Below are 72,089 nucleotides of genomic sequence, written 5' to 3'. Positions count from 1 at the left end.
TGACCACCCAGGAAGGAGGGGTCCCTGACACCCCCAACCCCTCTTCGAACCAACCCCGTCATTCATCCTCGATCCCTCTCAACCTCAAATCAAGTGACACCATGGATATCGACAGGCCTGACACCTCCCTCCCAGAATTTTCGGGAGCACAAAATCACTTTGCCCCAAACACCTACATTCCCAAATCCCTGGAGATCCCCACGCTAAGTATCTACAAATTCATCTACATCTAGCTGACTAATAAATCCCTTCTGCAGTGAATTGGGCTCAGGCGGAAACTGAAATCCCACTACAATGTTTAGCTCAGCTATAAAGGGTTATTCATTGTGATATTTTATTGGTTTTAATATCTCTGTGTCGTAATGGAAGGAGACCCTTACTTCTTCAACTTCATTAGCCTCTACATGCGTTAATGTATAGAAATTTCTACCCTGACAAATATGAATTCTCATGGGAACCAATTTAAATATGCTTGTACTCTCTCCCACAAGAGTACTAGGACCCTGAAACCCTAGTTAAAATTGGCAACAAGCTAGGCAAATACGTTCATCTCTCGGAGCAAACCAAGCAAGGAACGCACACCTCCTACGCTAAGATCTATCTCTATATGAGAATATCAGACACTCTTCCATAAGTCGTTGGCCTAGAATCTGAGGACATTGATTGGATCCAAATGCTTGACTATGAACATGTCCCCTTCATGTGTCGCAACTGCAATGAACATTTTCATTTCCAACTCACTTCCCCCAAGTGATCTGAGAAGGGCGAAGCAACCAAGAATGACGCTGTATTGACAAAATCCCCTCCAAAAGGTAGTATACCAAGAATCCAATGGATCCAAGGCACCCAAAAACCATGCCACTCGCAACAGCTTTGAAGCGCCTACATCTCTTCAGAAAATTCTAAAAGAGCAAACCTCAACCTCTACTCCAAGAACCAAAGAAACCCATGTCCTAGCCATGGATAGGCTGGGAAAGTCAATCCTTAGCAAGTTCCAACATCATCCACCACAGTAGTTCCTGGTGCCCCAGCCATGCAAGGCACGGAGACCCCCTCAGCACACACTGAGGATGTCGATATTACAGAAGACAAAGATATCCTAGGCTTAGAGGGACTATATATACTAGCCATGGAGGATGCATGCAAGAGGAACAACCTCAAGGATATCCCCCAAAGGGGCAGCTATAGGAATGACAAGAGGGCTGAGTATGAATATCTCGTGTATAGTGATCCTTTGATCAATTAAGGGATAGTTAGGAGCCAAATATGATGAATCGCTAGGCCAGAGATTTGGTTAAGAGAATCATTGATAAGAGGGCAAATGTTGAAGCCCCAAAGAGCATTCCATCTTGGTGGAGCAAGAGGGTGGGTAGAGGGCACATCATTGAGCCTATGTTCAATCATTCTAGAGGCAGATAGAAGATTGATAGTGGCAGTATTGATGGCTGGAGATGTAAGCTTTCTGAATTTTCGCAAGTTGTGGTGATCAGCAGAAGAAGAGGAAAAGTACTTCTGAGATGTGACGAAGCTATGCGGATTTAAACAGTTGTAGAAGCACTACATTAGCGAGTAGGTCAAGTGTATCTTGTTCAAGGAAATATTGGTGATCATAGTTATTGACACCAAGCCCTAGTCATTTGAGTATCATAGATGTATGTAAGGGTCGTGGCCCCTAGTATGGGGTCCCTAAGTTTTTTGTATTAAGATTTGTAATATAGCAAGTTCTGGGTTAAAAATTGTCTTTTGTACCAGCTCATTCGCTGTTGTATGTTCTTTGTAGTGAAAATTTCTAATCTTGTGGCATTTTAATGTTTTTGTGATCATGATCTTAGACTCAAACCTGATTCTTAGTGTCGTAGAAAAATCAACACTATGGTCCCTAGATGGCGTTGTAAAAGATTGGAATTATGGCATACAAATTGGAGTTGCATCCATCTTCATGTATGCAACTACTCTTCCATATTTTTATCTTAAATAAGGTAATCAATTACAATATCCCAATTCATATTACTTTGGTATATATTAATGAAGAAGAGAAAATCATATTAGAAGCAAAAGCTATCTTTGAATAAAGGATGAAGAAACTACGAATTCGAATAATTATTGAATTCCTCATCAAGTGGAAGAACCTATTAGTAGATGAGGTGGCATGGTAATATGAGTTCTTCATGCATAAGCATCCACAATTAATCAAGTTTTAGAGGCAACACTCTTCTGAAGAGGAGAGAAGCTTAAGCCATAGATATTGAATTATTATATTTGTATTATTATATTAATACTGTCCTTATTGGTTTCTATACCATTCTATTTTAATTGTACCCATTGCCACGTATATATACCAAGGATACCTAGTTTTAGAGAGCATGTCAACTTGTACATTGGTTATATGGTGAAAGGAGGTTTCCCTTTTAAATAGGGTTCACAATCATTCTTCCCTTTCATTCTCAACTGATTGAGTTACTTATTCTTCTCTTTTTTTGCTACTTGGGTGTTTCGATGCATAACATTGATTCATCAAACTTGTAAATATTTCTAGATCATTGGTCATCCCAAAAGGTACCACCACAAATTCATACTATCCAAACCAAGTTCTAAATGTTTCCTTTGCAATATCTTCTTCCTTATTTTTCAATTTAGACATCAAAGACCATTATATATCAATTTTAGAAAATACCATGAATTCTTTCATTCAATCAAAATATCATCAATTTGAGGTAAGGTGTATTCATTTTTAATTGTGTTTGTATTTACCTGCTTGTATTCAATGAAATGCCTCTAAGTCACATATTTATTTCATATAAAAATCACCAGTTCTCCCCAAGTTTATATACTACATTAAATCAACCATTCAATATATTTTGAAGTTGCATGCGTAAATCCTACGATTCTAGAATAATAATACAATATAGAGGCTTGGAAATAGCTTATATTCGTGGTTTAAGTTCAGCGATAAATTATATCTCACATTTTAATGGTAGTCTAGCTAACTCTTCTAGAAATGCATCAAGAAACTCTAACAATATATGATGATGTTATATATCTTTTGAATCTTTATTATAGTTCATAGCCACTACTGCATGCATAAAACAACCTTGTCTAAGACTCTTTTTCAGTTGTAAGGCTAAAAAGAATCTTAGATTTTCTTCTCTCTTGGTTCCTACCAAGATTCTCCTTTTCCATAAATCATCTACAAATTAAAGTAACTTACCTTTCATTTCTAGAATTATTTCATGAGCTCCCAGCCAATCCATAACAATTATAAGATATGATCCCAAGGTACTAATGTAACAACCCAAGTGAAAATTCCATGTAAATAAAGTTAATAAAGGCATAATAATAACCGATTATGGCACAATTATTATAGGTTGAATGTTGGGCAAAAACGTCCTAATGAGGCTGTTCATTTGGTTTTTTATGCTAAGGAAATTGGAAAAGGATTTGGAAAGGAAAAATGGAATTTTTTGCAACTTCTTTATGAAAATAATGGAAATTAGGATAAAATGAAGGTGAAAGGTCATAGGTTTCACGTGAGGATGGAAAATTAATAAAAATAATGGAAAAATGAAGAATATAGAGTCCACATTAATAAAAGGCTTATGAGGATCAGTTGGTACCTTTTTGTCAGTTCAGTGTTGGAGCTATCTCTCTATTCTCTCTCTCTCTCTCACTCTCGGACACTTACAGTTTTATTGGAGCACTTCAACGTTGGATCAAGAAAGGAAAAGAGGAAGAAAATATCAAGCAATGAAAAGTACGATCAGGCAGCTAGAAGAGGTTTACTTGCAAGGATTAATTTGCACGTGTGATTTCCATGCTAGATTTCACATGCACGGTTATCTATGTGTGTTCTAGGTTATATTTTTTTCATTGCCATGGATTTTTCCAAGTGTGGCAGTGCTCTTCAGCCTTTCCTTTCCATTTCGGGTTAGCATTGAGGTGATGGGTTCTCATGTTTTGGTGGAGCTAGGTTGTTGGATGGGCTCGAAGCTGAGTGAGGCGGATCTATGAAAGGAAAAACACATGGTAGAGTGATCCCTGATCTGGACTATGGATTGTGGTAAATCCACTGACTTAGTAACCCCTGAACCGGACTGTGGGTTACCGTAAATCCAGGTATTGTGTGCCTCGTTGGGCCTAGGAATCCTCGACTAGCTAACGACGGGATATGTGGTAAAGCCTGGAGGGTGTTGTGCTGATCATGGCCTAGTGACCCTTGAATCAGACTATGGGTTACCGTAAAGCCTAGGGACTAGGAGGTAGTAAAATTCCTCATGATATAGGTGGATAAATCTAGTGGCATCCATGCTCATTCGTTTCCTCTTTTGGTTATGAGTCCCGCATTCATGCTTGGAATGTGGCACGAGAGTGGTTGGCTGAAGAGAGAATCGGATCATCGAATCTATGGTCAGGTGGAATGGGGTAGTCACATATTGGATTGGTTGTTGCATTCATCAATAAGAGTTCCTTTCCTTGGTATTTTAGGTGTAAATGTATTGGTTCATTTGTGGCATATATGGCTATTGTATGCTCATTATTTATATTGTTTATATGCTAGTTATGAATATGTTTTATGACAGTGACAATGTAAGGTTGTCGTCACGTTTTGAATTGTAAATGAATGGATAATGAATATATGACCTAATAGATATGTGATAAAGCACCAATGCTTCCAGATATTGAATTATTATATTTGTATTATTATATTAATAGTGTCCTTATTGGTTGCTAGACCCTTTTATTGTAATTGTACCCATTGTCACCTATATATACCAAGGATACCTAGATTTAGAGGCCATATCAACTTGTACACAGGTTATATTGCGAAATGAGGTTTCCATTTTAAAGAGGGTTCACAACCATTATTCACTTTCATTCTCAACTCATCGAGTTACTTATTTTTCTCTTTTTTTACTACTAGGGTGTTTCGATGCATAACATTGATTCATCAAACTTGTAAGTATTTCTACACCATTGGTCAGCCCAAAAGGTACCACCACAAATTCATAGTATCCAACCAAGTTTTAAATGTTTCCTTTGCAATATCTTCTTCCTTATTTTTCAATTTAGATATCACAGACCATTCTATATCAATTTTAGGAAATACCGTGACTTATTTCATTCAATCAAAATATCATGAATTGTACGTAAGGCGTATTGTTTTTTAATTGTGCTTGTATTTACCTACTTGTAGTCAATGTAGTGCCTCCAAGACACATATTTCTTTCATAAAAAATCACCAGCTCTCCCCAAGTTCATATACTAGGTTAAGTCAACCCTTCAATATATTTTGAAGTCCCATGTATAAACCCTGCAATTCTATAATAATCATACAATATAAAGGCTTGGAAATAGGCTATATTCATGCTTTAATTTCAATAGTAAATTATATCTCACATTTTAATGGTAGTCTAGGAAACTCTTCTAGAAATGCATCAAGAAATTCTAACAATATTTGATGATGTTATATATATATATATATATATATATATATATATATATATATGAATATTTTTCTAGTTCATAGCAACTACCACATACATAAAACACCCTTGTCTAAGACCCATTTTCAGTTGTAAGGCTGAAAAGAATCTTAGAGTTGCTTATCTCTTGGTTCCTACCAAGATTATCCTTTTCCCTAAGTCATCTACAAATTAAAGTAACTTACCTTTCATATCTAGAATTATTTCATGAGCTCCCAACCAATCCGTACCACGAAATATAACATAGGATCCCAAGGTGGTAATATATGATAGTATCTAAGTACTGCATGCTCTCAAATTAAGTTCGTAATATTTTAACAAGGGTTCTAACTCTTTTTAATAATTAAATTCATCACAACCAAATTATAATGAATTTTCTTGCATGCCATTAAACTACATCTAAATAATGAATTTGGAGAAATAAAATTTTTATTGTCTTTTGGATCAATTAATAAAGAAAAGTTAATTCCATTTATTTTACCTACAATCTACAAGATTGTATATTGATGTTCTACTTTATAATTATTCACCATAACATGAATCCTATGTGTCTTATGCTAGGTTAATATTGACCCACAAAGTAGTTAAGATAGCCTTGTTTTGGTCATTGATGGATTTATCACTGGTGTTTTATGAGCCCATGCCAAGGGTGACCCATGGTATTTAATGTAATGAATCCTATTTAAAGGCTTGAATAACTCCATAAAATGCCTCAAGTGGCCTAGTGTTTCGTCAACTCAATGGATAAGGTCGATAAATAAATAAATATATCTGTGTGTGTGTGTGTGTGTGTGTGTGTGTGTGTGTGTTTACTTCTAATTCTCCCACTAAAGGGTTTCTAGGGTAAATATCGACTCTTTTCTACATGTGTACCATGAGCTTATTTAATTTCTCGAGTTACACTCCATTTTTAACATGTGGTATCATAGCACAATTAGAGAAATAATATAAACACAAATGATTATACATTTGCAAAACATGTACATAAGAGTCAATATTTACCTTGGACACACTTTACCAGGAAAGACAACACTCGAGATATATATCTTTTTTACCATAATCCAAGCCAGCCAAGCTCTAAGCCACTCGAGGTATTTTACAGTGGATTACTTCAAGCCTTAAAATAAGCTTAATTGCATCAAATATCGTGGGAAAATACCATGGGTTTCCCAATACCATGATCCTATAAACCACGAAAAATAATCATGTTAATGATCAAATTAAATATATTGCATATGCTAAGAATGAGTTGTGGACCTATGGAATACTAATGTAAGTCTATTGAGTGATCAATTATATAATAGTGTTGAAGGATGCCAGAAGGTATCCTTAGTTGGATCATTGATGAGATACAGCGAAAATACCAAAAACTCTTGTGTATGAGTTTGATATGGTTTGCATATCAATGATGCGTAGCAGTTGGAGGAAGTAGAGAACATTATGGGGGTAACATGAGACGAAATAGGGACACTTTGTGTGAGGCGATTTCAATGTGTAGGGAATTTAGCCAAGTGGATGAATGCAAATTTGTGTCAGCGTGGTTTATCTCATCATGAATATGTAGAAGATTAGTTATGCCCCTTGAGGTCAACAATTATTATAGTTTCCTCAAAGTTATTAATTTGATAGGATCTAAGGTCTTAAACCACCCATAGGTGCAAGCATGAAAATATCATCAGTACAGGAGGTGGAATGCTTTAGTAGAATCCATGAACGAAGTTATGTTAAACCTTGAGAATAACTCTCCAATTTAATAGGAGCTCCCAAGAACCTTTGATTTCATAGTAACATTAGTGGCTTTAATGGATTCGACCCAACCATTAAATAAAGAACAAGAAATGAGAGTTATGGGAAAGGATAATTTACAATGACACACTAGGGGAGAACTCACTATCAAAGAAATTACACCCGCAAGTCTCCTAAATCAAATGCTCATATATTTTAGCACCAAGATGGAAAAAATTCATTAGGAATGATCGGTTACAAATTAATGGAGTTGGGGCTATTACAGTTAGACAAAGGAATGTTTAGATATCACGCACTGGCACTTACTTGAGCATGGCATCAAAGATTCAAACCATACAATTCAAGGTTGTCATTGTGATTATAACAAACATCCTTTGCTCCTACTAAAGAAATCATCCCTTAGTGTTAAACCTAATGAACCGATTTCTTACATGAAGTGACTGTTCATGGGTATATGGACCATGGTAAATGAAACCTAGTAAAACATCACAAGGATTGACATGGAACATAGTAGAAGCACATGGATGTAGATTCGAATATAAAGAAATACTCAAATAAGAAGTGTTTTCTTCACCTTGTTGTATTTGGAGCAGAGAGGGATGTTGGTAAATGATATGGTAGATATTTCTTGCGACTCGTGGGTTCTCCCATGAAGAGGGAGTAGACTATGAGGAGACGTTTTCTCGTGTAAACAAATATTCCTTTATTGAAGAATTTCTTTCAATAGCTTTTGAGACAAGGTCGAACATCCACCAACTGGATGTGAAGATCACCTTCCTCAATGTAATCATTGAGGAAGAAGTCTATATCAAGCAACCATATGGGTTTGAAGTCCATGATAGAGAGACTTATGTGTGTAGCTTTAATAAACCACTATATGGACTCAAACACTTACCCAAGGCATGGTATTCCAAGAGCGATAGCAATATGCAAAACATAGGCTTCACCAAGAGTGAGGTGGATCCCAACCTACACTTCTTGTTGATTGGGTCTAAGCCCCACATTTTAGTGTTGTATGTGGATGATATAATTCGAATAGGTGTAGAGAGATTGATTGCATGTTGTATTTCTGATATAGCATTAGAATTTGAGATGAGGGATATCAGATCGATGCATCACTTTCTAGGAATTTGCAGCAAACAGGCGAGTTCCTACTTCGGCAACGGAAGTACAAACTAAAGAATTGTCTCCAGTGTTAAATTTGCACCCATATTTTCTCCTATTGCCTTAACACTGGTAGCTTAAAAATAGAGTTCATCTCTTGTGTCTTCAACCAAAAATCCCTCATTTCATAGATTTTTGGTGCTTCGTGTGTTCTCTGCATAGTAAGCATATGAGCCTATCATTTTGTGTCTATTTTGCACACTTTGATCGATCTCCCTCTCCACGAAACTACCAAAAGACTCTCTCCCTTTGCACCTCTGACATTTTTGGTTCATAAACTCCTTTCTTTCTTTGCCACATTCCACAAGAAAATGGGACAATATGGGAGATCATCCTCCACTCAGGCTGCCCAGTCTGACTTCAATGTTGTCAGCACAAGTCATTTTATGGTTAGGTGGGTAGTCATGACAATTAATAGATGTTGGTATGGGACTACCCATGGCATGCCATAGGAGAACCAACCAGCGCGCAAGAGGCCCTCAACAGGCACGCAACAGTGTATGGCATGCCTTCCCTCTAAGAGCTTTATATATGTATGCTCCTCCCTTCAGCGAGTCATCACTTTATTTCGACATACATTTCGTATACATCCATAGTTCACAAAGTCATGCTAAAATACACGGGTTGTCAAGAAAAAGTGTTGTTACACTCATAACTGAGACTTCTTCATTGCCTCGAAGTTCATATTTTTATAGTTATTCTGAAATATTCTAGTTTCCTTGTGCTCCATAAGCCTAATAAATAAGAAATCATTTTGATAACCTCAATAATAGAAACCTTATTATCCTCTCTATGTATATGTTTTACTTCCAAAAAACCCAAATCAACAAATACTTTAACTTCTACAACATGATATCTTAAAATTTTCCAAGTTGTGTTAACATTCTTTCTATGATTCACAAAATGATGAAAATACTTAGTTTTTTCATCTTCTTTAGGAATCCACAAGGCTCTACTACAAGTACATCATTATTTTCATTATTATTCAAAAACTTGATCATCGAAACCAACTACAACTAAACAAAGCTTCCAAATTATCAGTTAATTCTTGCTCATACCCAATTTTATTTTGATGTGTCTAAATCAAAAAACATTATTTTTCCCTTTCTAGATTGTTGGTGGAATGAATAAATACTAACTGACATGTCCATTTAGATTTTATGATTATTTTCATCTTTTGGCTTTCACGCGAGGGAAGTTTAGGGAAGTTTAACGGGTCATTTTCTTGCAAATTTTAATTGCAAGTTTCTTGTAGGCCAATTATATTTTATGATATCTATATAGTCATTTAGTAGTTAGATTGAATTTAAATGGTTTCCCACTATCTGTTCCAATCTTCTAGAGCAGTGGTTGGTGAACAAATTAACCATGCCATGGAAGTCCACACCCACACCAACCCACAACCCTTCATAAAAAAAACAATAACTTCATTCCTCAAAATTATATTCAACTTTTTTTTGGCTATTTTGAGTTCACTCAATCTTAAACCTCTCGAGGCAAAGAATGCCTTCATTGACCAAAATCTTTCGTTCTCTTAAAAAAATGATAATAAATCATGATTTTTAATTTGGGTCTCAAGTAGATTTTAAATACTTCTACTACAAAATTTAGATTACCTACCATTCTAACATTATTTGCATAACACATTTAATAATAAATTTATGTTACTAGGTAAAACTTATTTAATTAAAATAACATGATGTATAAAATTTTACCATTTTATTGTGCAATATTAAACACTTAAACTATGCTAACTAAAAAATTTAATAAGTATGTAACTAAGCTAACTAAAAGAGTTTAATAAATATTTAATTATTGGTCTTAAAAAAATATTCAAAGTCATTTGTAAATATCACTATTTTTATAAAAACGTGAAATAGTCATCCCAGTTAAAGTAGCTCAAATAGTCATGCCAGTTAAAGTAGTTGAAAATTTAAATCATTGAAATTGTTGAATTCATTTCTTTCTATATGTAATAGCGTAATATTTATAATTGAACAGTTGGACAATCATGATATATTTACTTATACAACAAGATAATAGCTATTTGATGTTTATTTCTCTTCTATAGAGATTTAGAGATATTATAGAAAAAAAAATATTAAAACAATAATAAAATTTCTATTAATTAATTTTATAAAAGGACAAGTAAAAAAGGAGTTTCAAAAACCATTTCGATAGGTGTGAATTATATTTTCCCAAAACCATTATTGGCAACAAATACGTGTGAATTCTGTGCAGCTGAAACTATTAATAGCAACAAAACCCACAACCGATCCAACAATGATTTCATTTTTTTAATTCCATTTATTCTCATTTCCAAAGAGAGAAAGGAATTAATAATGTGATAGTAAAAATCTAATATGGCACAGAGAAGCATAATAAAGCTAATTAAAAATCTACCTTATTAATTTGTTGGACAGAAATTTAAGATTATTTTTAATGGTTGAGATTAAAATAAATATAACTAATTAAAAAGCTACCTTATTAACTTGATGGGCAGAAATTTACTTATTTAATAATAGCAAAATAGTTAAAACTAGAGTTTTTTCAATGCTAGAAGCATAATATATCATGTGGGGTTTTCATGTAGTCTTAGTATCTCATAGGTTGTTTATTTTAGGATGTTTATTTTGCAATATGTGGTTGGTTTCAATTTTATTGCGTCTTTCCCCATTGTATTATCAACCAAATATATATTTACACTTCGTACGAAATTTGGTATTGAAATATAGATTAAATATACAAGTAATAGTTACCCGGATGCGGGTGGCAGCTTGAGGATCGATTGAGCATGTTGCAGCGGGCAGCTGGCATCATTCGGTGGCTAGATAGGATGGTTCTGCAAGCATTAAAGTCTTTAAATGCTGAGGAGACGGCAAGGATTGTGGGAGATGGGTTCAAGCATGGCGACTTTAAACGCCCTGTACCCTGACTCGATGGGAAATGCTCTGTCTGGTTCCAGACAGTTCCAAGCGCATGCCTATTTAATGGAGCATTGGCTCCAAGTTGGGAATGCGTGGTGTATTGTTATGAATTCTGGCTTGGGGCAGAGTTGCAGAGGCTTCACCTCTGTTCAGAGTGCGCTCCCTTTACTCTCGGCTGTGCAGGAGAAAGCGCGGTACCTTAATTCTGGCTTGGCTTCTCTTAAGGATTTTCAGTGTGGAAGAGGAACAACTTTGCCTCCCCTTTCAGGGATTACGGGTTCTGGGTTGCATCTTGGCACTTCGTCTTTCAGAGTTAAGTGCTTAAGATCTCCCCTGCTCATGGCCCCGCGTCAAAGAGGAGTCCCGAGAAGAGGGGGTGTGTGGGGGATTCGAAGAAGGCAGGAAGCTCAAGCCAGAGCAATTCCTCCGCTGACCATTGTCGCGCCTCCTTCTTCTCCCTCAGAGGAGTAAGATCCTTCTGAAAGCCAGGTTCATACCTCCCGCTTCACCTTCAGGTGCAGGCGAAATCAATCGCTTGTTTCCTTCCTGATAACTGTGATTGCTACGGAGGAAGAGGAGGACACTGTTAGCCAGGAGGAGGACGATGGGGAGCAAGTTCAAATTCGTAATGTCCAGGCGAATGCGGAGGTTGGTAATGATGTAGATCCGGCTCCAGAAGACATTAATCTTGTGGAGACAGTTGTTGGATTGGCCACGCATCCGCAGCCGGTTCATCCACCGAAAATCCGCCTGGAAGATATAGGAGATGCTACCATGTTTGACTGGCTTCCTCTCCCGCCAGAAGTTGATAACAATGCACAAAGTGAGCCTCCGAAGGCTTAATTCCTGCTTCTTCTCTTGTTTAATGGTCATGTTTTGGAGATTTTGGTGGGGTTTCTTCTCTATCCGCGGCGCCCAGGTTTTGTTATTGGGTAGGGGACCTTTCAAAGTTCGTGGTGTCTCCAGAACTTGGGAAATCATGGTCTCTTTACTCTCCTTCGTTACAATGCTACCAGCAGAAAGCCACAGGACACATGCTATGATTCAATGGTTCGCCAACTCAGCTTACTGCTGTTTTTTTGACGGGGTCTCTTTTGTAGGTCAGGTGGCCAACTGTAACTGCTTCGCCTATGCTCTCTTCACTGGAATCTCTCTTTGTAATTCAGGTGGCCACACACACCTGCTTTGTTTTTCTAACAGAGGGTGGCCTTATGCATCCGCAGAGGCTAAGTCCTCTTTGTAAATATTTTTTCTTCTTTTTAATACAATAGCTTAGTCTTTACACAGGAAAAAAAAAATATACAAGTAATAGTTTAAATTTTATTTTAGTGTTCAACCAAATATATATGTACACTTGGCACAGAAATTTGGTATTCAGGGAAATAGTTTAAATTTTATTAGTGTTCAGAGAAATTGATAATTATCCCAGATTTATTCTCACTTACATATACATACTGTCAATAAAACTTTGGAAGCATAATATATCATGTGGAGTTTACATGTAGTTTTAGTATCATACCAGGTTGAGATGTTTATTTTGGGGACGTTTCTTTTGGGATGTTTATTTTGGGGACGTTTCTTTTGGGATATGACATTCGTTTCAATTTTATTGCTTCTTTGACCATTGTATATTAACCAAATATATATTTACACTTCATAAAGAAATTTGGTATTGAAATATAGATTAAATATATAGGTAATGATTTAATTATTTTTTTTTAGTGTTTAGAGAAATTGATAATTGGGCATTTATTCTCACTTGCATATGATTTCAGAGTTTATTAAAAACATAGTAGATCATAAAATTAGGATATTTGCTAGAAACATAATATATAATGTTGGATTTATGTGTAGCTTTTGGATCAAACAATGATATCATGTGTTTAATTGTATGAAGAAATTCTAATTTCAAGTCCATTGTTTCCTTGACCAATATCTTTTTAACCAAACATATATTTAACTGGCCAATAAATTCAGTGACGAATTATAAATTAATTATATAAGTAGCAGCTCAATGACAATTGTCTTTATTTTATTCACACAATATAGATTTTGTATTTTATTTTATTATATTTTAAATATTTTTTCTTAAAACAAGTTAATAAATTATATTATTTACTAAAATGCTAAAACTATACCATATCAAAAACTTACTTATGAATTATAAATTAAATATATAAGTAGCAGCTCAATGACAATTGTCTTTATTTTATTCATACAATATAGATTTTGTATTTTATTTTATTATATTTTCTCTTAAAACAAGTTAATAAATTATATTATTTACCAAAATGCTAAGACTATACCATATCAAAGACTTAACATATTATATAGAATTTACATGTAACTTTTGCATTCAACACTCATATGATTATCAAAGAAAAGAATAAACTTGTTTGTAGAATGTAAAGGAGACTTAAATTCTATTTTCTAGATATTTTTTTCTATTTAATGAAAAGTTGTGAGTAAATTGTTATGTAAATTGCATTTTATAATTCAAAATTATGGTTATTTATATTATTGAAAAAGTATTTTAATCCTATAATTCTACCTTCAACTCCAAAATAATTTCGAATTCTAGCTTATTTACAAAATAGTTTTGAATCTTTTCCAACTATTTTATTTACTCACTAAAGTACTTTAAAATTCTAATATTTATCAAAAAATTGAGTTGTAGAATTAAAATGATAAATCTATAAATAATATCACAACTTTCTAAAAAATAATTCCACTTAATTACACCAATTAAGTAAAAAATAAAACCCACCAATTATATAAAAAAATAACATTCAAAGCATGTCGGGAATATAGGGAGAGGAAATCACAAGTCGTATCCAAAAATCAAGAGGTTAACACTAATCCTAACACAACACAAAACATTTACTTCAACAACTAAAACAGACATAAGCATGTTCCCAATGAAGCATGTGCAACTATTTGCCAACGTGTGACTATAGAACATTTGGACCATTTGTCAACATGGGAGCATAAACCATTGAGCGATAATTTATAACAAAATTTTTTTAACGATAATTTATAATTTAGTAGAAGGGAGATAGGAGAGATTGAGCGTAAATATTTAAATATTAATTTAATGTGATAATTTATAAGTTAGTACGAAGGACATAGGAGAGATTGAGCGTAAACATTTAAATTTTAGTTTAATATGAGAGATTGGTGTAGTGTTTTTAAAATGAAAAATTGGATCAAAAAATAACGATAATAATTAAACATAATGTTGGCTCAATTAAAAACATTTTGCAGCCATTAATATAAAATTACAAACATTTTTTCGTCAAAAAAAAAAAATCATAATATGCATATCACATTAAAAGAAATTTAAGTAATGGTGTGAAGGTCACGGGTTACTCTATGGGCAAAAATCCAGTCATGTTAAGGGTTGGTGCTGCATAGACCCCATGCTACTTAAACCACTTACAAACTAAAAATAAAAGAGATTTAAGTTATAATGATTCATATTCGCAATCAGAAAATACAATTAATAAATATGTAAAAATTTAATTAATTTAATTTTCCCTAGAAAATAAAATTTAAATTCATATTCATAACTATTATATTTAGAATATTCTCATTCAAATTTAATTAAAAAGTATATAAAAAATCAATATTTTGCAACAAAATGTTTTCCTATTTGTCTATATATTTATAATCAAGACTCCATATCACATTAAAAATTTTAAATTTTAAAAAATTATAAAAATATCAAAGAAAAATTCCCCATATAGATAACCAAATATATTATCGAAAGCACCCACATCAATCAAATTTCATTAGGTGCGAATTTTCTCTCAAGTTTTGCAATCACAAAGAGATTTGCAATTGAGAAGTTTGATCCCTCTTTGATGCGGAGTATATCTATAACTTAAGATGAATTTATCTTGACATAAGATAAAAATTAAAGTATCAAATTTTCATCATTTATAATTTAATCTAAAAATTTTAATGATATTATGAAAAGTAAGATAATGAACATTTATTGCATATTTTTGTGGTCAAATTTTGAAGAATGGTTATTCGGAAATAAATCCAGGGTATCCATTTTATTTTTATTGTGGATGTTTTTATTCAATGGAATATCCCCTCATCGGGACATGGATGTCTAAAGAAGAATGTCATAGATCTAAGGGTTATATAGAAGTAACTGTGAGAGAGAAGGGTTATATAGAAGTAAGGGTGAGAGAGAAGAGGAAATCAATGGATGATTGGATAATGGAAGCAGAGAATATAGAAAATCTTAAAAGAAAACCCTAAAGAAAAAATTTAGAAGAAAGATCCAAAAAAAAGGATAATATAATTCAAAGAAGAACTTTGAAATAATAAAAGTTTTATTTTGATTGAAGGTTTAGGATCCACTATAATAGTGATTGTATGACCTAGTATAAATGATTAATATGTGGATAATATCAATTCAAAAATAATATATAAGGTAGCTTGAACCCATAAAATAAATTTATGGATAAATTAATTAATTAATAGTAATTTTTTTCGAATATAGAGAAAGGATTCATAAGGAAAATAGAGATATAATGGAGATGAATAAGATATTGTAGTAATCAAAGGAGATAGGTAAAGAAAGATACAAACGTGATATAATGCTAATTAAAAAACAAAGCCTTCCTTAAGGAAATACTAAGATAAAGAAATAAAAATAAACTAGATAAAGGACCAATGACAAGGGAAGAAAGGGAAGGTGGGACCAATGACCAAAGAGAAACAAGGGAAAGGAAAGGCAAGGAAAGGGAGGAAAAAGGGAGGAAAAATAAGTGAATACCAGATAGTATGGTTAGTGTAATAAAGAGAGCCAATTTGTGTAGACTTCAAGTCGAGTATCCCTATTGAGATTGTTTTGATGCTTTATAATTTCCAAGCCCTCTCTAAATATTATCTTAAATTAATAATTTTCTTTTTTGATGCTTTGAATGTCTTCTAAACAAATATGACATGTGGAATGTTTGGGCTATGCAAGTGTTGAAGTGCGTATAAGTTCATTTCAAAAACAATGAAATTTCATATTATATTTAATATAAATATAATTTACAAAATAATTTGTCTTTTTCCATGTATTTTTAATATTAACATGAAAAAAAATCCTTTGATAGAATTAATTTTTTTATGTAATTTAAACATTGATATGAATTCTTGTGATTATCTTGGCTTTGAAAATCACTCTAAGTGAATGCACATCTATGGTTTATGCTTGAATCCTCCACAGTTTTAACTTATTCACCCTTGGCCATCTAATACAGCCCTGAAAAAATCCCATTTTGATTCGTGATCAAGGACCACCCGGGGAGGAGGGGTCCCTGACACCTCTAACCCCTCTTCTAACCAACCCTGTCATTCATCCTCGATTCCTCTCAAGCCAAAATTAAGTGACACCATGGATATCAACAAGATTCTTCTTTAGTCTTGGAACATACATCACATCTATGATCCTGGGATGGGAGCCAAATTCCCTCTGAAAGGTAACCGTAATGATCGTGGTAGAATCTATACCTCTTATCATCTCCAAAATCTATGCTCTGCTTGAGTTATTTCTCCTCAAAATCACTAAAGAGATCTTTATTCCTCGTCATATGGAATGATGCACCACTGTCAAGATACCACACGCCTCCCATGGCAGTGTTGGCCATTCATGCAATGAGAGAGAAATCAAGTTCGAATTGTGAAGCTAGAGCTTCATCAGTTGCCGCTATTGTCGATTCCTTCTTGCTTGATTTCCTCTGTGGCCAGTTCTTGGAATAGTGCCCATGCTCGTGACAGTGAAAACACTTGATTTTCATTAAGTCCATCTTCTTTCTGCCCTCCTCGCCTTGGGACTTCTTTACCTTGGCCCACTTTGCCTTACTCGCTAAGGCAAAATCCTCTTTCACTTCCTTTGAAGAGGTACCATCTTTGGTGTTCCACCTGATCTCATCCTGCATCAAATCTGACCATAGTCGTTCCCAATCTGGCAGCTTCTCCCAACCATTGACAGAGTCCTAATAACTATGCCAACTCTTTGGGAGTCCAAGAAGAGGAAGGCTCAACATATCTTCCTCAGCAACAATGATTCCAACACTTCCAAGTTCATCACGACATTGAGAGAACTTGGTCAAGTAATTTGGAATTGAGTTGCACACCTCCATCTAGATTTTTCGAAGTTTATCTTTCAGTGTCAACTTCCTTTGGTCACTGTTATTCTGGAAAATGTCCTTCAATGCTTTCCACATAGCATGTAGAGTTTCCTTCCCATGGAGAGTCGAGAAAAAGTGGTCTCGAACTCCCTTAAGGATTATCCGCCTCGCCCTTGCCACGTGCTTCTTCTATTCGAATAGATTCCGAGCATCGATGTTGTTGCTTAGGAATATTCGGATCAATGAATTCCTTCAATCCATTACCCTCCAACACGGCCTCCATCCTATCCTCTTTTTGCATTCATCAATAAGAGTTCTTTTCCTTGGTATTTTAGGTGTAAATGTACTGGTTCTTTTGTGGCATATATGGCTATTGCATGCTCAGTATTTCTTTTGTTTATATGTTGGTTATGAATATGTTTTATGACAGTGACAATGTATGGTTGTCATCGCGTTTCGATTTGTAAATGAATGCGTAATGAATATATGACCTAATAGATATGTGATAAAGCACCAATGCTTCCAGATATTGAATTATTATATTAATATTGTCCTTATTGGTTGCTAGCCCCTTTTATTGTAATTGTACCCATTGCCACCTATATATACCAAGGACACCTAGATTTAGAGGCCATATCAGCTTGTACATGGGTTATATTGCAAAAGGAGGTTTCCCTTTTAAAGAGGGTTCACAATCATTATTCTCTTTCACTCTCAACTCATCGAGTTACTTATTTTTCTCTTTTTTTGCTACTAGGGTGTTTTGATGCATACAATGATTCATCAAACTTGTAAATATTTCTACACCATTGGTCAGCCCAAAAGGTACCACCACAAATTCATAGTATCCAACCAAGTTTTAAATGTTTCCTTTGCAATAACTTCTTCCTTGTTTTTCAATCTAGATATCAAAGACCATTATATATAAATTTTATAAAATACCGTGACTTATTTCATTCAATCAAAATATCATGAATTTGACGTAAGGTGTATTGATTTTTAATTGTGCTTGTATTTACCTACTTGTAGTCAATGTAATGCCTCCAAGACACATATTTCTTTCATAAAAAAATCATCAGTTCTCCCCAAGTTTATATACTAGGTAAAGTCAACCCTTCAATATATTTTGAAGTCGCATGTGTAAATCCTACAATTCTATTATAATCATACAATATAGAGGCTTGGAAATAGGCCATATTCGTGCTTTAAGTTAAATAGTAAATGGTATCTCACATTTTAATGGTAGTCTAGGAAACTCTTCTAGAAATGCATCAAGAAATTCTAATAATATTTGATGATGTTATATATCTTTTGAATATTTTTCTAGTTCATAACAACTACCACATACATAAAACACCCTTGTCTAAGACCCACTTTCAGTTGTAAGGCTTAAAATAATCTTAGAGTTTCTTATCTCTTGGTTCCTACCAAGATTCTCCTTTTCCATAAATCATCTACAAATTAAAGTAACTTACCTTTCATAACTAGAATTATTTCATGAGCTCCCAACCAATCCGTACCACGAAATATAACATAGGATCCCAAGGTGGTAATATATGATAGTATCTAAGTACCGCATGCTCTCAAATTAAGTTCGTAATATTTTAACAAGTGTTCTACTTCTTTTTAATAATTAAATTCATCTCAACCAATTTATAATGAATTTTCTTGCATGCCATTAAACCACATCTAAATAATGTATTTGGAGAAATAAGAGTTTTATTGTATTTTGGATCAATTAATAAAGATAATTTAATTCCATTTATTTTACCAATAATCTACAAGATTGTATATTGATGTTCTACTTGATAATTATTCAACATAACATGAATCCTATGTGTATTATGTTAGGTTAATATTGACTCACAATGTAGTTAAGATAGCCTTGTTTTGGTCATTGATGGATTTATCATTGGTGTTTTATGAGCCCATGCCATGGGTAACCCATGGTATTTAATATAATGAATCCTATTTAAAGGCTTGAAGAACTCCATAAAATGCCTCAAGTGGCCTAGTGTTTCGTCAACTCAATGGATAAGGTCGATAAATAAATAAATCTATATATATATATATATATATATATATATATATATATATATATATATATATATATATATATATATATATATATATATATATATATATATATATATATATATATATATATATATATATATATATATATATATATAGATATATATATATTTGTGTGTGTGTATGTGTATGTTTAGTTCTAATTTTCCCACCAAAGGGTTTCTAGGGTAAATATCAACTCTTTTCTACATGTGTACCATGAGTTTATTTCATTTCTGTAGTTACACTCCATTTTTAACATGAGGTATCATAGCTCAATTAGAGAAATAATATAAACACAAATGATTATACACATGGAAACCATGTACATAAGAGTCAATATTTACCTTGGACACACTTTACTAGGAAAGCCAACACTCGAGATATATATCTTTGTTACCATAATCCAAGCTAGCCTAGCTCCAAGCCACTCCGGGTATTTTACAATGGATTCCTTCAATCCTTAAAATAAGCTTAATCACATCAAATATCATGGGAAAATACCATGTGTTTCCCAATACCATGATCCTATAAACCACCAAAAATAATCATGTTAATGATCAAATCAAATATGTTGCATATGCTAAGAATAAGTTGTGGACCTATGGAATACTAATGTAATTCTATTGAGTGATCGATTATATAATAGTGCTGAGGGATGCTAGAAGGTATCCTTAGTTGGATCATTGATGAGATCAAGTGAAAATACCAAAAACTCTTGTTTATGAGTTTGATATGGTTTGCATATCAATGATGCATAGCAATTGGAGGAACTAGAGAACATTTTAGAAATAGGGACACTTGATGTGATGGGATTTCAATGTGTAGGGAATTTAGCCAAGTGGGTGAATGCAAATTTGCGTCAGCGTGGTTTAGCTCATCATGACTATGTAGAAGATTAGTTATGCCCCTTGAAGTCAACAATTATTGTATTTTCCTCAAAGTTATTAATTTGATAAGATCTAAGGTCTTAAACCACCCATAGGTGCAGGCCTGAAAATATCATCACTAGAAGAGGTGGAATGCTTTAGTAGCATCCATGAATGAAGTTATGTTAAACCTTGCGAATAACTCTCTAATTTAATAGGATCTCCCAAGAACCTTTGATTTCATAGTAGCATTAGTGGCTTTAATGGATTCCACCCAACCATTAAAGAAAGAACAAGAAATGAGAGTTATGGGAAAGGATAATTTACATTAGCACACTAGGGGAGAACTCAATATCAAAGAAATTACACCCGCAAGTCTCCTAAATCAAATGACCATATATTTTGGCACAAAAATGGAAAAAATTCATTAGGAATGATCGGTTACAAATTAATGGAGTTGGCGCTATTACAGTTAGACAAAGGAACGTTTAGATATCACACACTGCCACTTACTTGAGCATGGCATCAAAGATTCAAACCATACAATTCAAGGTTTTCATTGTGATTATAACAAACATCCTTTCCTCCTACTAAACAAATCATCCCTTAGTGTTAAACTTAATGAACCAATTTCTTACATGAAGTGATGGTTCATGGGTATGTCAACCATGGTAAACGAAACCTAGAAAAACATCACAAGGATTGACATGGAACATAGTAGAAGCACATGGATGTATATTCGAATATAAAGAAATAATCAAATAAGGAGTGTTTTCTTCAGTGTGTTGTATTTGGAGCAGAGAGGGATGTTGGTAAATAATATGGTAGATATTTCTTGTGGCTCACAGGTTCTCCCATAAAGAGGGAGTAGACTATGAGGAGACTTTTTCTCCTGTAGCCAAATATTCCTTTATTGAAGAAGTTCTTTCAATAGCTTTTGAGACAAGATGGAACATCCACCAACTGGATGTGAAGATCACCTTCCTCAATGTCATCATTGAGGAAGAAGTCTATATCGAGCAAGCATATGGGTTTGAAGTCCATGACAGAGAGACTTATGTATGTAGCTTTAATAAATCGCTATATGGACTCAAACAGGTACCCAAGGCATGGTATTCCAGGAGCGATAGCAATATGCAAAACATAGGCTTCACCAAGAGTAAGGTGGATCCCAACCTATAATTCTTGTTGATTATGTCTAAGCCCCACATTTTAGCATTGTATGTGGGTGATCTAATTCGAATAGGTGTAGAGAGATTGATTGCATGTTGTATTTCAAATATAGAAATAGAATTTGAGATGAGGGATATCAGGTCGATGCATCACTTTCTGGGAATTTGTAGCAAACAGGAGAGATCCTCCTTAGGCAGGGGAAGTACAAACTAAAGAATCGTCTCCGTTGTTAAATTTGCACCCATCTTCGCTCCTATTTCCTTCACACTGGTAGCTTAAAAATAAAGTTCATATCTTGTTTCTTCAACCAAAAATCCCTCGTTTCATATATTTTTGGTGCTTCGTGTGTTCTCTGCATAGTAAGCATATGAGCCTATTGTTTTATGTCTATTTTGCAACTTTGATCATTCTCCCTCTCCACGAAAATACCAAAAGACTCTCTCCCTTTGCACCTCTAACATTTTTGGTTCACAAACTCCTTTTTATCTTTGCCACATTCCAGGAGAAAATGGGATAGTGTGGGAGATCATCCTCCACTCAGGCTGCCCAGTCTGACTTCAATGTTGTCAGCACAAGGCATTTTATGGTTAGGTGGGTAGTAATGACAATTAATAGATGTTGGTATGGGACTACCCATGGCATGCCATAGGAGAACCAATCAGCACGCAAGAGGCCGTCAACAGGCATGCAACAGTGTATGACATGCCTTCCCTCTAAGAGCTTTGGATATGTATGCTCCTCCCTTCAGCCGGTAATCACTTTATTTCTGCATAGATTTTGTATACATCCATAGTTCACATAGTCATGCTAAAATACACGGGTTGTCATGAAAAAGCGTTGTTACGCTCATAACTGAGACTTCTTCATCACCTCGAAGCTCATATTTTTATAGTTATTCTAAAATATTCTAGTTTCCTTGTGCTCCATAAACCTAATAGATAAGAAATCATTTTGATAACCTCAATAATGGAAACCTTATTATCCTCTCTATGTATATGTTTTAGTTCCAAGAAACCCAAATCAAGAAATACTCGTTTTCATCTTCTTTAGGAATCCACAAGGCTCTACTTTAAGTATATGATTATTTTTGTTATTATTCAAAAACTTGATCATCAACAACTTGACTAAACAAAGCTTCCAAATTATCTATTAATTCTTGCTCATACCCAATTTTATTTTGATGTGTCTAAATCAAAAAGCATTACTTTTTCCTTTCTAAATTGTTGGTGGAATGAATAAATACTAACTTACAAGTCCAATTAGCTTTTATGATTATTTTCATTTTTTTGGCTTTCCCGCGATTAACGGGTCACTTTCTTGCAAATTTTAAATGCAAGAAGTTTCTAGTAGGCCAATTATATTTTATGATATCTATATAGTCATTTAGTAGTTAGATTGAATTTAAATGGTTTCTCACTATGTGTTCCAATCTTCTAGAGCACTGGCTGGTGAACAAATTAACCATGCCACGGAAGTCCACACCCACACCAACCCGCAACCCTTAATAAGAAAAAACAATAACTTCATTCCTAAAATTTATATTCAAATTTTTTGGCTATTTTGAGTTCACTCAATCTTAAACGTCTCTATCCAAAGAATGTCTTCATTGCCTTTGCATTCAATAGACCAAAATCTTTTGTTCTCTTAAAAAACTGATATTAAATCATGATAGTTAATTTGGGTCTCCGGTAGATTTTAAATACTTCTACTACAAAGTTTAGATTACCTACCATTCTAACATTATTTGCATAACACATTTAGTAATAAAGGTATGTTGCTAGGTAAAGCTTATTTAATTAAAATAACATGATGTATAAAATTTTACCATTTTATTGTGCAACCTTAAACACTTAAACTATGCCAACTAAAAAATTTAATAAATATATAACTAAGCTAGCTAAAAGAGTTTAATAAATATTTAATATTGGTCTTAAACAAATATTCAAAATGACGTGTAAATATTGCTATTATTATAAAAACGTGATTTCAATGAGAATCATGCTCAAATAGTCATGCCAGTTAAAGTAGCTCAAATAGTCATGGGAGTTAAAGTAGTTGAAAATTTAAATCATTGAAATTGTTGAATTCAATAAGCAAGCATAGTCTTCAAATAGTCATGCCAGTTAAAATAGCTCAAATAGTCATGGGAGTTAAAGTAGTTGAAAATTTAAATCATTGTTTGATGGTTATTTCTCTTTTACAGATATTATTGAAAAAAAACAATAATAAAATTTGTATTATAAGTAAAAAAAAAAAATCAATAATAAAGTTTCTATTATAAGAAAAAAAAAACAATAATAAAGTTTCTATAAGTAAAAAAAAGAGTTTCAAAAAAGTTGCATGAACGACTTTCCGTTTTTAAAAAAATTGTATTAACGTTTGAATCAAAATTAAAATTAAAAGAAAATTAGAACCTCAAAAGCTTTGGATCCTCCATTACATTGCCGTTTGAACGCTTTTCATACCAATATAAATAATGGCCGCACCTTTCACCATTTTTCTCGATGTAGTAAATGTTTGAGCCATTGCTTTCTTGAAGATTTGTTTGAGGCAACATCAGGGGATCGGCCAATACTTGCTCGCCTGTTATTTTTGTTTTCTCTAGTTTATTGTTCTGTGATTCTAGGTTTATTGTTTTCGTTTTCTCTGGATTTGTTGCTGGGCGATTTGATTCGGTTATCGTGTATATATTTTTATTTGATTTGGCCGGTTTTTGTCTTTTTTAATTTGTTTGCAGTCTTCTCTATTGGCATGTTAAATCTGTTTATGGAACTTTAAAATGTGGTTTGGTTAGGTTTACTGTGCGATCTTTTCAGATTTAGAGATGGTACGAAAGAAGTGGTACAGTTTGCGAAAGCGATAACTATGTTTGTGCTCTGCATTGACCAGACAATTAAAAAAGCTCAGTTGCGGAATTTCAGGTATTTTCGATTGCAGTTGAGATTACTTTCGGTTGTTTCAAATCCTGTGTTAAAGTTAGACGCTCTTGAAATTTCTTATATTATCCGTTCTTATTTTCCTAGATGGTGTGAATATTTGGTTAAACTAATTTTAATTTTAATATATTTCTTGAATTATTTGACATTATTCCTCCAGAAATCGATGCTTTCTAATTTGCTTTCTAATTTTCTATCAAGATTCGTTTAAATTAATTGAAATTTTGGTAGGCTTATGATATTATTGGCCATGGTACCTGTAAAATGTCAGAAGAGAATTTAGTTTTCATGGCCTCTGTGTAGCAGATTTATGGTGATATATTTGATGAAATTATTCTGCAGAATATGTTAAGACGTTTGTCGCATATTTTTGTGCAAGGGTTCAATTCTGGATAGAGGATTTTTGTCTCTGCTTTCTGTGGCTTTCTCCTCTGCTTCCTGCACGATGGATGCCTCGACTGATGCTGTTGGCTCCACATAAACTAAATAAAACCTCCGGCCGCTTATTCTGGTAAACAAGCCGAGTCGATAGATCCCATTAAACTAAATTAATTTTAATAATTTAAATGACATCAAATAATTTTTGACAGAGTACTCGTTATTAGGCATTTTGAGTAGATTTATGTGAATGCATTGATGAAATTATTCTAGAGTCCTCGTTATTAGGCATTTGCACTAGATTTATGTGAATGTATTGATGAAATTATTCTATACAATACTTGTTTCAATGATCTGTGTCTAGGGATTCAATTCTGTATAAAGAATTGTTGCGTCTACCTTGTACGGCTAAGCTTGCCCTGGGGCCAATGCCTCTGCTACTTACTCTGGTGTCTGGGGCCAATTCTCAACTGTAGCTCTGGCTGCCTATGCCTACCCAGCTCTATCTGCGTTCATGTATTCCACCGACCATAACTGACTGCTAGCAACGATTATGATAGCGGACGACATATTGAACTGCTTTTAATATTGAACTTATAGGTCAAGGAGAATGAGATTAATACCGCAATTAGAGGGATTGTGTTCGTAATTTAGAAAATATATATGTGAGAAAGAATTAATATTTGGTGGTATAATGTACAAAAATAATCACCAAATGTTTGCGAATATCTTCCCAGAAAATTCGATTGCTCTGTTTCAACTACTTACAAATATCAGACCTTGTAGACTGAGCTTTCTCCATCGCGAAGCATCCATTTAAGTTGAAGAATTTAAAGTTTATGAGACTTGAAAGTGTCCAATTCCTGGCAGTTTCATTCTTGCTAATGTTTATGGCAAGGCAATATTTTGTGAAATGTCAATAGTTTGAAACCAAGGGTAAACACATTCAACCATCCCTATCTCTGATATGGATGTTTCTTCAATGTGAGATCTCTTAAAACACCCGCCCATTCTTTCGAAAACTAAAGCTAGCTATTGGACAACCGTCCATTGTCAAAGTTGTGTGATGTTTTCGCTGAAATTAGGGATCAAACACAACACTCTATAGCTAAGAATTGCAATGTCTTAGTTTTCATTAAATAAATTTCTCACCAGCAATATCGCAGTGATGCACTACAGGTGTTGTGGGAGGGAGATTCGGAGACGGTGCACAGGAGGTACGGTTTGCGAATTAAAATTTCAGGTATTTTCGATTACCATAACACGCTACCATGGTTTTGGGGGAAAAAATTAATTAAACTGCTATCATGGTTTTGGGCGAAAAAATTAGTTAAACTGCTATCATCGTTTTTGGGGAAAAAATCAATTAAACTGGCGATTACTGATAATTGAGACGGGATGAGAATGCATTGGTTTTTGGGCATGGTTCTTTGATAAAATTGGGAGTTATTAAATTTTTTTAATGCATTGGTTTTCAATTTTTCGAAGTTGTGCGAGTATTCAACTAAATAAATTTTAAATTTTAATGTATTAATGAAATTATTTGAGTACTGGTTCTTTTTATGTTTCAAAGTTAATTTAATGGTTGGAGTGCTATTTTTAAGTTTTGCGAATTTTTTTATAAATCGATTAATTTAATTTAGATTTTAAAATACTTGTAGAAATCGTATCACATGGCATGGTTTGAAAGCGTGATCAATTTTAATGTCCATTGTAAAAAATTTATGTTGATATGTACTACAGAATACATTTTTTAAAACTTTGTATTGTATTTATCCGCAAGGATTCAATTCCAAATAAGGCATTGTTGCCTCTGCTTTCTGGCTTTTCGCATTTATGCACAAGGATTTAATTCCAAATAAGCATTGTTGCCTCTGCTTTCTCGCATTTTCCCCGTGCTTATTCTACAGCTGATGTAGCCTTATGTACTTCCTGTTGCAGCCATATCTGCTTCACTTTCCATGACTCTTTTCATGAAATCAAATGACATGGTCAAAATCTTTCACTATTATTGAAGTTTATATGGTAGCGAAAATGACATGGTCAAATGATTTTACTCTTGAAGTTAAATATGATAGCGAAAATATGATGATGTTATATTTTTTTCATTGCCATGGATTTTTCCAAGTGTGGCAGTGCTCTTCAGCCTTTCCTTTCCATTTCGGGTTAGCATTGAGGTGATGGGTTCTCATGTTTTGGTGGAGCTAGGTTGTTGGATGGGCTCGAAGCTGAGTGAGGCGGATCTCTAAAAGGAAAAACACATGGTAGAGTGATCCCTGATCTAGACTATGGATTGCGGTAAATCCACTGGCTTAGTAACCCCTGAACCAGACTGTGGGTTACCGTAAATCCAGGTATTGTGTGCCTCGTTGGGCCTAGGAATCCTCGACTAGTAAATGGCGGGATATACAATAAATTCTAGAGGTGGGGTCCCTAGAACAGGCCTAGGAATCATTTTCTGTGAATGGCGGGATATGTGGTAAAGCCTGGAGGGTGTTGTGCTGATCATGGCCTAGTGACCCTTGAATCAGACTATGGGTTACCGTAAAGCCTAGGGACTAGGAGGTAGTAAAATTCCTCATGATATAGGTGGATAAATCTGGTGGCATCCATGCTCATTCGTTTCTTCTTTTGGTTATGAGTCCTGCATTCATGCTTGGAATGTGGCACGAGAGTGGTTGGTTGAAGAGAGAATCAGATCATCGAATCTATGGTCAGGTGGAATGGGGTAGTCACATATTGGATTGGTTGTTGCATTCATCAATAAGAGTTCCTTTCCTTGGTATTTTAGGTGTAAATGTATTGGATCATTTGTGGCATATATGGCTATTGTATGCTCATTATTTATATTGTTTATATTCTAGTTATGAATATGTTTTATAATAGTGACAATGTAAGGTTGTCGTCACATTTTAAATTGTAAATGAATGGATAATGAATATATGACCTAATAGATATGTGATAAAGCACCAATGCTTCCAGATATTGAATTATTATATTTGTATTATTATATTAATATTGTCCTTATTGGTTGCTAGACCCTTTTATTGTAATTGTACCCATTGTCACCTATATATACCAAGGATACCTAGATGTAGAGGCCATATCAACTTGTACACAGGTTATATTGCGAAACGAGGTTTCCATTTTAAAGAGGGTTCACAACCATTATTCACTTTCATTCTCAACTCATCGAGTTACTTATTTTTCTCTTTTTTTACTACTAGGGTGTTTCGATGCATAACATTGATTCATCAAACTTGTAAATATTTCTACACCATTGGTCAGCCCAAAAGGTACCACCACAAATTCATAGTATCCAGCCAAGTTTTAAATGTTTCCTTTGCAATATCTTCTTCCTTATTTTTCAATTTAGATATCACAGACCATTCTATATCAATTTTAGAAAATATCGTGACTTATTTCATTCAATCAAAATACCATGAATTGTACGTAAGGCGTATTGATTTTTAATTGTGCTTGTATTTACCTACTTGTAGTCAATGTAGTGCCTCCAAGACACATATTTCTTCCATAAAAAATCACCAGCTCTCCCCAAGTTCATATACTAGGCTAAGTCAACCCTTCAATATATTTTGAAGTCGCATGTATAAACCCTACAATTCTATTATAATCATACAATATAAAGGCTTGGAAATAGGCTATATTCATGCTTTAATTTCAATAGTAAATTATATCTCACATTTTAATGGTAGTCTAGGAAACTCTTCTAGAAATGCATCAAGAAATTATAACAATATTTGATGATGTATATATATATATATATATATATATATATATATATATATATATATATATATATATATATATATATATATATATATATATATTGAATATTTTTCTAGTTCATAGCAACTACCACATACATAAAACACCCTTGTCTAAGACCCATTTTCAGTTGTAAGGCTGAAAAGAATATTAGAGTTGCTTATCTCTTGGTTCCTACCAAGATTCTCCTTTTCCCTAAGTCATCTACAAATTAAAGTAACTTACCTTTCATATCTAGAATTATTTCATGAGCTCCCAACCAATCCGTACCACGAAATATAACATAGGATCCCAAGGTGGTAATATATGATAGTATCTAAGTACTGCATGCTCTCAAATTAAGTTCGTAATATTTTAACAAGGGTTCTACCTCTTTTTAATAATTAAATTCATCTCAACCAAATTATAATGAATTTTCTTGCATGCCATTAAACCACATCTAAATAATGAATTTGGAGAAATAAAAATTTTATTGTCTTTTGGATCAATTAATAAAGAAAATTTAATTCCATTTATTTTACCTACAATCTACAAGATTGTATATTGATGTTCTACTTTATAATTATTCACCATAACATGAATCCTATGTGTCTTATGCTAGGTTAATATTGACCCACAAAGTAGTTAAGATAGCCTTGTTTTGGTCATTGATGGATTTATCATTGGTGTTTTATGAGCCCATGCCAAGGGTGACCCATGGTATTTAATGTAATGAATCCTATTTAAAGGCTTGAAGAACTCCATAAAATGCCTCAAGTGGCCTAGTGTTTCGTCAACTCAATGGACAAGGTCAATAAATAAATAAATATATATCTGTGTGTGTGTGTGTGTGTGTGTGTGTGTGTGTGTGTGTGTGTGTTTAGTTCTAATTCTCCCACTAAAGGGTTTCTAGGGTAAATATCGACTCTTTTCTACATGTGTACCATGAGCTTATTTCATTTCTCGAGTTACACTCCATTTTTAACATGTGGTATCATAGCACAATTAGAGAAATAATATAAACACAAATGATTATACATTTGCAAAACATGTACATAAGAGTCAATATTTACCTTGGACGCACTTTACCAGGAAAGACAACACTCGAGATATATATCTTTTTTACCATAATCCAATCCAGCCAAGCTCTAAGCCACTCGAGGTATTTTACAGTGGATTACTTCAAGCCTTAAAATAAGCTTAATTGCATCAAATATCGTGGGAAAATACCATGGGTTTCCCAATACCATGATCCTATAAACCACCAAAAATAATCATGTTAATGATCAAATCAAATATATTGCATATGCTAAGAATAAGTTGTGGACCTATGGAATACTAATGTAAGTCTATTGAGTGATCAATTATATAATAGTGTTGAAGGATGCCAGAAGGTATCCTTAGTTGGATCATTGATGAGATAAAGCGAAAATACCAAAAACTCTTGTGTATGAGTTTGATATGGTTTGCATATCAATGATGCATAGCAGTTGGAGGAAGTAGAGAACATTATGGGGGTAACATGAGACGAAATAGGGACACTTTGTGTGAGGTGATTTCAATGTGTAGGGAATTTAGCCAAGTGGATGAATGCAAATTTGCGTCAGCGTGGTTTATCTCATCATGAATATGTAGAAGATTAGTTATGCCCCTTGAGGTCAACAATTATTATAGTTTCCTCAGAGTTATTAATTTGATAGGATCTAAGGTCTTAAACCACCCATAGGTGCAAGCATGAAAATATCATCACTACAGGAGGTGGAATGCTTTAGTAGCATCCATGAACGAAGTTATGTTAAACCTTGAGAATAACTCTCCAATTTAATAGGAGCTCCCAAGAACCTTTGATTTCATAGTAGCATTAGTGGCTTTAATGGATTCCACCCAACCATTAAAGAAAGAACAAGAAATGAGAGTTATGGGAAAGGATAATTGACATTGACACACTAGGGGAGAACTCACTATCAAATAAATTACACCCGCAAGTCTCCTAAATCAAATGCTCATATATTTTGGCACCAAGATGGAAAAAATTCATTAGGAATGATTGGTTACAAATTAATGGAGTTGGGGCTATTACAGTTAGACAAAGGAATGTTTAGATATCGCGCACTGGCACTTACTTGAGCATGGCAACAAAGATTCAAACCATACAATTCAAGGTTGTCATTGTGATTATAACAAACATCCTTTCCTCCTACTAAAGAAATCATCCCTTAGTGTTAAACCTAATGAACTGATTTCTTACATGAAGTGACGGTTCATGGGTATATGAACCATGGTAAATGAAACCTAGTAAAACATCACAAGGATCGACATGGAACATAGTAGAAGCACATGGATGTAGATTCGAATATAAAGAAATACTCAAATAAGAAGTGTTTTCTTCACCTTGTTGTATTTGGAGCAGAGAGGGATGTTGGTAAATGATATGGTAGATATTTCTTGCGACTCGTGGGTTCTCCCATGAAGAGGGAGTATACTGTGAGGAGAATTTTTCTCGTGTAGCCAAATATTCCTTTATTGAAGAATTTCTTTCAATAGCTTTTGAGACAAGGTCGAACATCCACCAACTGGATGTGAAGATCACCTTCCTCAATGTCATCATTGAGGAAGAAGTCTATATCAAGCAACCATATGGGTTTGAAGTCCATGATAGAGAGACTTATGTGTGTAGCTTTAATAAATCACTATATGGACTCAAACAGTTACCCAAGGCATGGTATTCCAAGAGCGATAGCAATATGCAAAACATAGGCTTTACCAAGAGTGAGGTGGATCCCAACCTACACTTCTTGTTGATTGGGTCTAAGCCCCACATTTTAGTGTTGTATGTGGATGATATAATTCGAATAGGTGTAGAGAGATTGATTGCATGTTGTATTTCTGATATAGCATTAGAATTTGAGATGAGGGATATCAGATCGATGCATCACCTTCTAGGAATTTGCAGCAAATAGGCGAGTTCCTACTTCGGCAATGGAAGTACAAACTAAAGAATTGTCTCCAGTGTTAAATTTGCACCCATATTTGCTCCTATTGCCTTAACACTGGTAGCTTAAAAATAGAGTTCATCTCTTGTGTCTTCAACCAAAAATCCCTCATTTCGTAGATTTTTTGTGCTTCGTGTGTTCTCTGCATAGTAAGCATATGAGCCTATCATTTTGTGTCTATTTTGCACACTTTGATCGATCTCCCTCTCCACGAAACTACCAAAAGACTCTCTCCCTTTGCACCTCTGACATTTTTTGTTCATAAACTCCTTTCTTTCTTTGCCACATTCCACAAGAAAATGGGACAATATGGGAGATCATCCTCCACTCAGGCTGCCCAGTGTGACTTCAATGTTGTGAGCACAAGGCATTTTATGGTTAGGTGGGTAGTCATGACAATTATTAGATGTTGGTATGGGACTACCCATGGCATGCCAAAGGAGAACCATCCAGCGCGCAAGAGGCCCTCAACAGGCATGCAACAGTGTATGGCATGCCTTCCCTCTAAGAGCTTTATATATGTATGCTCCTCCCTTCAGCGAGTCATCACTTTATTTCGACATACATTTCGTATACATCCATAGTTCACAAAGTCATGCTAAAATACATGGGTTGTCAAGAAAAAGTGTTGTTGCACTCATAACTGAGACTTCTTCATTGCCTCGAAGTTCATATTTTTATAGTTATTCTGAAAGATTCTAGTTTCCTTGTGCTCCATAAGCCTAATAAATAAGAAATCATTTTGATAACCTCAATATTAGAAACCTTATTATCCTCTCTATGTATATGTTTTACTTCCAAAAAAACCCAAATCAACAAATACTTTAACTTCTACAACATGATATCTTAACATTTTCCAAGTTGTGTTAACATTCTTTCTATGATTCACAAAATGATGAAAATACTTAGTGTTTTCATCTTCTTTAGGAATCCACAAGGCTCTACTACAAGTACATCATTATTTTCATTATTATTCAAAAACTTGATCATCGAAACGAACTACAACTAAACAAAGCTTCCAAATTATCCGTTAATTCTTGCTCATACCCAATTTTATTTTGATGTGTCTAAATCAAAAAACATTATTTTTCCCTTTCTAGATTGTTGGTGGAATGAATAAATACTAACTGACAATTCCATTTAGCTTTTATGATTATTTTCATTTTTTGGCTTTCACGGGAGGGAAGTTTAGGGAAGTTTAACGCGTCACTTTCTTGCAAATTTTAATTGCAAGTTTCTTTTAGGCCAATTATATTTTATGATATCTAGATTGTTGGTGGAATGAATAAATACTAACTGACAAGTCCATTTAGCTTTTATGATTATTTTCATTTTTTGGCTTTCACGCGAGGGAAGTTTAACGGGTCACTTTCTTGCAAATTTTAATTGCAAGTTTCTTGTAGGCCAATTATATTTTATGATATCTATATAGTCATTTAGTAGTTAGATTGAATTTAAATGGTTTCTCACTATCTGTTCCAATCTTCTAGAGCAGTGGTTGGTGAACAAATTAACCATGCCATGGAAGTCCACACCCACACCAACCCACAACCCTTCATAAAAAAAACAATAACTTCATTCCTCAAAATTATATTCAACTTTTTTCTGGCTATTTTGAGTTCACTCAATCTTAAACCTCTCGAGGCAAAGAATGCCTTCATTGACCAAAATCTTTTGTTCTCTTAAAAAAATGATAATAAATCATGATTTTTAATTTGGGTCTCCAGTAGATTTTAAATACTTCTACTACAAAGTTTAGATTACCTACCACTCTAACATTATTTGCATAACACATTTAATAATAAATTTATGCTACTGGGTAAAACTTATTTAATTAAAATAACATGATGTATAAAATTTTACCATTTTATTGTGCAATATTAAACACTTAAACTATGCTAACTAAAAAATTTAATAAGTATGTAACTAAGCTAACTAAAAGAGTTTAATAAATATTTAATTATTGGTCTAAAAAAAATATTCAAAGTCATTTGTAAATATCACTATTTTTATAAAAACGTGAAATAGTCATCTCAGTTAAAGTAGCTCAAATAGTCATGCCAGTTAAAGTAGTTGAAAATTTAAATCATTGAAATTGTTAAATTCATTTCTTTCTATATGTAATAGCGTAATCTTTATAATTGAACAATTGGACAATCATGATATATTTACTTGTACAACAAGATAATAGCTATTTGATGGTTATTTCTCTTCTATAGAGATTTAGAGATATTATAGAAAAAAAAATATTAAAACAATAATAAAATTTCTATTAATTAATTTTATAAAAAGACGAGTAAAAAAGGAGTTTCAAAGAGTTGCATGAACGACTTTCCATTTTTAAAAAAGTTGCATGAACCAAAATTAAAAGAAAATTAAAACCTCCATTATCCATTAATGGAGCAAAATTAAAAGAAAAGCTTTACATTGCTATTTGAATGCTTTTCATACCAATATAAATAATGGCCGCGGCCGCACCTTTTACCATTGTTCTCGATGTAGTAAATGTTTGAGCCATTGCTTTCTTGAAGATTTGTGGTCTTGTGTTTGTTTCAGCCAGCATCACGGGATCGGCAAATTCTTGTTCGCCTGTTATTTTTGTTTTCTCTAGTTTATTGCTCTGTGATTTTGGCTTTATTGTTTTCGTTTTTTCTGGGTAAAGATATTGTGTATATATTTTTATTTGATTTGGCTGGCTTTTGTCTTTTTTAATTTGTTTGCATGTTCTCTATTGGCATGTTAAATCTGTTTATGGAACTTTAAAATGAGGTTTGGTTTGTTTTACTGTGCGATCTTTTCAAATTCTTCAGTGAATTAGGGCTAAACACCATAAGTAAGAATATTATAATTCTTATTTACACTGGTTAATGAGCGGAATGATTTAGAGATGGTACGAAAGAAGTGGTACAGTTTGCGAAAGCGATAGCAATGTTTGTGCCCTGCATTGACTAGCCAATTAATTTTTATAGACTTATAAAATTATTTGCCATGGTGCCTGTAAAATGTTCAAAGAGAATTCTTTTTTCATAGTCTTTGTAGCATATTTTTGTGTAAGGATTCAATTCCAGATAAGGAATTCTTGTCTCTACCTTCTGTGGCTTTCTCCTCTGCTTTTGAAACTACCGGTGCCTCTACTTATGTTATTGGCTCCTGACAAACTAAGCTCCAACCGCCTGTGCTCCTAAAAAACTAAATCCGTAGTTTAATTTAAGTTTTCATATACTTACGAAATTATTTGGCATGGTATTTGTGAAAATGTCTAACAGAGTACTCATTTTTCAGGCATTTGCATTAGGTTTATGTCAATGTGTTTATAAAATTATTCTAAACAATACTTTTTACAATGATCTTTGTCGAGGGATTCAATTCCGTATAAAGAATTGTTGCTTTTAATATTGGATTTATAGGTTAAGGAGAATGAGATATGATGAATCCTTAGTAGAAAAATGAATAAGACATGATGAAATTAAAATGGGTTTATCTACTCTATTTTGTGAATTTTGAATATATATAAGAATTAATGTTTACTTTATTGTGTGAATTTGATATATATATATATATATATATATATATATATATATATATATATATATATATATATATATAAATTTTTAGTGGTATAAAATACAAAAATAATCGTCCAAAATTTGGGAATATCATCCCAGAAAATTTGATTTCTCCACTTCAAGTACTTCCAAAGATATATCAGACTGAGGGTTTTATATCGTGAAGGAGATTCTTTGATGAGTTCTTCTTTTGTTTGCAGCTTCACTCTATTTTTTACATTCTGTACTCAAACAATGGGTTGGCCCGCGGGGTTGTGTAGAAGGTTGTGTAGAATTTCGATAGGTGTGAATTATATTTTCCCAAAAGTATTATTGGCAACAAATACATGTGAATTCTGTGCAGCCGAAACTATTAATAGCAACAAAACCCGCAACCGATCCAACAATGATTTCATTTTTTTAATTCCATTTATTCTCATTTCCAAAGAGACAAAGGAATTAATAATGTGATAATAAAAATCTAATATGGCACAGAGAAGCATAATAAAGCTAATTAAAAATCTACCTTATTAATTTGTTGGACAGAAATTTAAGCATTTATTAAGATTATTTTTAATGGTTGAGATTAAAATAAATATAACTAATTAAAAAGCTATCTTATTAACTTGATGGGCAGAAATTTACTTATTTAATAATAGCAAAATAGTTAAAACTAGAGTTTTTTCAATGATAGAAGCATAATATATCATGTGGGGTTTACATGTAGTCTTAGTATCTCATAGGTTGTTTATTTTAGGATGTTTCTTTTGCAATATGTGGTTGGTTTCAATTTTATTGCGTCTTTCCCCATTGTATTATCAACCAAATATATATTTACACTTCGTACGAAATTTGGTATTGAAATATAGATTAAATATACAAGTAATAGTTTAAATTTTATTTTAGTGTTCAACCAAATATATATTTACACTTGGCACAGAAATTTGGTATTCAGGGAAATAGTTTAAATTTTATTAGTGTTCAGAGAAATTGACAATTATGCCAGATTTATTCTCACTTACATACACATACTGTCAATAAAACTTTGGAAGCATAATATATCATGTGGAGTTTACATGTAGTTTTAGTATCATACCAGGTTGAGATGTTTATTTTGGGGACGTTTCTTTTGGGATATGACATTTGTTTCAATTTTATTGCTTCTTTGACCATTGTATATTAACCAAATATATATTTACACTTCATAAAGAAATTTGGTATTGAAATATAGATTAAATATATAAGTAATGATTTAATTAGTTTTTTTAGTGTTTAGAGAAATTGATAATTGGGCATTTATTCTCACTTGCATATGATTTCAGAGTTTATTAAAAACAAAGTAGATCATAAAATTAGGATATTTGCTAGAAACATAATATATAATGCTGGATTTATGTGTAGCTTTTGGATCAAACAATGATATCATGTGTTTAATTGTATGAAGAAATTCTAATTTCAAGTCCATTGTTTCCTTGACCAATATATTTTTAACCAAACATATATTTAACTGGCCAATAAATTCAGTGACGAATTATAAATTGATTATATAAGTAGCAGCTCAATGACAATTGTCTTTATTTTATTCACACAATATAGATTTTGTATTTTATTTTATTATATTTTAAATATTTTCTCTATAAATTATACTATTTACTAAAATGCTAAAACTATAACATATCAAAAACTTACTTGCGAATTATAAATTAAATATATAAGTAGCAGCTCAATGACAATTGTCTTTATTTTATTCATACAATATAGATTTTGTATTTTATTTTATTATATTTTCTCTTAAAACAAGTTAATAAATTATATTATTTACCAAAATGCTAAGACTATACCATATCAAAGACTTAACATATTATATAGAATTTACATGTAACTTTTGCATTCAACACTCATATGATTATCAAAGAAAAGAATAAACTTGTTTGTAGAATGTAAAGGAAACTTAAATTCTATTTTGTAGATATTTTTTTCTATTTAATGAAAAGTTGTTAGTAAATTGTTATGTAAATTGCATTTTATAATTGAAAATTATGGTTATTTATATTATTGAAAAAGTATTTTAATCCTATAATTCTACCTTCAACTCCAAAATAATTTCAAATTCTAGCTTATTTACAAAATAGTTTTGAATCTTTTCCAACTATTTTATTTACTCACTAAAGTACTTTAAAATTCTAATATTTATCAAAAAATTGACTTGTAGAATTAAAATGATAAATCTATAAATAATATCACAACTTTCTAAAAAATAATTCCACTTAATTACACCAATTAAGTAAAAAATAAAACCCACCAATTATATAAAAAAAATAACATTCACAGCATGTCGGGAATATAGGGAGAGGAAATCACAAGTCGTATCCAAAAATCAAGAGATTAACACTAATCCTAACACAACACAAAACATTTACTTCAACAACTAAAACAGAAGCATGTGCAACTATTTGCCAACATGTGACTATAGAACATTTGAACCATTTGTCAACATGGGAGCATAAACCATTGAACGATAATTTATAACAGAATTTTTTTAACGATAATTTATAATTTAGTAGAAGGGAGATAGGAGAGATTGAGCGTAAATATTTAAATATTAATTTAATGTGATAATTTATAAGTTAGTACGAAGGACATAGGAGAGATTGAGCGTAAACATTTAAATTTTAGTTTAATATGAGAGATTGGTGTAGTGTTTTTAAAATGAAAAATTGGATCAAAAAATAACGATAATAATTAAACATAATGTTGGCTCAATTAAAAACATTTTGCAGCCATTAATATAAAATTACAAACATTTTTTCCTCAAACAAAAAAAATCATAATATGCATATCACATTAAAAGAAATTTAAGTAATATGTTAATATCAACTATGAAGGGAACCTAAGATTCGAGCCGCGTGAGCGCCCCCGAGCCCTGGCCGTCTGATCCCTGAGCCCGCGCCCTCGCCTCCAGGCCTGGCCTGGCAGGGCCTCCTCTGCTCTCCTGCCCTCTCCGCGCTGACCCCGCCTTCGGGGCTCCTGCTTCTGGCTGTCCTGCCCCTCTGCTGAGCGCAGCGGACCTGCAATGGCAGGTTCCGCTCCCCCCCCTCCGATCTTTGAAACCCCTGAGGAATCATTCGCAGCCCTCCTATCTAATCACCCAGAAGCCAGATCCCGACCCTCCCAATCAAAGTTTATCAAGAAGTTAGATGAAATTCCTGAAGTAAATCTGCCCCCATCTCTGCCTAGAAAATCGGCAATAGCTCTATTTGAAAGAGGCTTGGTAGGACAGTTCACAGGCCTCTGGCCTTCTCCAAGAACGGTCCAAAAATGGGTGGAGCGTAACTGGAATTCAATGATCCAAGGGTAGATAGCCATCCGGTTTTGCGGGCGTGGTTACTACACCTTCCTATTCGAAACAAAGGAAGACAAGCAACTCATCTTTCGCAACGGGCCCTATTTTATGGACACCAGAGGGCTATACCTGAATCGTTGGACCCCGGACTTTGATCCGGAAATGGATATCCCCAGCGCGGTCCCTGTTTGGGTGCCCCTCACCCATCTGCCCCTGCACTGCTGGGGGGATGAATCGGTCAAGGCGATCGGCAACGCAGTTGGAAAATACATAGACAGATCGGAACCGAGGGAAAACATGCATGCATGCGCTAGGATCTGCGTTGAAGTCGATCTTGGAAAAGGACCGCCGGAAGCCGTAAAGCTAAGATTGGATCAATGGTTGCACATCCAACAGCTGGACTACGAACAACTTCCCTTCAAATGCAAGGTATGTCACGAATACGGTCATTTTGCTAATAGATGCAGTAAGTTGAAAGAAAATGAGGCCACACAAAATGAGGAAAACTCTGAAGGACCTTTGGAACAAGTCAAAAGGAAAAAGCCCTCTCCAAATCCGGGTATCAACACCTCAGCCCCTCCAGCATCAAATCAACCCCCCCCCCTCCCCCTCCTCCCCCAACCTTCCCCTCCTCTTCCAACCCCTTTGAAACCCTAACAGAAGAAGTCCCGGCCTCCCCTCCACACTCCCCTCGCCCTGCCTCTCCCCGCTCTAATCCTCCTCCTCCCCCCCCCCCCCCACCATCGAAAGAATCCTTACAAGAAATAAAGCCAAGGAAACACATCAGCCATCGTACCCTCCTAGGAAAGTTGGTCGAAAGACAAACAAAGAGTTAAGAGATGAATCAGCAGCAAAAGAAATGGCAACCGGCACCCAACAACCATTGGATTCCTTCTTAGGCAAGTCTAAAGGAAGTGGAGAGAAGGCCAAGGAGAAATCAGGACCCCACCCCAACACTGGTAAATAATGAATTTGGTCTCTTGGAATTGTAGGGGGCTCGGCACACCTGTAAAGCTGAAAGCAATCAAGGATCTCTTAAACCAGGAAAAGCCTGATATCCTCCTAATCCAGGAGACCAAAACCACCGAGCAAGACTTCCTCCTCCAAACCCAAAGATTCAGAAACTACCTCGGCATTTCAATAGGCTCATCAGGAGCTTCAGGTGGAATAGGAACCTTATGGAATAAAAACAAATGGGAAATCACCAGCTCCCAGCTCTGCAATTGGTGGATACGAACAGAATTAAAAAACAAAAGCACCAGAGATTCTTACCACATCTACAACATTTACGCTCCTAACCACTACAGAGACAAAGCAAGCTGCTGGAATACTCTAGAAACGAATCTCAACTCCATGAACAGCAGTGGGGTAATCCTTGGAGGAGATCTGAATCTAATAAGGCAGATAGATGAAAAATATGGGGGAAACTTCCACGCTGACCAATCCAAAGACAAGTTAGAATCCATCATTCAACATTTCAATCTGATTGACCCCCCTCTAACAAATGGCAAATACACATGGACAAACAGAAGAGCAGGGATACACAACATAAAAGAGAGGCTTGACAGGTTCTTAGTTCAGGAAGGAGTAGCAGAAAATTACAAAGCTATCAGGAGCCACATAACACATGGCACGGCATCGGACCACAAGGCCGTGGTTCTCTCCATGGACAATGGTGCAAATTGGGGCCCTCTCCCTTTTAAATACAACAGAGCCTGGGATTCTCATGAGGATTTCCGTAACCTTGTAAAGGACCAGTGGTCGATTGAAGTCATTGGCTCACCCCATTTCGTTTGGGAGTCAAAGCTAAAACATCTTAGGACAGCCATAAAGCAATGGGCTAGGGAAAACGCAACTGCTGAAAAGAAAAAAAAAACAGAGCTGCAAGTCGAAATGGAGAAATGGCATAAAGAAAAAGAGCAGGTGCAATACACAGCCGAGGACTTAGACAAGGAAAAACAGCTGTATAAAGAGCTTTACAGGCAGAACCGCATAGAGGAAGAAGAGCTAAGAATAAAATCCCGCTGTCTTTGGTTAAAAGCTGGGGACAAAAACTCCTCCTTCTTCCACAATAATGTTTAGATCAGAAGGGCAATCAACCAGATAAATAGAATAGAAGTTGAGGGGAGAGAGCTGAGGGATCAAGAAGCCATAAAAAATGCAGCACATGCGCACTTCAAAGCCCTCCTCTCGACGGACCAGCATCAGGATAGCGATGACTTCCTAAGTATAATCAAGAGCAAGATAACAGAGGAACACAACACCAAGTTGGAGCAAGAACCCACAATAGAAGAAATTCAAGAGACTATCTTTGGCATGCAGCAAGACAAGGCCCCCGGGCCGGATGGCTTCACAGTTGCATTCTATAAACAGCACTGGGACACTATAAACAAGGACTTTGCAAGAATGGTAAAAAATGCATTTAGAAAACATAAATTGGGGGACAACACAAAGTCTTCCCACATAGCCTTGATCCCCAAGGAAGCCAACCCCAAATCCTTTGATAGATTCCGGCCCATCTCGCTCTGTAACGTCTCTTATAAAATCATTACAAAAATAATAGCAAACAGGATAAAGAATCTTCTCCCACTCATAATCTCAGAGAATCAGGGAGGTTTTGTCCCAAAGAGGCAGATCATAGATAATGTTATTCTAGTCCAGGAAGAAATACATAGCAGTTACAAAAGAGGAGAGCGTGGGATGATCATTAAGCTGGACATGGCCAACGCGTTTGATCGTGTAGATCACTCCTTCCTTTGTTCGGTCTTAAAGAATTTTGGGTTCTCTCCCAATTTTATCAGCTTGATTAGAGCTTGTATCTTTGACTCCTGGACCGCCCCGTTGATCAATGGCAGGCCCAGCATCTCATTCAGAAGTTCCAGAGGACTGAGGCAAGGCTGCCCCCTCTCCCCCTTCCTCTTCATTATCATGGCAGAATCTCTCAGTATCCACCTAGAAAACCTGCGTAGCAAGAGAGAAATCACAGGCATCCGCATTGAGAGAGGGATCAAGGAAATAAATCACTCATTGTTTGCAGATGACACTCTGCTTATTGGGGGTGCCTCCAGTCTAATGGCTAGAAGGTTCAAAAAGGTCCTGGATGCTTTCCTCCAAGCCTCAGGAGGCAAACTGAATAATAGCAAGTGCAAGCTCTACACTTGGAATGTGCCTCATCAGATTCAGCAAAGAATCTCCCAAATCCTGGAGATCCCTCTTCAAAAAAATTGGAGTTCTTTCCCTTATCTGGGCCTGCCCCTGGTGAAGGAACACATTAAAGCAGAAGTTTGGACAAATCACATGGAAAAAATGAGAGGCCACCTTCAAAATTGGGGAGCCTCTTGGCTCAATCTAGCAGGCAGAACCATCCTTATAAAGGCTGTCCTCTCTGGACTTCCAATATATCAATATGCAATCATTATGGCCCCTGCTAGTATACACAAACACATGGAGCTCATAATGAGAAGTTTCCTCTGGCAAGGAGGTAAACAAGATACCAAAAAATTCAGTCTAGTAAGCTGGGGTCAAGTAACCCTTCCTTATGAAAAAGGAGGCCTATCTATAAAAATCCCGAGCCTCACCAACCAGGCGCTGGGGCTCAAGCTGATCTGGAGGATTCTCACAGGAACTGGCTCGTGGTGGGTGGAGGCAATCAAAAAGAAGTATCTTAGAGGCCCAAATTCCAACATTCTCAATGACCCAATAGCTGACAGGCCCTGCACCCCGATGTGGCGTTTAGTGAAGAAAGTTCTACCACACTTCAAGGAAAATGTCTCCAAGATCCCAGGTAATGGTCAAAGTATTAATATATGGACTGACAGAATATTGAACTCCAATCAAAGAACTTCTGTTCAAGAGCTCAGACCTTTGCAAAATTGGATGGAGGAGAGACACATAATCACTTTGCATGATATATCCTTATGGAACCAAAATAGATGGCAGGCTTGGAAAGATCTGAATACACCTCTGGAATTAAAACCTCTGTGGCACAATCTGAAGCTCTCATTATCTGGATCAGCTCCAATAAGCAAGGACAAAGAGGATAGATATATCTGGGATACGGGGGGAGGGTCCTTCACAGTAAAGGAAGGATATAAATCCCTCCAAACTACAACCCCCACTGACACTTGGAACCTCTATCCAGCTGCCTGGAAGACCGAATGCCTTCCAAAGGTAAAGCACTTCAATTGGACTCTACTAAAAGGCCGAATTCTTACAGCAGAGAACCTGAGAAAGAGAGGGATACAAGGACCTTCGATCTGCAGCTTCTGTGGGGAAGAGGAAGAGTCAATTCAGCACTCCTTCATCCTCTGCTCGTTTGCCCAAAGTTGCTGGAACAGGATAACAAGACCCCTGAACATTAGAGAACTCCCTGAACAGATGCATAACCTCCAGAAGAATTGGAAAAGAGCCTATCCATACACTAAGAAGGGCAAAAATAACATCATTAGACTCTGGAAATGCATCCCCGCTACTCTGTGTTGGAACCTCTGGCTTGCAAGGAATAACCATGTCTTCAAAAATAAAAGGCCTAACATGGATAGGGTAATAGCCAAAACCATAGCTAATATCTCGGAGGTGGTAAGTGCAAACTTCATTGCTCTCCCAGACCAAGAGAGTTGGACACAAGAGGAAAAGGAATGGTACAGCAGTTTCAAAGTGAATCACGCTCTGAATCCTCCTGCACATAATAAAGCCAATCAGAAACAGGCCAATTGGAAACTCAGGGGTACAAAAGATGAAGTAAGGCAATGGATAAATAAGCAAGACCGACCACTTCTGTTCTTTGATGGAGCATCGAAGAACAACCCCGGAGCAGCGGGAGCAAGAGGAGTCATAAAAGACCAAGAAGGAAAATACATTTGCAGCTATGAATGGGGATTGGGAAAGACATCGAACAACGCAGCTGAAGCCTACAGTCTCCTCCTCGGCACAACAATTCTTCTAAACCTGGGTCTCAAGAATCCAACTATAATTGGAGACTCGGCTATCATAATCTCAGCAATGGTCAATGACAAAGATTTCAACAGAGAAGGCCTCAACAACATCAGGAAGAGGATCACAGAGAACATTCGAAATCTGGGGGATGTCATCTTCAGACATGTGCTGAGGGTGCATAATGACAAGGCCGACGCCCTTGCCAATAAGGCGGTAAACCGACAGCAGGGACAAGTCTGTGAAAATGAGAAAACCTATGATAAAGATATCCCATAATCACTTAAGCAGTCATTCAGTCCATCAGCACAGCCTCTCTGAATTCTGTCAGATCAGTGATCATGCCATCTGCCCGTCCTTGGAAACTTATCCCACTCCTCACACACTTCCGCCCTTTTCCTCCTTTCACGATTACAGTCATACCCGTGATCTCCCTCCTGGCATGGTAGGCATAAGTCTTATCAGGCTTCTTGGACTGAGACCATCGTATCCGAAGCTAGATTTGCAGACAGAGCCCGCAGGCCCCATTATCCCGCTCCTACATCCAGTTTGGCTTCCCCCTCTTCCTTATATACCGGCCCCTCCGAGCTCTCTTCGCACTCTAACATCGCAGCCCCTGTCTCAGACAAAAAGAATTCGTGTCTTGGAAGGTAGCGAAACTCAGGAGTTCAGAAGCCCGAGTTCAGAAGCTCGAGTGCCTCAGTGCGTGATCAGAAGCCCGAGTTCCCCTCGTCTCCTCAGGACAAAGCAAGCCTCCGTTCAGAGCTTCGAAACTCAGCTCCCCTCCTCGGCCATCCTCAGGTATAGCTCAAGTCATCTCTTAAAGCTCTGTTTACTAATCTACTCTTTTCAAGTTATGGCAGCAAATAGACAACAGCAACCAGCACAGGAGGGCACAGAGCAGCAAGGAAATCCATTGGACAGAGTGTTAGGGAATGATACCTGCACTCTGTGTAAACAACATATGTTCATGATAGCCCGTTTTGTTAAACATCACAAAGAGTTGAGGGATGATTTTCTGGCAGATAGTCGTTCTAAAAGAAAGAAGCTGGTTAAGCAGAGGAAGGAAATTGAGGGACTCAAGGAGAAGTGCCAGCATCTAGAGGAGGCAATCAACCACATCAAACAACTCACGGACAGCATGCAGGCGGAGGCATCCACCAAGGCAAGCCAAAAGGATGAAGAAAGAGATGAACAGAGGGATGAAACAGTAAACCAGTTCTGGTGTTAGTTATATGAATAGTAAAGTAAAGCTTATAGATGGTCTGTTTGTAAGGCAGTACAGTAGGTATCTATTTCAGCACTTCCTTCTCAGGTTAATCTCACAGAAGTCACGGGCTGCGCCCCGATTTTGGACTTCACTTGTGAATGTTCTTCTTGAATCCTATGTAATAGCTCTAGCTTTCCTAGTTTTTTAATATATGAGTAATCGATCTTGTGAAAAAAAAAAAAAAAAAAAGAAATTTAAGTAATGGTGTGAAGGTCACGGGTTACTCTATGGGAAAAAATCCAGTCATGTTAAGGGTTGGTGCTGCATAGGCCCCATGCTACTTAAACCACTTACAAACTAAAAATAAAAGAGATTTAAGTTATAATGATTCATATTCGCAATCAGAAAATACAATTAATAAATATGTAAAAATTTAATTAATTTAATTTTCCCTAGAAAATAAAATTTAAATTCATATTCATAACTATTATATTTAGAATATTCTCATTCAAATTTAATTAAAAAGTATATAAAAAATCAATATTTTGCAACAAAATATTTTCCTATTTGTCTATATATTTATAATCAAGACTCCATATCACATTAAAAATTTTAAATTTTAAAATATTATAAAAATATCAAAGAAACATTCCCCATATAGATAACCAAATATATTATCCAAAGCACCCACATCAATCAAATTTCATTAGGTGCAAATTTTCTCTCAAGTTTTGCAATCACAAAGAGATTTGCAATTGAGAAGTTTGATCCCTCTTTGATGCGGAGTATATCTATAACTTAAGATGAATTTATCTTGACATAAGATAAAAATTAAAGTATCATATTTTCATCATTTATAATTTAATCTAAAAATTTTAATGATATTATGAAAAGTAAGATAATGAACATTTATTGCATATTTTTGTGGTCAAATTTTGAAGAATGGTTATTCATAAATAAATCCAGGGTATCCATTTTATTTTTATTGTGGATGTTTTTATTCAATGGAATATCCCTTCATCGGGACATGGATGTCTAAAGAAGAATGTCATAGATCTAAGGGTTATATAGAAGTAACTGTGAGAGAGAAGGGTTATATAGAAGTAAGGGTGAGAGAGAAGAGGAAATCAATGGATGATTGGATAATGGAAGCAGAGAATATAGAAAATCTTAAAAGAAAACCCTAAAGAAAAAATTTAGAAGAAAGATCCAAAAAAAATGAAAAGCCCTAAAAATAAAGGTAATTCAATATCGGATAATATAATTCAAAGAAGGACTTTGAAATAATAAAAGTTTTATTTTGATTGAAGGTTTAGGATCCACTATAATAGTGATTGTATGACCTAGTATAAATGATTAATATGTGGATAATATCAATTCAAAAATAATATATAAGGTAGCTTGAACCCATAAAATAAATTTATGGATAAATTAATTAATTAATAGTAATTTTTTCCGAATATAGAGAAAGGATTCCATAAGAAAAATAGAGATATAATGGAGATGAATAAGATATTGTAGTAATCAAAGGAGATAGGTAAAGAAAGATACAAATGTGATATAATGCTAATTAAAAAACAAAGCCTTCCTTAAGGAAATACTAAGATAAAGAAATAAAAAGAAACTAGATAAAGGACCAATGACAAGGGAAGAAAGGGAAGGTGGGACCAATGACCAAAGAGAAACAAGGGAAAGGAAAGGCAAGGAAAGGGAGGACAAAGGGAGGAAAAATAAGTGAATACCAGATAGTATGGTTAGTGTAATAAAGAGAGCCAATTTGTGTAGACTTCAAGTCGAGTATCCCTATTGAGATTGTTTTGATGCTTTATAATTTCCAAGCCCTCTCTAAATACTATCTTAAATTTATAATTTTCTTTTTTGATGCTTTGAATGTCTTCTAAACAAATATGACATGTGGAATGTTTGGGCTATGCAAGTGTTGAAGTGTGTATAAGTTCATTTCAAAAATAATGAAATTTCATATTATATTTAATATAAATATAATTTACAAAATAATTTGTCTTTTTCCATGTATTTTTAATATTAACATGAAAAAAAAAAAAAAAAATCCTTTGATAGAATTAATTTTTTTATGTAATTTAAGCATTGATATGAATTCTTGTGATTATCTTGGCTTTGAAAATCACTCTAAGTGAATGCACATCTATGTTTTATGCTTGAATCCTCCACAGTTTTAACTTATTCACCCTTGGCCATCTAATACAGCCCTGAAAAAATCCCATTTTGATTCGTGATCAAGGACCACCTCGGGGGGAGGGGTCCCTGACACCTCTAACCCCTCTTCTAACCAACCCTGTCATTGATCCTCGATTCCTCTCAAGCCCAAATTAAGTGACACCATGGATATCAACAAGATTCTTCTTTAGTCTTGGAACATACATCACATCTATGATCCTGGGATGTGAGCCAAATTCCAACTGAAAGGTAACCGTAATGATCCTGGTAGAATCTATACCTCTTATCATCTCCAAAATCTATGCTCTGCTTGAGTTATTTCTCCTCAAAATCACTAAAGAGATCTTTATTCCTCGTCAGATGGAATGATGCACCACTGTCAAGATACCACACGCCTCCCATGGCAGTGTTGGCCATGCATGCAATGAGAGAGAAATCAAGTTCGAATTGTGAAGCTAGAGCTTCACCAGTTGCCACTATTGTCGATTCCTTCTTGCTTGATTTCCTCTGTGGCCAGTTCTTGGAATAGTGCCCATGCTCGTGTCAGTGAAAACACTTGACTTTCATTAAGTCCATATTCTTTCTGCCCTCCTCGCCTTGGGACTTCTTTACCTTGGCCCACTTTGCCTTACTCGCTAAGGCAAAATCCTCTTTCACATCCTTTGAAGAGGTACCATCTCTGGTGTTCCACCTGATCTCATCCTGCATCAAATCTGACCATAGTCGTTCCCAATCTGGCAGCTTCTCCCAAGCATTGACAGAGTCCTAATACCTATGCCAACTCTTTTGGAGTCCAAGAAGAGCAAGGCTCAACATATCTTCCTCAGCAACAATGATTCCAACACGTCCAAGTTCATCTTGACATTGAGAGAACTTGGTCAAGTAATTTGGAATTGAGTTGCACACCTCCATCTAGACTTTTCGAACTTTATCTTTCAGTGCCAACTTCCTTTGGTCATTGTTATTCTGGAAAATGTCCTTCAATGCTTTCCACATAGCATGCAGAGTTTCCTTCCCATGGAGACTCGAGAAAATGTGGCCTCGAACTCCCTTAAGGATTATCCGCCTCGCCCTTGCCACGTGCTTCTTCTATTCGAATAGATTTTGAGCATCGATGTTGTTGCTTAGGAATATTCAGATCAATGAATTCCTTCAATCCATTACCCTCCAACACGGCCTCCATCCTATCCTTTTTTTTCACTCATCAATAAGAGTTCCTTTCCTTGGTATTTTAGGTGTAAATGTATTGGTTCATTTGTGGCATATATGGCTATTTCATGCTCAGTATTTCTATTGTTTATATGTTGGTTATGAATATTTTTTATGACAATGACAATGTATGGTTGTCATCGCGTTTCGATTTGTAAATGAATGAGTAATGAATATATGACCTAATAGATATGTGATAAAGCACCAATGCTTCCATATATTGAATTATTATATTAATATTGTCCTTATTGGTTGCTAGCCCCTTTTATTGTAATTGTACCCATTGTCACCTATATATACCAAGGATACCTAGATTTAGAGGCCATATCAAGTTGTACATGGGTTATATTGCGAAAGGAGGTTTCCCTTCTAAAGAGGGTTCACAATCATTATTCTCTTTCACTCTCAACTCATCGAGTTACTTATTTTTCTCTTTTTTTGCTACTAGGGTGTTTTGATGCATAAAATGATTCATCAAACTTGTAAATATTTCTACACCATTGGTCAGCCCAAAAGGTACCACCACAAATTCATAGTATCCAACCAAGTTTTAAATGTTTCCTTTGCAATAACTTCTTCCTTGTTTTTCAATCTAGATATTAAAGACCATTATATATAAATTTTAGAAAATACCGTGACTTATTTCATTCAATCAAAATATCATGAATTTGACGTAAGGCATATTGATTTTTAATTGTGTTTGTATTTACCTACTTGTAGTCAATGTAATGCCTTCGAGACACATATTTCTTTCATAAAAAAATCATCAGTTCTCCCCAAGTTTATATACTAGGTAAAGTCAACCCTTCAATATATTTTGAAGTCGCATGTGTAAATCCTGCAATTCTATTATAATCATACAATATGAAGGCTTGGAAATAGGCCATATTCGTGTTTTAAGTTCAATAGTAAATGGTATCTCACATTTTAATGGTAGTCTAGGAAACTCTTCTAGAAATGCATCAAGAAATTCTAATAATATTTGATGATGTTATATATCTTTTGAATATTTTTCTATTTCATAGAAACTACCACATACATAAAACACCCTTGTCTAAGACCCACTTTCAGTTGTAAGGCTGAAAAGAATCTTAGTGTTGCTTATCTCTTGGTTCCTACCAAGATTCTCCTTTTCCATAAATCATCTACAAATTAAAGTAACTTACGTTTCATAACTAGAATTATTTCATGAGCTCCCAACCAATCGTACCACGAAATATAACATAGGATCCCAAGGTGGTAATATATGATAGTATCTAAGTACTGCATGCTCTAAACTTAAGTTCTTAATATTTTGACAAGTGTTCTACCTCTTTTTAATAATTAAATTCATCTCAACCAATTTATAATGAATTTTCTTGCATGCCATTAAACCACATCTAAATAATGTATTTGGAGAAATAAGAGTTTTATTGTATTTTGGATCAATTAATAAAGATAATTTAATTCCATTTATTTTACCAACAATCTACAAGATTGTATATTGATGTTCTACTTGATAACTATTCAACGTAACATGAATCCTATGTGTCTTATGTTAGGTTAATTTTGACTCACAAAATAGTTAAGATAGCCTTGTTTTGGTCATTGATGGATTTACCATTGGTTTTTTATGAGCCCATGCCATGGGTGACCCATGGTATTTAATATAATGAATCTTATTTAAAGGCTTGAAGAAATCCATAAAATACCTCAAGTGGCCTAGTGTTTCGTCAACTCAATGGATAAGGTCGATATATATATTTATATATATATATATATATTTGTGTGTGTGTGTGTTTAGTTCTAATTTTCCCAATAAAGGGTTTAGGGTAAATATCAACTCTTTTCTACATGTGTACCATGAGTTTATTTCATTTCTGTAGTTACACTCCATTTTTAACATGTGGTACCATAGCTCAATTAGAGAAATAATATAAACACAAATGATTATACACATGGAAAACATGTACATAAGAGTCAATATTTACCTTGGACACACTTTACTAGGAAAGCCAACACTCGAGATATATATCTTTGTTACCATAATCCAAGCCAGCCAAGCTCCATGCCACTCTGGGTATTTTATAATGGATTCCTTAAAACCTTAAAATAATCTTAATCACATCAAATATCATGGGAAAATACCACGTGTTTCCCAATACCATGATCCTATAAACTAGCAAAAATAATCATGTTAATGATCAAATCAAATATGTTGCATATGCTAAGAATAAGTTGTGGATCTATGGAATACTAATGTAAGTCTATTGAGTGATCAATTATATAATAGTGTTGAGGGATGCTAGAAGGTATCCTTAGTTGGATCATTGATGAGATCAAGCGAAAATACAAAAAACTCTTGTGTATGAGTTTGATATGGTTTGCATATCAATGATGCATAGCAATTGGAGGAACTAGAGAACATTTTGGGGGTAATATGAGAGGAAATATGGACACTTTATGTGAGGGATTTCAATGTGTAGGGAATATAGTCAAGTGGGTGAATGCAAATTTGCGTCAGCATGGTTTAGCTCATCATGACTATGTAGAAGATTAGTTATGCCCCTTGAGGTCAACAATTATTGTAGTTTCCTCAAAGTTATTAATTTGATAAGATCTAAGGTCTTAAACCACCCATAGGTGCAGGCATGAAAATATCATCCCTACAAGAGGTGGAATGCTTTAGTAGCATTCATGAATGAAGTTATGTTAAACCTTGCGAATAACTCTCTAATTTAATGGGAGCTCACAAGAACCTTTGATTTCATAGTAGCATTAGTGGCTTTAATGGATTCCACCCAACCATTAAAGAAAGAACAAGAAATGAGAGTTATGGGAAAGGATAATTTACATTAACACACTAGGGGAGAACTCAATATCAAAGAAATTACACCCGCAAGTCTCCTAAATCAAATGACCAATATTTTGGCACCAAAATCGAAAAAATTCATTAGGAATGATCGGTTACAAATTAATGGAGTTGGGGCTATTACAGTTAGACAAAGGAACGTTTAGATATCACACACTGTCACTTACTTGAGCATGGCATCAAAGATTCAAACCATACAATTCAAGGTTGTCATTGTGATTATAACAAACATCCTTTCCTCATACTAAACAAATCATCCCTTAGTGTTAAACTTAATGAACCGATTTCTTACATGAAGTGATGGTTCATGGGTATGTGAACCATGGTAAACGAAACCTAGAAAAACATCACAAGGATTGACATGGAACATAGTAGAAGCACATGGATGTATATTGGAATATAAAGAAATAATCAAATAAGGAGTGTTTTCTTTAGCGTGTTGTATTTGGAGCAGAGAGGGATGTTGGTAAATAATATGGTAGATATTTCTTGTGGCTCACGGGTTCTCCCATAAAGAGGGAGTAGACTATGAGGAGACTTTTTCTCCTGTAGCCAAATATTCCTTTATTGAAGAAGTTCTTTCAATAGCTTTTGAGACAAGATGGAACATCCACCAACTGGATGTGAAGATCACCTTCCTCAATGTCATCATTGAGGAAGAAGTCTATATCGAGCAAGCATATGGGTTTGAAGTCCATGATAGAGAGACTTATGTATGTAGCTTTAATAAATCACTATATGGACTCAAACAGGTACCCAAGGCATGGTATTCTAGGAGCGATAGCAATATGCAAAACATAGGCTTCACCAAGAGTGAGGTGGATCCCAACCTATAATTCTTGTTGATTAGGTCTAAGCCCCACATTTTAGTGTTGTATGTGGATGATCTAATTCGAATAAGTGTAGAGAGATTGATTGCATGTTGTATTTTAAATATAGAAATAGAATTTGAGATGATGGATATCAGGTCAATGCATCACTTTCTGGGAATTTGTAGCAAACAGGCGACATCCTCCTTAGGCAGGGGAAGTACAAACTAAAGAATCGTCTCCGTTGTTAAATTTGCACCCATCTTCGCTCCTATTTCCTTCACACTGGTAGCTTAAAAATAGAGTTTATATCTTGTTTCTTCAACCAAAAATCCCTCGTTTCATATATTTTTGGTGCTTCGTGTGTTCTCTGCATAGTAAGAATATGAGCCTATTGTTTTGTGTCTATTTTGAAACTTTGATCATTCTCCCTCTCCACGAAACTACCAAAAGACTCTCTCCCTTTGCACCTCTGACATTTTTGGTTCACAAAATCCTTTTTCTCTTTGCCACATTCCACGAGAAAATGGGATAGTGTCGGAGATCATCCTCCACTCAGGCTGCCCAGTCTGACTTCAATGTTGTCAGCACAAGGCATTTTATGGTTAGGTGGGTAGTAATGACAATTAATAGATGTTGGTATGGGACTACCCATGGCATGCCATAGGAGAACCAATCAGCACGCAAGAGGCCCTCAACAGGCATGCAACAGTGTATGACATGCCTTCCCTCAAAGAGCTTTGGATATGTATGCTCCTCCCTTCAGCCGGTAATCACTTTATTTCCACATAGATTTTGTATACATCCATAGTTCACATAGTCATGCTAAAATACACGGGTTTTCATGAAAATGCGTTGTTACGCTCATAACTGAGACTTCTTCATCACCTCGAAGCTCATATTTTTATAGTTATTCTAAAAGATTCTAGTTTCCTTGTGTTCCATAAACCTAATAAATAAGAAATCATTTTGATAACCTCAATAATGGAAACATTATTATCCTCTCTATGTATATGTTTTAGTTCCAAGAAACCCAAATCAACAAATACTCGTTTTCATCTTCTTTAGGAATCCACAAGGCTCTACTTTAAGTATATGATTATTTTTTTTATTATTCAAAAACTTGATCATCGACAACTTGACTAAACAAAGCTTCCAAATTATCTATTAATTCTTGCTCATACCCAATTTTATTTTGATGTGTCTAAATCAAAAAGCATTATTTTTTCCTTTCTAGATTGTTGGTGGAATGAATAAATATTAACTTACAAGTCCAATTAACTTTTATGATTATTTTCATTTTTTTGGCTTTCCCGCGAGGGAATTTTAACGGGTCACTTTCTTGCAAATTTTAATTGCAAGAAGTTTCTAGTAGGCCAATTATATTTTACGATATCTATATAGTCATTTAATAGTTAGATTGAATTTAAATGGTTTCTCACTATGTGTTCCAATCTTCTAGAGCACTGGCTGGTGAACAAATTAACCATGCAACCCTTAATAAGAAAAAACAATAACTTCATTCCTAGAAATTATATTCAAATTTTATGGCTATTTTGAGTTCGCTCAATCTTAAACGTCTCTATCAAAAGAATGTCTTCATTGCCTTTGCATTCAATAGACCAAAATCTTTTGTTCTCTTAAAAAACTGATATTAAATCATGATAGTTAATTTGGGTCTCCGGTAGATTTTAAATACTTCTACTACAAAGTTTAGATTACCTACCATTCTAACATTATTTGCATAACACATTTAGTAATAAAGGTATGCTACTAGGTAAATCTTATTTAATTAAAATAACATGATGTATAAAATTTTACCATTTTATTGTGCAACCTTAAACACTTAAACTATGCCAACTAAAAAATTTAATAAATATATAACTAAGCTAACTAAAAGAGTTTAATAAATATTTAATATTGTCTTAAAAAAATATTCAAAATGACGTGTAAATATTGCTATTATTATAAAAACGTGATTTCAATCAGAATCATGCTCAAATAGTCATGCCAGTTAAAGTAGTTGAAAATTTAAATCATTGAAATTGTTGAATTCAATAAGCAAGCATAGTCTTCAAATAGTCATGCCAGTTAAAATAGCTCAAATAGTCATGAGAGTTAAAGTAGTTGAAAATTTAAATCATTGAAATTGTTGAATTCAATAAACGAGCATAGTCTTTATAATTGAATGGTTGGACAATCATGATATATTTACTTATACAACAAGTTAATAGTTGTTTGATGGTTATTTCTCTTTTACAGATATTATTGAAAAAAAAAACAATAATAAAGTTTGTATTATAAGTAAAAAAAAAATCAATAATAAAGTTTCTATTATAAGTAAAAAAAAAATAATAATAAAGTTTCTATTATAAGTAAAAAAAAAATTTCAAAAAAGTTGCATGAACGACTTTCCGTTTTTAAAAAAGTTGTATTAACGTTTGAATCAAAATTAAAAGAAAACTAGAACCTCCGTTACCATTTAATGGAGAAAAATTAAAAGAAAAACTTTGGATCCTCCATTACATTGCGCTTTTCATACCAATATAAATAATGGCCGCACCTTTTACCATTGTTCTCGATGTAGTAAATGTTTGAGCCATTGCTTTCTTTAATATTTGTGGTCTTGTGTTTGTTTCAGGCAACATCAGGGGATCGGCAAATACTTGCTCGCCTGTTATTTTTGTTTTCTCTAGTTTATTGCTCTGCGATTCTGGTTTTATTGTTTTCGTTTTCTCTGGATTTGTTGCTGGGCGATTTGATTCAGTTATCGTGTATATATTTTTATTTGATTTGGCTGGCTTTTGTCTTTTTTAATTTGTTTGCAGTGTTCTCTATCGGCATGTTAAATCTGTTTATGGAACTTTAAAATGTGGTTTGGTTTGGTTTACTGTGCGATCTTTTCAAATTCTTAAATGAATTAGGGCTAAACACCATAAGTATATAATCAATAAGTATATAAAAAATCAATAAGTATATAAAAAATCAATATTTTACAATAAAAGTTTTTCTGATTAGTCTATATATTTATAATCAACACTCCATAACACATGGATGATAATGAAACACATCTGAGGAGGAGCGAGGATGGCTAGGGTTTTCCTAGGTGCCGCCATCACACTGCAGATCTGCGAAGGGGCAGAGACAGTAGAGAACCCCTGGAGGTCGATCGCCGGATCAACCAAATCGTATACACCGTCATGGATCTGGTATTGCAGCGGAATAGACCACAATCCCCCTGCATCAAATCGGTCCCCGGATGCTGATTGGTCTGCTCACAGGTCATGGACGAGTTCTCACTATCTGATTAAGGGTTATTTTCACGGTAAACCGTTTGCTCTTTTTGTAACAGGACACGGCCAGGATGATACAGCCCGCCATCGACTAGATCCGCAATCGAAAATGCAACACTACCTTGATTTGAAGCTTTTAAATGCATTTAAGGGTAAGAATGGAGTGGACTGGCCAGAGATGGTCATGCGAGCAGGAGCCATACAGAATGCTGCTCCCCCATTTCCAGGCGGAAGAATGAGGGGCGGCTTAGATCTGACATCAGATAGCTCTAGGGAGAAACGACCACGAACCTCTGGTCCTTAATCAAATAGATCCCTTGATACATTTGTCATATAGCGCGATCCCGCTGAGGCACACTCAGAAACTTATGCGATTGAATATGGAAAATGGATGATAGGAGGTGGAAAGCCACTCAATGCAGAGGAAAAACAAAAAAACCCCAAATATGCTTTCCAATCACCAGATCTGGAAAAAAAAACAGCAAAGCGGGGCATGGATAAGGTCACAGGAACCACAACGGCTGCATCTAGAAAACTGCTAGCAGGAGGAAGAAAGCCCTTTTTCTATTCGCCAAATCTGGAGAAGAAACATGGGAATCAGGGCTTGATTAAGGCCGATCCGTCAGATCTGAAACAAATATTTATCAGATCGGTAGAAGGCAGACACTGTTGTGTACAAATCAAGGAAGGGATGGATGTCCTGGAGTTAAGAAAGCAGATCCAGATCAAACTGGGAACTCAGGCAGCATACCAAAGTCTCTTATTCTCAAGATTCTGCATGTAGGACCAACACACTCTCCAGCATTATGGAGTTGTCAAAGATTCAAACATCATCCTCAATCTAAGACTCTGAGGCAGATGCAAGGGAACCAGCTCAAAAAATACAGGCTCCTTCCGCGATGCAGTCAAAGGAAAGGAACCAATGCAACATAGACCAGCATCCACACCAAAGCTTCCAGGACCCTATATTGTGGAACATAAGCCAGAATCGCCTATTCTTACTGTATCATTGCCGGAGGTAACAGATCTATACTCAGACTTAATTCATAATGTTGTTATATGCAGATTTAACGGTTATTGACCCAAAGTTGATGCACTGCATCAATGGGTTTATACATCATGGACATCCAAATGTGAAATATATCTATGCCCTAAGGGATTCTTCATAGTTAGATTTAGTACAGAGCTGGAACGAGACAATATCATTAATCAGGGGCCTTGGTTTTAGGGAAATGTTGGTCTCTTTCTCACACCCTGGTTCCCGGATTTCGACGCCAATACCATGGTAGTATCGACGATGCCAGTTTGGGTAAACCTACACAACCTACCACTGCATTTCTGGCATCGAAAAGCTTTAACAGCCATTGGGAATTCCTTAGGAAAACATCTCAAAATAGATGAGGACAGAGCCAACCGGGGAATTTTCACATATGCCAGAATATGTGTAGAGGTGGATCTAAGTCAAGGACTCCCAGATCACATCACATTGAATTTCAATAATTCACTGTGGACGCAACAACTTGACTACGAGAACACGGCTTTCAGATGCCGTGGCTGCTTGCAGACAGGGCACCTTCAATATGCATGTCCACTGACTAGTAAGGAGCCTAAAAAGAACAAGAAACAACAGAAAAAGCCAAAAGGTTGGCAGCATACCGAACCACTGGAGGAGGAGGCACTGAACACGAAACCCACAGACGTACAAAGGAGACAGGAAAAAATTCAGGAAGAGAACACCGAAGGGCCCAAATTAGAGCCAAATAGCATGGTACGGCAGAAAGAATTACAGCTGGAAATAAGTGGTGCCAAACGAGCACATAGCTCCGAAGGATCGGACTCGGATAAAGAACAACCAGGGCACACAGAGGAAAACCAACTTGCCATAATTGTCCCCACTACCAACACTGGAGTCTGGCGTAAAGTGGAGAAGAAAAAAGGAAGGAAAATATAGGCCTGTAGACACAACTTTTTTATTTCTGTTGTATTCCTGTCATTACGGAAAGAGGCTTTTACTACTTTGTGTTCTTATTTCTGTTTTGCTGCCTGTTATTACAGGAACAGCCATATGCATATGCTTCAAGCATCTACAAAATGTAATTTTATCAATATGAATAAAATTACGATTTTTTTTTACGGGAAAAAAAAACACTCCATAACACATTAGAAAATTTAAATTTTAAAAATTTATAAAAATATCAAAGAAAATTTCCCCATATGTATCTTAAGATGAATTTATCTTGATATAAGATAAAAATTAAAGTATCAAATTTTCATCATTTATAATTTAATCTAAAAAAAATTAATGATATAATGAAAATATTAAGATAATGAACATTGATTGCATATTTTTGTCGTCCAATGAGAGAGAAGAGAAAATCAATGGATGGTTGGATAATGGAAACAGAGAATATAGAAAATCTTAAGAAAAACCCCTAGAGAAAAAATGTAGATGAAAGAGCCAAAGAAGAAAAGGAAAAACCCTAAAAATAGAGGTAATTCGATATGGGATAATATAATTCAAAGAAGCACTTTGAAATAATAAAAGTTTTATTTTCATTGAGGGTTTAGGATTTACTATAATAGTGATTGTATGATGTAATATAAATGGTTAATATGTGGATAATATATATTCAAAAATAATATAAGGTAACCTTAACCGATAAAATAAATTTATTGATAAATTGATTAACTAATAGTAATTTTTTTAGAGTATAGAGAGAATTCCATAAGGAAAATAGAGATATAATGGAGATGAATAAGATATTGTAGTAAGCAAAGGAGATAGGTAAAGAAAGATACAAATGCGATATAATGCAGAGATGGGAGAAATAATAAAAAAAGGGATGCCTTACTTAAGGAAATACTAAGATAAAGAAATATAAATAAACTAGATAAAGGACCAATGACAAGGGAAAAAGGGAAGGTGGGGCCATCAACCAAAGAGAAACAAGGGAAAGGAAAACGAGGCAGAGGGGAAAAAGGGAAGGTGGGGCCAACAACGGAAGAGAAACAAGGGAAAGGAAAGGGGGCATAGGGGGGGAGGAAAGGGAGGACAAAGGGAGGAAAATTAAGCAGAATATCACATAGTATGGGTAGTCTAATAAGGAGAGCGAATTTGTGTAGAATTCGAGGAAAATTAAGCGGAATATCATATAGTATGGGTAGTGTAATAAGGAGAGCGAATTTATGTAGAATTCAAGTCCAGTATCCCTATTAAGATTGTTTCGATGCTTTATAATTTCCAAGTCGTCTCTAAATATTCTCTTAAATTAATAGTTTTCTTTTTTCATGATTTGAATGTCTTTTAAACAAATACAACATGTGGAATGTTTGGAGTACTGTGCAAGTTTTTAAGTGTGTATAAGTTCATTTAAAAAATAATGAAATTTCATCTTATATTTAATATTAATATATTTACAAAATAATTTATCTTTTTCCATGTATTTAAATATTAATATAAAAAAGAATATCCTTTAATAGAATTAATTTTCTTTATGTAATTTAAACATTAATATGAATTCTTGTGGTTATCTTGGCTTTGTAACTCGCTCTACGTGAATGCACATCTATGGTTTATGCTTGAATCCTCCACAGTTTTAACTTATTCACCCTTGGCCATCTAACACAACCCTGAAAAATCCCCATTTTGATTCGCGATCAATGACCACCCAGGGAGGAGGGGTCCCTGACACCCTCAACCCCTCTTCGAACCAACCCCGTCATTCGTCCTCGATCCCTCCCAACCTCAAATCAAGTGACACCATGGATATCGACAGGCCTGACACCTCCCTCCCAGAATTTTCGGGAGCACAAAATCACTTTTCCCCAAACACCTACATTCCCAAATCCCTGGAGATCCCCACGCTAAGTATCTACAAATTCATCGGCATCTAGCTGACTAGTAAATCCCTTCTGCAGTGAATTGGGCTCAGGCAGAAACTGAAATCCCACTACAATGTTTAGCTCAGCTATAAAGGGTTATTCATTGTGATATTTTATTGGTTTTAATATCTCTGTGTCGTAATGGAAGGAGGCCCTTACTTCTTCAACTTCATTAGCCTCTACATGCGTTAATGTATAGAAATTTCTACCCTGACAAATATGAATTCTCATGGGAACCAATTTAAATATGCTTGTACTCTCTCCCACAAGAGTATTAGGACCCTGAAACCCTAGTTGAAATTGGCAACAAGCTAGGCAAATACGTTCATCTCTCGGAGCAAACCAAGCAAGGAACGCACACCTCCTACGCTAAGATCTATCTCTATATGAGCATATCAGACACTCTTCCATAAGTCGTTGGCCTAGAATCTGAGGACATTGATTGGATCCAAATGCTTGACTATGAACATGTCCCCTTCATGTGTCGCAACTGCAATGAACATTTTCATTTCCAACTCACTTCCCCCAAGTGATCTGAGAAGGGCGCAGCAACCAAGAATGACGATGTATTGACAAAATCCCCTCCAAAAGGCAGTTTACCAAGAATCTAATGGATCCAAGGCACCCAAAAACCATGCCACTCGCAACAGCTTTGAAGCGCCTACATCTCTTCAGAAAAGTCTAAAAGAGAAAACCTCAACCTCTACTCCAAGAACCCAAGAAACTCATGTCCTAGCCATGGTTAGGCTTGGAAAGTCAATCCTTAGCAAGTTCCAACATCATCCACCACAGTAGTTCCTGGTGCTCCAGCCATGCAAGGCACGGAGACCCCCTCAGCACACACTGAGGATGTCGATATGACAGAAGACGAAGATATCCTAGGCTTAGAGGGACTATATATACTAGCCATGGAGGATGCATGTAAGAGGAACAACCTCAAGGATATCCCCCAAAGGGGTAGCTATAGGAATGACAAGAGGGTTGAGTATGAATATCTCGTGTATAGTGACCCTTTGATCAATTAAGGGATAGTTAGGAGCCAAATATGATGAATCGCTAGGCCAGAGATTTGGTTTAGAGAATCATTGATAAGAGGGCAAATGTTGAAGCCCCAAAGAGCATTCCATCTTGGTGGAGCAAGAGGGTTGGTAGAGGGCACATCATTGAGCCTATGTTCAATCATTCTAGAGGCAGATAGAAGATTGATAGTGGCAGTATTGATGGCTGGAGATGTAAGCATTCTGAATTTGCGCAAGTTGTGGTGATCAGCAGAAGAAGAGGAAAAGTACTTCTGAGATGTGTCGAAGCTATGCGGATTTAAACAGTTGTAGAAGCACTACATTAGCGAGTAGGTCAAGTGTATCTTGTTCAAGGAAATATTGGTGATCATAGTTATTGACACCAAGCCCTAGTCATTTGAGTATCATAGATGTATGTAAGGGTCGTGGCCCCTAGTATGGGGTCCCTAAATTTTTTGTATTAAGATTTGTAATATAGCAAGTTGTGGGTTAAAAATTGTCTTTTGTACCAGCTCATTCACTGTTGTATGTTCTTTGTAGTGAAAATTTCTTATCTTGTGGCATTTTAATGTGTTTGTGATCGTGATCTTAGACTCAAACCCGATTCTTAGTGTCGTAGAAAAATCAACACTATGGTCCCTAGATGGCGTTGTAAAAGATTGGAATTATGGCATACAAATTGGAGTTGCATCCATCTTCATGTATGCAACTACTCTTCCATATTTTTATCTTAAATAAGGTAATCAGTTACAATATCCCAATTCATATTACTTTGGTAGATATTAATGAAGAAGAGAAAATCATATTAGAAGCAAAAGCTATCTTTGAATAAAGGATGAAGAAACTACGAATTCGAATAATTATTGAATTCCTCATCAAGTGGAAGAACCTATTAGTAGATGAGGTGGCATGGTAATATGAGTTCTTCATGCATAAGCATCCACAATTAATCAAGTTTTAGAGGCAACACTCTTCTGAAGAGGAGAGAATCTTAAGCCATAGATATTGAATTATTATATTTGTATTATTATATTAATATTGTCCTTATTGGTTTCTAGACCATTTTATTTTAATTGTACCCATTGTCACGTATATATACCAAGGATACCTAGTTTTAGAGAGAATATCAACTTGTACATTGGATATATTGTGAAAGGAGGTTTCCCTTTTAAATAGGGTTCACAATCATTCTTCCCTTTCATTCTCAACTGATTGAGTTACTTATTCTTCTCTTTTTCTGCTACTTGGGTGTTTCGATGCATAACATTGATTCATCAAACTTGTAAATATTTCTAGATCATTGGTCATCCCAAAAGGTACCACCACAAATTCATACTATCCAAACCAAGTTCTAAATGTTTCCTTTGCAATATCTTCTTCCTTATTTTTCAATTTAGACATCAAAGACCATTATATATCAATTTTAGAAAATACCATGACTTCTTTCATTCAATCAAAATATCATCAATTTGAGGTAAGGTGTATTCATTTTTAATTGTGTTTGTATTTAACTACTTTTATTCAATGAAATGCCTCTAAGTCACATATTTATTTCATATAAAAATCACCAGTTCTCCCCAAGTTTATATACTACGTTAAATCAACCATTCAATATATTTTGAAGTTGCATGCGTAAATCCTACGATTCTAGAATAATCATACAATATAGAGGCTTGGAAATAGATTATATTCGTGGTTTAAGTTCAGCGATAAATTATATCTCACATTCTAATGGTAGTCTAGCTAACTCTTCTAGAAATGCATCAAGAAACTCTAACAATATATGATGATGTTATATATCTTTTGAATATTTATTCTAGTTCATAGCCACTACTGCATGCATAAAACAACCTTGTCTAAGACTCTTTTTTAGTTGTAAGGCTAAAAAGAATCTTAGATTTTCTTCTCTCTTGGTTCCTACCAAGATTCTCCTTTTCTGTAAACCATCTACAAATTAAAGTAACTTACCTTTCATTTAAGCCCCAAGAGTTAGCTCAATCGGTCAAATCAAGTGCCTCGCCAATGGGAGGTCACAGGGTCGAATCCCGAAAGCTCTTGGGGTTAGGTCAGTAAATAGGCCGAGGGGTGTTGATGCCTTCGGGTGCGTCCACTCAGTGTTGAACAACCCTGGATGTAGCAGCTACCCATTGACCCGGGTATCCGTGAACCAGAAAGTGAAAAAGAAAAAAAACTTACCTTTCATTTCTAGAATTATTTCATGAGCTCCCAGCCAATCCATAACAATTATAAGATATGATCCCAAGGTACTAATGTAACAACCCAAGTGAAAAATCCATGTAAATAAACTTAATAAAGGCATAATAATAATCGATTATGGCACAATTATTATAGGTTGAATGTTGGGCAAAAACGTCCTAATGACGCTGTTCATTTGGTTTTTTATGCTAAGGAAATTGGCAAAGGATTTGGAAAGGAAAAATGGCATTTTTTGCAACTTCTTTATGAATATAGTGGAAATTAGGATAAAATGAAGGTGAAAGGTCATAGGTTTCATGTGAGGATGGAAAATTAATAAAAATAATGGAAAAATGAAGAATATAGAGTCCACATTAATAAAAGGCTTATGCGGATCAGTTGGTACCTTTTTGTCAGTTCAGTGTTGGAGCTATCTCTCTATTCTCTCCCTCTCACACTCTCGGACACTTACAGTTTTATTGGAGCACTTCAACGTTGGATCAAGAAAGGAAAAGAGGAAGCAAATATCAAGCAACGAAAAGTAGGATGAGGCAGCTAGAACGAGTTTACTTGCAAGGATTAATTTGCACGTGTGATTTCCTTGCTAGATTTCGCATGCACGGTTATCTATGTGTGTTCTTGGTTATATTTTTTTCATTGCCATGGATTTTTCCAAGTGTGGCAGTGCTCTTCAGCCTTTCCTTTCCATTTCGGGTTAGCATTGAGGTGATGGGTTCTCATGTTTTGGTGGAGCTAGGTTGTTGGATGGGCTCGAAGCTGAGTGAGGCGGATCTCTGAAAGGAAAAACACATGGCAGAGTGATCCCTGATCTGGACTATGGATTGCGGTAAATCCACTGGCTTAGTAACCCCTGAACCGGACTGTGGGTTACCGTAAATCCTAGTATTGTGTGCCTCATTGGGCCTAGGAATCCTCGACTAGCGAATGGCGGGATATACAATAAATTCTAGAGGTGGGGTCCCTAGAACAGGCCTAGGAATCATTTTCTGTGAATGGCGGGATATGTGGTAAAGCCTGGAGGGTGTTGTGTTGATCATGGCCTAGTGACCCTTGAATCAGACTATGGGTTACCGTAAAGCCTAGGGACTAGGAGGTAGTAAAATTCCTCATGATATAGGTGGATAAATCTGGTGGCATCAATGCTCATTCGTTTCTTCTTTTGGTTATGAGTCCCGCATTCATGCTTGGAATGTGGCACGAGAGTGGTTGGCTGAAGAGAGAATCGGATCATCGAATCTATGGTCAAGTGGAATGGGGTAGTCACATATTGGGTTGGTTGTTGCATTCATCAATAAGAGTTCCTTTCCTTGGTATTTTAGGTGTAAATGTACTGGTTCATTTGTGGCATATATGGCTATTGTATGCTTATTATTTATATTGTTTATATGCTAGTTATGAATATGTTTTATGACAGTGACAATGTAAGGTTGCCTTCACGTTTTGAATTGTAAATGAATGGATAATGAATATATGACCTAATAGATATGTGATAAAGCACCAATGCTTCCAGATATTGAATTATTATATTTGTATTATTATATTAATATTGTCCTTATTGGTTGCTAGACCCTTTTATTGTAATTGTACCCATTGTCACCTATATATACCAAGGATACCTAGATTTAGAGGCCATATCAACTTGTACACAGGTTATATTGCAAAACGAGGTTTCCCTTTTAAATAGGGTTCACAACCATTATTCACTTTCATTCTCAACTCATCAAGTTACTTATTTTTCTCTTTTTTTACTACTAGGGTGTTTCGATGAATAACATTGATTCATCAAACTTGTAAATATTTCTACACCATTGGTCAGCCCAAAAGGTACCACCACAAATTCATAGTATCCAACCAAGTTTTAAATGTTTCCTTTGCAATATCTTCTTCCTTATTTTTCAGTCTAGATATCACAGACCATTCTATATCAATTTTAGAAAATACCGTGACTTATTTCATTCAATCAAAATATCATGAATTGTACGTAAGGCGTATTGATTTTTAATTGTGCTTGTATTTACCTACTTGTAGTCAATGTAGTGACTCCAAGACACATATTTCTTTCATAAAAAAATCACCAGCTCTCCCCAAGTTCATATACTAGGTTAAGTCAACCCTTCAATATATTTTGAAGTCGCATGTATAAACCCTACAATTCTATTATAATCATACAATATAAAGGCTTTGAAATAGGCTATATTCATGCTTTAATTTCAATAGTAAATTATATCTCACATTTTAATGGTAGTCTAGGAAACTCTTCTAGAAATGCATCAAGAAATTCTAACAATATTGATGATGATATATATATATATATATATTGAATATTTTTCTAGTTCATAGCAACTATCACATACATAAAACACCCTTCTCTAAGACCCATTTTTAGTTGTAAGGCTGAAAAGAATCTTAGAGTTGCTTATCTCTTGGTTCCTACCAAGATTCTCCTTTTCCCTAAGTCATCTACAAATTAAATTAACTTACCTTTCATATCTAGAATTATTTCATGAGCTCCCAACAAATCCGTACCACGAAATATAACATAGGATCCCAAGGTGGTAATATATGATAGTATCTAAGTACTGCATGCTCTCAAATTAAGTTCGTAATATTTTGACAAGTGTTCTACCTCTTTTTAATAATTAAATTCATCTCAACCAATTTATAATGAATTTTCTTGCATGCCATTAAACCACATCTAAATAATGTATTTGGAGAAATAAGAGTTTTATTGTATTTTGGATCAATTAATAAAGATAATTTAATTCCATTTATTTTACCAACAATCTACAAGATTGTATATTGATGTTCTACTTGATAACTATTCAACGTAACATGAATCCTATGTGTCTTATGTTAGGTTAATTTTGACTCACAAAGTAGTTAAGATAGCCTTGTTTTGGTCATTGATGGATTTATCATTGGTTTTTTATGAGCCCATGCCATGGGTGACCCATGGTATTTAATGTAATGAATCCTATTTAAAGGCTTGAAGAACTCCATAAAATGCCTCAAGTGGCCTAGTGTTTCGTCAACTCAATTGATAAGGTCGATAAATATATATATATATATATATATATATATATATATATATATATATATATATATATATATATATATATATATATATATATATATATATATATATGTGTGTGTGTGTGTGTGTGTGTGTGTGTGTGTGTGTTTAGTTCTAATTCTCCCACTAAAGGGTTTCTAGGGTAAATATCGACTCTTTTTTACATGTGTACCATGAGCTTATTTCATTTCTCTAGTTACACTCCATTTTTAACATGTGGTATCATAGCACAATTAGAGAAATAATATAAAATCAAATGATTATACATTTGCAAAACATGTACATAAGAGTCAATATTTACCTTGGACACACTTTACCAGGAAAGACAACACTCGAGATATATATCTTTTTTACCATAATACAAGCCATCCAAGCTCTAAGCCACTCGAGGTATTTTATAGTGGATTACTTAAAGCCTTAAAATAAGCTTAATTGCATCAAATATCGTGGGAAAATACCATGGGTTTCCCAATACCATGATCCTATAAACCACCAAAAATAATCATGTTAATGATCAAATCAAATATATTGCATATGCTAAGAATAAGTTGTGGACCTATGGAATACTAATGTAAGTATATTGAATGATCAATTATATAATAGTGTTGAAGGATGCCAGAAGGTATCCTTAGTTGGATCATTGATGAGATAAAGCGAAAATACCAAAAACTCTTGTGTATGAGTTTGATATGGTTTGCATATCAATGATGCATAGCAGTTGAAGGAAGTAGAGAACATTATGGGGGTAACATGAGACGAAATAGGGACACTTTGTGTGAGGTGATTTCAATGTGTAGGGAATTTAGCCAAGTGGATGAATGCAAATTTGCGTCAGCGTGGTTTATCTCATCATGAATATGTAGAAGATTAGTTATGCCCCTTGAGGTCAACAATTATTATAGTTTCCTCAGAGTTATTAATTTGATAGGATCTAAGGTCTTAAACCACCCATATGTGCAAGCATGAAAATATCATCACTACAGGAGGTGGAATGCTTTAGTAGCATCCATGAACGAAGTTATGTTAAACCTTGAGAATAACTCTCCAATTTAATAGGAGCTCCCAAGAACCTTTGATTTCATAGTAGCATTAGTGGCTTTAATGGATTCCACCCAACCATTAAAGAAAGAACAAGAAATGAGAGTTATGGGAAAGGATAATTTACATTGACACACTAGGGGAGAACTCACTATCAAAGAAATTACACCCTCAAGCCTCCTAAATCAAATGCTCATATATTTTAGCACCAAGATGGAAAAAATTCATTAGGAATGATCGGTTACAAATTAATGGAGTTGGGGTTATTACAGTTAGACAAAGGAATGTTTAGATATCGCGCACTGGCACTTACTTGAGCATGGCATCAAAGATTCAAACCATACAATTCAAGGTTGTCAATGTGATTATAACAATCATCCTTTCCTCCTACTAAAGAAATCATCCCTTAGTGTTAAACCTAATGAACCGATTTCTTACATGAAGTGACAGTTCATGGGTATATGAACCATGGTAAATGAAACCTAGTACAACATCACAAGGATTGACATGGAACATAGTAGAAGTACATGGATGTAGGTTCGAATATAAAGAAATACTCAAATAAGAAGTGTTTTCTTCACCTTGTTGTATTTGGAGCAGCGAGGGATGTTGGTAAATGATATGGTAGATATTTCTTGCGACTCGTGGGTTCTCCCATGAAGAGGGATTAGACTATGAGGAGACTTTTTCTCGTGTAGCCAAATATTCCTTTGTTGAAGAATTTCTTTCAATAGCTTTTGAGACAAGGTCGAACATCCACCAACTGGATGTGAAGATCACCTTCCTCAATGTCATCATTGAGGAAGAAGTCTATATCAAGCAACCATATGGGTTTGAAGTCCATGATAGAGAGACTTATGTGTGTAGCTTTAATAAATCCCTATATGGACTCAAACAGTTACCCAAGGCATGGTATTCCAAGATCGATAGCAATATGCAAAACGTAGGCTTCACCAAGAGTGAGGTGGATCCCAACCTACACTTCTTGTTGATTGGGTCTAAGCCCCACATTTTAGTGTTGTATGTGGATGATATAATTCGAATAGGTGTAGAGAGATTGATTGCATGTTGTATTTCTGATATAGCATTAGAATTTGAGATGAGGGATATCAGATCGATGCATCACTTTCTAGGAATTCGCAGCAAACAGGCGAGTTCCTCCTTCGGCAACGGAAGTACAAACTAAAGAATTGTCTCCAGTGTTAAATTTGCACCCATATTTGCTCCTATTTCCTTAACACTGGTAGCTTAAAAATAGAGTTCATCTCTTGTGTCTTCAACCAAAAATCCCTCATTTCATAGATTTTTGGTGCTTCGTGTGTTCTCTGCATAGTAAGCATATGAGCCTATCATTTTGTGTCTATTTTGAACACTTTGATCGATCTCCCTCTCCACGAAACTACCAAAAGACTCTCTCCCTTTGCACCTCTGACATTTTTGGTTCATAAACTCCTTTCTTTCTTTGCCACATTCCACAAGAAAATGGGACAATATGGGAGATCATCCTCCACTCAGGCTGCGCAGTCTGACTTCAATGTTGTCAGCACAAGTCATTTTATGGTTAGGTGGGTAGTCATGAAAATTAATAGATGTTGGTATGGGACTACCCATGGCATGCCATAGGAGAACCAACCAGCGCGCAAGAGTCCCTCAACAGGCACACAACAGTGTATGGCATGCCTTCCCTCTAAGAGCTTTATATATGTATGCTCCTCCCTTCAGCGAGTCATCACTTTATTTCGACATACATTTCGTATACATCCATAGTTCACAAAGTCATGCTAAAATACACGGGTTGTCAAGAAAAAGTGTTGTTACACTCATAACTGAGACTTCTTCATTAACTCGAAGTTCATATTTTTATAGTTATTCTGAAAGATTCTAGTTTCCTTGTGCTCCATAAGCCTAATAAATAAGAAATCATTTTGTTAACCTCAATAATAGAAACCTTATTATCTTCTCTATGTATATGTTTTACTTCCAAAAAACCCAAATCAACAAATACTCTAACTTCTACAACATGATATCTTAACATTTTCCAAGTTGTGATAACATTCTTTCTATGATTCACAAAATGATGAAAATACTTAGTGTTTTCATCTTCTTTAGGAATCCACAACGCTCTACTACAAGTACATCATTATTTTCATTATTATTCAAAAACTTGATCATCGAAACCAACTACAACTAAACAAAGCTTCCAAATTATCCGTTAATTCTTGCTCATACCCAATTTTATTTTGATGTGTCTAAATCAAAAAACATTATTTTTTCCTTTCTAGATTGTTGGTGGAATGAATAAATACTAACTGACAAGTCCAATTAGCTTTTATGATTATTTTCATTTTTTTGGCTTTCACGCGAGGGAAGTTTAGGGAAGTTTAACGGGTCACTTTCTTGCAAATTTTAATTGCAAGTTTCTTGTAGGCCAATTATATTTTATGATATCTATATAGTCATTTAGTAGTTAGATTGAATTTAAATGGTTTCCCACTATCTGTTCCAATCTTCTAGAGCAGTGGTTGGTGAACAAATTAACCATGCCATGGAAGTCCACACCCACACCAACCCACAACCCTTATTTAATTAAATTAACATGATGTATAAAATTTTACCATTTTATTGTGCAATATTAAACACTTAAACTATGCTAACTAAAAAATTTAATAAGTATGTAACTAAGCTAACTAAAAGAGTTTAATAAATATTTAATTATTGGTTTTAAAAAATATTCAAAGTCATTTGTAAATATCACTATTTTTATAAAAATGTGATTTCAGTCAGAATCATGCTCAAATAGTCATCCCAGTTAAAGTAGCTCAAATAGTCATGCCAGTTAAAGTAGTTGAAAATTTAAATCATTGAAATTTTTGAATTCATTTCTTTCTATATGTAATACCGTAATCTTTATAATTGAACAGTTGGACAATCATGATATATTTACTTATACAACAAAATTAAAAGAAAATTAAAACCTCCATTATCTATTAATGGAGCAAAATTAAAAGAAAAGCTTTACATTGCCGTTTGAATGCTTTTCATACCAATATAAATAATGGCAGCGGCCTCACCTTTTACCATTGTTCTCGATGTAGTAAATGTTTGAGCCATTGCTTTCTTGAAGATTTGTGGTCTTGTGTTTGTTTCAGGCAGCATCAGGGACCGCAAATTCTTGTTCGCATGTTATTTTTGTTTTCTCTAGTTTATTGCTCTGCGATTTTGGCTTTATTGTGTTGGTTTTCTCTGGGTTTACTGCTGGGCGATTTGATTCAGATATCGTGTATATATTTTTATTTGATTTGGCCGGCTTTTGTCTTTTTTAATTTGTTTGCATGTTCTTTATTGGCATGTTAAATCTGTTTATGGAACTTTAAAATGAGGTTTGGTTTGTTTTACTGTGCGATCTTTTCAAATTCTTCAGTGAATTAGGGCTAAACACCATAAGTAAGAATATTATAATTCTTATTTTCACTGGTTAATCAGCGGAATGATTTATAGATGGTACGAAAGAAGTGGTACAGTTTGCGAAAGCGATAGCAATGTTTGTGCCCTGCATTGACTAGCCAGTTAAAATTAAAACTAATTTTAATTTTAGTTTTAATACATTTCTTGAATTATTTGACATTATTCTTCAGGAAATCGATGTTTCTTAATTTTCTGTTAAGATTCGTTTATTGATATTATTGGCCATGGTACTTGTAAAAAGTTAGAAGAGAATTCAGTTTTCATGGCTTCTGTGTAGCAGATTTATGGTGATATATTTGATGAAATTATTCTGCAGAATATGTTAAGACGTTTCTAGCATATTTTTGTGCAAGGAGACGTTTCTAGCATATTTTTGTGCAAGGATTCAATTCAGAATATGCTAAGACGTTTCTAGCATATTTTTTTCCTTTCCTCCCTGCACGATCGATGCCTCGACTTATGTTGTTGGCTCCACATAAACTAAGTAGAAGCTCTGGCCGCCTATTCTGGTAAAAAAGCCAAGTCGATAATTCTAGATCCCATTAAATTAAATTAATTTTAATAATTTAAATGATAGCAAAGAATTTTTTTACTGGGTACTTGTTATTATATTAGGCATTTGCAGTAGATTTATGTGAATTTATTGATTCTAGAGTACTCGTTATTAGGCATTTGCAGTAGATTTATGTGAATGTATTGATGAAATTATTCTAGGGTACTCGTTATTAGGCAAAGTTGTGTGATGTTTTCGCTGGAATTAGGGATTTGCAGTAGACTTATGTGAATGTATTGATGAAATTATTCTAGGGTACTCGTTATTAGGCAAAGTTGTGTGATGTTTTCACTGGAATTAGGGATCATTAGTAGGCATTTGCAGTAGATTTATGTGAATGTATTGATGAAATTATTCTAGGGTACTCGTTATTAGGCAAAGTTGTGTGATGTTTTCGCTGGAATTAGGGATCAAACACAACACTCTATCAAAATATCAAAGAAAAATTCCCCATATATATAACCAAATATATTATCGAAAGCACCCACATCAATCAAATTTCATTAGGTGCGAATTTTCTCTCAAGTTTTGCAATCACAAAGAGATTTGCAATTGAGAAGTTTGATCCCTCTTTGATGCGGAGTATATCTATAACTTAAGATGAATTTATCTTGACATAAGATAAAAATTAAAGTATCAAATTTTCATCATTTATAATTTAATCTAAAAATTTTAATGATATTATGAAAAGTAAGATAATGAACATTTATTGCATATTTTTGTGGTCAAATTTTGAAGAATGGTTATTCAGAAATAAATCCAGGGTTTCCATTTTATTTTTATTGTGGATGTTTTTATTCAATGGAATATCCCCTCATCGGGACATGGATGTCTAAAGAAGAATGTCATAGATCTAAGGGTTATATAGAAGTAACTGTGAGAGAGAAGGGTTATATAGAAGTAAGGGTGAGAGAGAAGAGGAAATCAATGGATGCTTGGATAATGGAAGCAGAGAATATAGAAAAATGTTAAAAGAAAACCCTAAAGAAAAAATTTAGAAGAAAGATCCAAAAAGAAAAGAAAAGCCCTAAAAATAAAGGTAATTCAATATCGGAAATAATAAAAGTTTTATTTTGATTGAAGGTTTAGGATCCACTATAATAGTGATTGTATGACCTAGTATAAATGATTAATATGTGGATAATATCAATTCAAAAATAATATATAAGGTAACTTGAACCCATAAAATAAATTTATGGATAAATTAATTAATTAATATTATTTTTTTTCGAATATAGAGAAAGGATTCCATAAGAAAAATAGAGATATAATGGAGATGAATAAGATATTGTAATAATCAAAGGAGATAGGTAAAGAAAGATACAAATGTGATATAATGCTAATTAAAAAACAAAGCCTTCCTTAAGGAAATACTAAGATAAAGAAATAAAAATAAACTAGATAAAGGACCAATGACAAGGGAAGAAAGGGAAGGTGGGACCAATGACCAAAGAGAAACAAGGGAAAGGAAAGGCAAGGAAAGGGAGGACAAAGGGAGGAAAAATAAGTGAATACCAGATAGTATGGTTAGTGTAATAAAGAGAGCCAATTTGTGTAGACTTCAAGTCGAGTATCCCTATTGAGATTGTTTTGATGCTTTATAATTTCCAAGCCCTCTCTAAATATTATCTTAAATTAGTAATTTTCTTTTTTGATGCTTTGAATGTCTTCTAAACAAATATGACATGTGGAATGTTTGGGTTATGCAAGTGTTGAAGTGTGTATAAGTTCATTTCAAAAACAATGAAATTTCATATTATATTTAATATAAATATAATTTACAAAATAATTTGTCTTTTTCCATGAATTT

General features: G+C 34.7%; 2 protein-coding genes across 2 annotated transcripts; both read left to right on the top strand.

Annotated features, from left to right (window-relative positions):
- Positions 1-38,694: 38,694 nt before the first annotated feature.
- On the top strand, positions 38,695-40,614 carry LOC149249363 (uncharacterized). Its single transcript, XM_089452765.1, has 2 exons — positions 38,695-38,912; positions 39,525-40,614. Exons 1-2 carry the CDS (start codon positions 38,695-38,697, stop codon positions 40,612-40,614), a joined length of 1,308 nt encoding a protein of 435 aa, XP_089308891.1.
- Positions 40,615-40,848: 234 nt separating this feature from the next.
- LOC149249362 (uncharacterized) lies at positions 40,849-44,695 on the top strand. The gene is made up of 3 exons (XM_089452759.1): positions 40,849-43,277; positions 43,398-43,680; positions 43,796-44,695. The coding sequence occupies exons 1-3, from the start codon at positions 40,849-40,851 to the stop codon at positions 44,693-44,695; spliced, it is 3,612 nt and encodes a 1,203-aa protein (XP_089308885.1).
- The last annotated feature ends 27,394 nt before the right edge of the window (positions 44,696-72,089 follow it).

This window comes from Pinus tabuliformis, chromosome 7 (genome assembly GCF_031772625.1).
Source record: "Pinus tabuliformis cultivar Carrire ecotype Pingquan chromosome 7, CPIR1, whole genome shotgun sequence".
NCBI classification, from domain to species: domain Eukaryota; kingdom Viridiplantae; phylum Streptophyta; class Pinopsida; order Pinales; family Pinaceae; genus Pinus; species Pinus tabuliformis.
This window is presented reverse-complemented; position numbering and strand designations above follow the sequence as displayed.

Coding starts and splice junctions, on each gene's coding strand:
- LOC149249362 (XM_089452759.1), top strand. CDS start 40,849: ATGCAGCAAGACAAGGCCCCCGGGCCGGATGGCTTCACAGTTGCATTC. Junction 43,278..43,397: donor GGTACAAAAGATGAAGTAAG/GCAATGGATAAA, acceptor ATACATTTGCAG/CTATGAATGGGGATTGGGAA. Junction 43,681..43,795: donor ACGCCCTTGCCAATAAGGCG/GTAAACCGACAG, acceptor GAATTCTGTCAG/ATCAGTGATCATGCCATCTG.
- LOC149249363 (XM_089452765.1), top strand. CDS start 38,695: ATGGATATCCCCAGCGCGGTCCCTGTTTGGGTGCCCCTCACCCATCTG. Junction 38,913..39,524: donor AAGCTAAGATTGGATCAATG/GTTGCACATCCA, acceptor TTGGAATTGTAG/GGGGCTCGGCACACCTGTAA.